Source organism: Streptopelia decaocto (genome assembly GCF_964273445.1).
Source record: "Streptopelia decaocto genome assembly, chromosome: 2".
Classification (NCBI taxonomy): domain Eukaryota; kingdom Metazoa; phylum Chordata; class Aves; order Columbiformes; family Columbidae; genus Streptopelia; species Streptopelia decaocto.
The window spans coordinates 1368461-1431606 of record NC_138655.1 but is presented as its reverse complement, the minus strand read 5'-3'; the positions used below and the strand labels follow the sequence as shown (position 1 = coordinate 1431606).

The 63146-nt window shown below is 53.0% G+C and overlaps 3 protein-coding genes across 3 annotated transcripts; all 3 read left to right on the top strand.

Annotated features, from left to right (window-relative positions):
- Window positions 1-25893: 25893 nt before the first annotated feature.
- On the top strand, window positions 25894-26214 carry LOC309436586 (feather keratin 4-like; the record flags this gene model as incomplete). Its single annotated transcript, XM_082045865.1, has 1 exon — window positions 25894-26214. The coding sequence occupies one exon, from the start codon at window positions 25894-25896 to the stop codon at window positions 26212-26214; it is 321 nt and encodes a 106-aa protein (XP_081901991.1).
- Window positions 26215-34691: 8477 nt separating this feature from the next.
- Window positions 34692-34994, top strand: LOC309436047 (feather keratin-like; the record flags this gene model as incomplete). Its single annotated transcript, XM_082044904.1, has 1 exon — window positions 34692-34994. One exon carries the CDS (start codon window positions 34692-34694, stop codon window positions 34992-34994), a length of 303 nt encoding a protein of 100 aa, XP_081901030.1.
- A 6208-nt stretch (window positions 34995-41202) lies between these two features.
- On the top strand, window positions 41203-41523 carry LOC309436583 (feather keratin 1-like; the record flags this gene model as incomplete). The annotated part of the gene is made up of 1 exon (XM_082045862.1): window positions 41203-41523. One exon carries the CDS (start codon window positions 41203-41205, stop codon window positions 41521-41523), a length of 321 nt encoding a protein of 106 aa, XP_081901988.1.
- Between the last annotated feature and the right edge of the window lie 21623 nt (window positions 41524-63146).

Here is a 63146-nt window from a genome sequence, read left to right as displayed (position 1 = left end):
GGTCGACAGTGGCTGAATATGAGCCAGTGTATGTGGCCAAGACAGCCACCAGCGTTCTGGCTTGTGTCAGCTCTAGTGTGTCCAGCAGGAGCAGGACAGTGACCATCCCCTGTCTTTTGCACTGGTGAGGCCACACCTTGAATGGTGTGTTCAGTTTTGGGCCCCTGACAAAAAGAAAGATCTCCAGGTGCGTAAGCAATTTCAGAGAAGGGGAATGGAACTTGTGAAAAGTTGGGAGCACAGGTGTGATGGAGGATCCACTTTAGGACCTGGGGGCGTATAGCCTGGAGAAAAGAAAAGTGAGGGGAGACCTTCTGGCTCTCTGCAACTGCCTGAAAGGAGGTTGTAGTGAGGAAGGGATTCAGCCTCTTTTCCAATGTACCAAGTGACAGGACAAGAGGACATGGCCTCAAGTTGTGCCAGGAGAGGTTTAGATTGGATATTATGAAATTTTCTTCCCAGAAAAGGGGTGTCCACAGTGGAGGAGATGACCACCTGGAGCCCGTAGAGGACCCAACGCTGTAGCAGGTGGGTGCACCCACAGGACGTGCGACCCTTTAGGAAGCCTGTGTTGGATCACAGAATCAGCAGGACCTCTGAAACCATGAGGAAAGTCTAAATACTAGATTATTCTGTGATTCTGCTCCTGGTAGAGCTGGAGAGTCATGGTGGGGAAAAAGGATGGTCAAGTGTGTATTGCCATAGGGACGTCTCACCAGAGGCATGTTGATGAGAGTATTCTTCCGTCAAAGTCTTTCTTTGATTCAGTGACGGGCTTGTATCATGTTGTAGAAGACCCCCAGATACTGGTCTGTGTTTCTGCTGGTATAAGTGGTGACATATTTCCTGGGACAGGTCTTGTGACTGTTTTCCCCCCTATCCAGTTTGCTTCTTGAGCCCGGCTTTATGCTGGGTGAGGTTGGAAGAGCCTTGCGAGAAGAAAGTGAGACGTCTCAGGCTGGGATGCAAGAGAACTTTATTGAGGAAACAAAAGAGTGAAAAGGAAGGAGCACCAAGGTAAGAAATATAAACTGCATGTAGGGCGACCATCAGCTGAGGTTGCTTCTGTGACACAGATCTTGCAAGAGCAAGAGGAAGAGCCATGGACAGCAGGTCCACGTGCCAAGAAGGGTCCAGAGGTGAGTCCACGATCCATGCCATAGCTTCAAAGCGGTGGTTGGCGTATCTCAGTATCTCAGTATCTCAGTATTGGTGCTGTGGGCCATTAGCAGATGTATCCACACCTTCTGCCGCCAAAGCAGCCCAGGCCTCCGAAGCCACCCAGGCCCTCGAAGCCGTAACCGAAGCTGCCGGAGTTGATGGCAACTCCCTGGGCACCGAGTTCGTTGCCCACGGCAGCCGATAAGGAGGATCCGACGGCAGCTCTCTTGCTCCAAAACCTTGTGTTGTATAACAAATCCACACAGCTACAAGTTTAAAAGCAAGAGGGGCACCAAGACAAGAACAGATCAAACCCAATCAGGGAAGCCAGGCCTAAAGACAGGCTTAGAGAGATGTTAGCAAAGAGGGAAGAGACCAAAGACCAACTAAGAGGCAGCTCCTCATGCCTGGCACAGTTCCAAAAGCCCAGACCAGGCTGCCAGGGCTGTGAGGAAATAAGGCCCCCTCCACGCAATGCAACCGCAAATTACACGAGTGCCACGGGCTGACCTCACTGATGACATCCCACCCCTCCTACGCTTTGGCCGCGTCCCCTGCCCGCCGATGACACGCGCCAGCAACGCCAAGTCTTTGGCCTCTAACGCTCGCACTTCAAAGCTACCGCCACGGCCAAGTGGACACGTCCTCAAGACAAGAAAAAGAAATTGGAGCATTGTGGGAAGGAAAACAAACCCTCCTCATTCCTGGCCAGGCTGTGGCATCAAACAGCTGCTGGCTGCACAATGTCGCCATGCGCAAAGGCTGTCCCGCCCCTCGGGGACCAGCATAAAAGCCGGCCCAGCGCCTCTCTCCCTCACACACTCTCCTGACACCTTCTCCTCCCTGCGAGCTCAACAAGGTGAGCCTCAACCCCCTTCCCCTCCTTCTCCTGCCCCGCCTGGCCCCTCTCTTCCAGCACGCTCTGCCCCCAGCCTCAGCAGCCCTCACGCCTCCCCACCGCCACGCTCCCCACAGCCCCACACCAGCCTCCCCACTCCCTCACCCTCCTGCAACACCGCTCCTCACACCCCCACACCCCTGCGCTTGCTCAACAGCCTCTCGTCCCTTCCAGGGCCCCTCCACACCACACACATGGCCTGCTACAACGTCTGCCACCCCTGCGGACCCACCCCGCTGGCCAACAGCTGCAACGAGCCCTGTTCCCTGCAGTGCCAGGACTCCCGCGTCGTCATCCAGCCTCCCGCTGTGCTGGTCACCCTGCCAGGACCCATCCTCACCTCCCACCCCCAGAGCACCGCCGTCGGATCCTCCGCATCGGCTGCCGTGGGCAACGAACTCGGCGCCCAGGGAGTTGCCATCAGCTCTGGTGCCTTTGGCTATGGCTTCAGAGGCCTGGGTGGCTTCGGAGGCCTGGGCTGCTTTGGAGGCAGAAGGGGCAGCTACATCTGCTAAGGGCTCTCACCACCACCGCTGATGCCAACCACATACACCCTGCAAGCCACGGCACAGACTGAGGACACGCACCTCTGGGCCCTTGCAGGCACATGGTCCTGCTGTCCATGGTTCCTCTTTTTAAGGCACCAAGCATGGAAGCAGGGAAGGGGCCAGACTGGGATTCCTGCAAATGTGGCCCATGGACGTTCTCTTCTTCTCCCGCATCCTTCTTGGCACCTCATAGAAGTTGCTCCTGCTTTTTCACACTTTTTCCTCAATAAAGTTAAATGCATCCCAGACAGAGACACGTCCTCTTCCTTTCTTCTACAGGGGTTCTTCCAACCTCCCCCAATAAAAAACAGGATTCAATAGGGTAGCAGGATGGGTGGAAAAGGGAAACAAGATCTCTAGGAAAGATGTCAACACCAGTGCCTGGAGGCTTGCGGAATGTAACACAAGCCCATCACTGTCTCAAAGGCTTCAACAATACAACACTCCCCTGCGCATGCATTGGACAAGATCTCCCTCTGCCAGCACACACGACTCACCCTCTTCCCCAGCAGGACTTTCCAGCTCTTCCAGCACACAGCAACACGGAATCATGGTTTGGAAGGAACGTCAGGAGAGCATGTGGTTCAACGCACCTGCTAAGGCAGGGCCACCTAGAGCACATTGGCCATAACCATAGCAATTGGGGTTTCAGTGTCTCTGACAATGGAGACTCTTCCACCTCTTCTTCAAGTCTTTGATCCCCCTCACACTGAAAAAGCCTTGCCTTCTTTGCCCATGGAATTCCACGTGTTTGCTCTTGAGACCAGGGACGCTTCTCCAGCAAGTGCGCACTGCTAAGAAGAACCAGGGTCCCTGGACTTCATTCCCTCCCATCCAAGATTTATGTGCACTGACAGCATTCCCCATTTCCCTCTTTGTCACCTGGATAAAAAGTCCCAGCTCTCTCAGCCTCTCCTAAGATAGAACATGTTCCAGCACCTTTAGAATCTTCATGGCCCTGCACTGGTCATGCTCCACTAATTCCATGCCTTTTTCTACTGGGGAGCCTGAATCCGCACAAAAACCCTACATGGGACATCACCAGAGCTGAGGACAGACGAAGGGTCACGTCCATCAACCTCCTGACCATACTTTTCCCAATGTCGCCCTGGATGCTGGTGGCCACTGTTGCCTCAAGGGTTCATTGCCACCTCAGGGTCCATTTCTTCTCCACCAGAACCACAAGGTTCTTCTCTGCCAAGATGCTTTCTATCCAACTGGCCCCCAGCCATTCCTGTTAGCAGAGCTGAGTCCTGGGTGGCTTCGGAGGCGGAAGGGGTGGATACATCTGCTAAGGGCCCTTGCCACTACCCCTGACAGACGCCACCCACTCCTTTGAAGCTACGGCATGGATTGTGGACTCACCTCTGGACTCCTTGGCTTACAACTGCTCTCCATGGCTCCTCCTCTTAAGGAGCCAGGAAGATCTTGGTGCTCTGGCAACATCTATGTCACAGAAGCAACCTCAGCTGATGGTCACCCTAAGTGCAGTTTATACTTATCACCTTCTACTTGGTGCTCCTGTTATTTCTCTCTTTTTTTGTCAATAAAGTTGTCTTGCATCCTAGCCTGCGACATGTCACTTTACTTTCTTCTCTCAAGACTCTTCCAACCTCACTCAGCACAAAGCCAGGGCTCAAGAAGAAAACTGGAAAGGGGGTAAAAGGGCCACAAGAAGAAAATTTTCCTAATATGCAGTTTAAACCTCCCCTGGCACAACTTGAGGCCATTTCCTCTTCTCCTGTCACTTGGTACTTGGGAAAAGAGACTGAATCCCTTCCTCACTACAACCTCTATTCACGCAGTTGCAGAGATACAGAAGGTCTCCCCTCACTTTTCTCCAGGCTATACCCACCCAGGTCCCAAAGTGCATCCTCCATCACACCTGTGCTCCCAACTTTTTACAAGTTCCATTCCCCTTCTCTGAAATTGTTTAGGCACCTGGACATCTTTCTTTTTGTCAGGGGCCCAAAACTGAACACACCATTCAAGGTGTGGCCTCACCAGTGCCAAGGACAGGGGATGGTCACTGTCCTGCTCCTGCTGGCCACACCAGTGCTGACACAAGCCAGGATGCTGGTGTTTGTCATGGCCACACACACTGGCTCATATTCAGCCACTGTCGACCGACACCCTCAGGTCCTTGACCACCAGGCAGCTTTCCAGCCGCTCTTCCACAAGCCTGTAGCGTTCATGAGATTGTGGTGACCCAACTGCATGACCCGACACCTGGCCTTGTTGAACCTCACGCAACTGGTCTCAGCCCATTGATCCAGGCTGCCCAGGGCCATCTGTAGAGCCTTCATAGTCCCAAGTGGGTCAACGCTCCTGCCTAACTTGGTGTCAACTGCACATGTACTGAGGGTGCACTCAATTCCCTCAACCAGATTAAGAAGAAAGAGATCAAACAGAACTGGCCCAAGGACTGAGGCCTGGGGATCACCCCTTGTGAATCGCCACCAACTGGATTTTACTCCAGTCCCCATAAACCTTTGGGTCCAGCCATCCAGCTAGTTTCTCAGCCATCAAAGACTAAGGGTGTCCAAGCCGTGAGCATCCACATTCTCTGGGAGAAACAGTATCAAAGGCGTTACTAAAGTCTTGGTAGATAAAATTCACAGCAATTCCCTTACCCACCAAGCGGGTCTTCTTGTCATAGAAGAGATCAGGTTAGTCAGGCAGGACCTGCCTTTCATAACCATACGCAGACTGGGCCTGATCACCTCCTGGGTTGGCCTGTACGTGCGGCATGAGGACACTCAACATAATCTGCTCCATGACCTTCCCTGGCAACAAGCTCAGACTGAAAGGGCTGTAGTTTCTCACATACTCCTTCCAGCCCTTCTTGCAGAAATGCCTCACATTTGCCAACCTCCAGTCAACTGAGACTTCCCTGGCAAGCCACAACTGCTGAGAAATGGTGCCAAGTGGCTTGGTGAGCACGTCCACCAAGTCCCTCAATACCCTTGGCTGGATACCATCTGGTCCCATGTCCGACTGGTGTAGCATTTCACCAACCATTTCCCCTTGGATTCTGGTGCTTCATTCTGCTCCTCATCCCTGTCTTCCAGCTCAGGGGGCTGAGCAGCCAGAGAACTGTGGAAGGTCTTACAGACAGTCACCTTGAGTTACTGGAACGACCTTGACCAAAATGGAATGAGGAACCAGAATGTTTTGGTACAAGAAAAAACATTTACAATGTGTTAGCCAAATTGCCAGAGTGCCTGCAAGATGAAGTAAACCAATCACGTGATAATTTTAAGCGTGTGAACATCTAGCGTAAGCCAATCAACACAGAAAGTTAAACACCTGTACAACAGCAACTAGCTATATGTGTAAGCGCCTTGCCTAAATAAAGTCTTTTGGCTCACCTTCATCACAAGTCTTTGTCATCAATCCCTTCAGAGAACAACAGGTTTTGCAATTAAAGACTGAGGCAATGAGGGCACTAAGCATTTTCCTCATCTTTTGTCTCTGTGTTTTCTTCCTGCAGCAAATAAATGAGGGAAATTCTCCTTAGCGCTCTGTTGCTGATCATGTATGTACAGAAACATTTTTAATGTGTTTTACAAAAGTGGCAGATCAACATCTAGATGGGCTTTGGCAATTCTAATGGGCTGCCTGCATAACCTCTCAACATCCTTGCAAGGCGCCTGAGTACCCTGCACCTTCTTCCAGAATTCCTACCTTTCTCTTGTTTGTATCCTGAGTTGAAACCAAACCTCTCCCTTCAGCCAGGCTGGTCTTCTTCCCTGCCAGCTTGACTGCTACACACAGACACTGTCTATTAAACATGAGGAGCCTTCTGGAATCTCATCACAGCTTCCAACTGTGTAGCTCCTTCCCTGCTAAAACCTTGTCACATGAACCGTGCACACCCAGCTCATGAGGAAAACACACTGCAAGACACCCACTGAGCACAAGAAACATGGAAGGAAAGGCTTAGTGAGATGGAAGCAAAGAAGGCTGGGATGAAACACCATCCAGAGGCAATTTTTCAAGCCTGGATCAGCTCCAAAGCCCAGACCAGCCTGCAAGGTCTGTGAGGAAAGGGGGTCCCTCTTCACAAAGCACCCGCAAACCACGTGGATGCCATGGGATGACCTCACTGACGACACCCCACCTCTCCTATGCTTTGGCCGCGTCCTCTGTCCACCCTGACATGCGCAATCAACGTCAAGCTTATGGCCTCTAATTCACAGACTTCAAAGCTTCTGCCAGGGCCAAGTGGACACGTCCTCAAAACAAGAACAAGAAACTGAAACATTGCAGGAAGGAAAACACACCCTCCTCATTCCTGGCCAGCCTGTGGCAACGAACAGCTGCTGGCTGCAAAATGTCGCCATGCACAAAGGCTGTCCCGCCTCTCGGGGACCAGCATAAAAGCCGGCCCAGCGCCTCTCTCCCTCACACACTCTCCTGACGCCTTCTCCTCCCTCCACGCTCAACAAGGTGAGCCTCAACCCCCTTCCCCTCCTTCTCCTTCCCCGCCTGGCCCCTCTCTTCCAGCACGCTCTGCCCCCAGCCTCAGCAGCCCTCACGCCTCCCCACCGCCACGCTCCCCACAGCCCCACACCAGCCTCCCCACTCCCTCACCCTCCTGCAACACCGCTCCTCGCACCCTCACCCCTCTGCGCTTGCTCAACAGCCTCTCGTCCCTTCCAGGGCCCCTCCACACCACACACATGGCCTGCTACAACGCCTGCGGCTCCTGGGGACCCACCCCACTGGCCAACAGCTGCAACGAGCCCTGTTCCCTGCAGTGCCAGGACTCCCGCATCGTCATCCAGCCTCCCGCTGTGCTGGTCACCCTGCCAGGACCCATCCTCACCTCCCACCCCCAGAGCACCGCCGTCGGATCCTCCGCATCGGCTGCTGTGGGCAACGAACTCAGTGCCCAGGGAGTTGCCGTCAACTCCGGCAGCTTTGGCTATGGCTACGGATTTGGAGGCCTGGGTGGGTTTGGAGGCCTGGGCTGCTTTGGTGGCAGAAGGGGTCGCTATATCTGCTAAGGGCCCTCACCACCCCCCCTGATGCCAAACACACACTGGAAGCCACGGCACGGATTGAGGATACGCACCTTTAGGTCCTTCCTGGCATATGGACCTGCTGTCCATGGCTCCTCCTCTCCCAGCATCAGGCATGGAAGGGGCCAGCCTGGGCTGCCTTGAGACATGGCCAAAGAACCTTCTCCTTTTCTCCCACATCTCTCTTTGCACCTCAGAGTTGCTCTCTTCCACTTGGTACTCCTACTTTTGCACTCTTTTTGGTCCTCAGTAAAGTTCTCTTGCATCCCAGCCAGAGACGCCTCCTCTTGCTTTCTTCTGCCATGGTTTGTCTAATCTGACTGAGCAAATAAACAGGGCTTAAGGGCGGTGGGTGGAAAATGGCCACAGGATCTATCCTGGCATATATGTCTTCAGGAGCAGAACCCAATAACCGCTTGGGCTTCCAGTCTGTCACACAAACCCTTCACTCCACCCAAACAATGGCTTTGACATGCTCATGCACCAGCCTCCCTGCTGCAGGGTCCATGGAGCACCAGTGCAGGGGACACCAAGCAACCGTCCCTGTGCTCTGACGTCACACAGAAAGCCCCTTTGTGAGGTCATCGTCCTCCTCAGTGTGGGGTCCCTGAGGCACAGCCTGGGGCCCTGAGGACCAGGAGCAGGAACAAGCCTGTGACCCTGCTCTGCTGGCAAGATGGGGCTCTGGGCTGCCTTGACCTTGGCTGGATGGCAGGTGCCCACCAAGCTGCTCTATCACTCCCTCTCCTCAATTGGATGAGGGGAGAAAATCTGAGGAAAGGCTCCTGAGTCTTTGTAAGGACAGGGAGATCTCCAGAGGCTGCAGTGGGACAATCTGCTCCAGCGTGGGGTTCACAACGAGCTGCAGGGGAATCTCTGCTCCAGCACTAGGAGCCCATCCTGCACCTCCTTCGTCACTGACTATGCTGACTATAGAGATTTTTGTATCACATATATCCCTCTCTTCTACTTACAATTTTGCAGTCATTTTTCCCCTTCTTAAAGATCTTCACACATTTGTGCTATCACCATTGCTGATTGGCTCATGTTTCACCAGCAACCAGTCTGGTTGGAGCTGGCTGGTGCCATTGAATAGAATCAAAGAATTGTTTCAGGTACAAAAGACCTTTAAGATCATCAAACCCAACTGTTGAACAAGCAATACCAAGGTCACCACTAAACCATGTCCCATGTGCCCAGGCACCACATCTACATCCACATCCACATCTTTTAAACACCTCCAAGGATGATGACTCCACCACTACCCTGGGCAGTATAAGTGCTTGACAATCATTTTGGTGATTAAATGTCCCTAATATCCAATGTAAATCTCCCTGGTGCAGCCTGAGGCCATTTTCTCTTGTCCTGATGCTTCTTCCTTGGGAAAGACACTGACCCCTACCTCACTACAACCTCCTTTCAGGTAGTTGTAGAGAGCGAAAAGCCTCCCCTCGGCCTCCCTTTCTCCAGGCTATACTTACTGAGAGTGCACTTGATCCAGATCATGGAGAAAGGTATTAAACAGAACTGGCCCCAGTACTGAGCCCTGGGGAACACCTCTTGTGAGCGGCCACCAACTGCATTTAACTCCAGTCACCACAAATCTTTGGGTCCACCCATTCAGCCAGTGTTTTAGCCAGTGAAGAGTACACCTGTATAAGCCATGAGAAGACTCTTTCTCCAGGAGAAACAGTGTAAAGTCCGGGTAGACAACTTGTACAGCCATTCCCTCATGCACTAAGCAGGTCATCTTGCCATGGCAGGAGATCAGGTTAGTCAGGCACAACTTGTCTTTCATAAACACATGCTGACTGGGCCTGATCTCCTGCTTGTTCTCTGCATGCAGTGTGATGGCACTCAGCTTATCTTTTCCATAACCTTCCCTGGCACTGAGGTCAGACTGACAGGACTGGAGTTCCTTGGATCCTTCTTCCAGCCCTTCTTCTATATATGTCTCACATTTGCCAATGTCCAGTCATTGGGGACCTCCCTGGTGAGTCAGAACTGCTGATAAATGATGGAAAGTGGCTTGGTGAGCACCTCTATCAGCTCCCCTTTACACTTGGGTGGATCCCATCAGGCCTCATAGACTTGTGTGTGTCTAACTGGTGAGGCAGGTCACCAACCATTTCCCTTAGATTCCTGGGGCTTTGTTCGGCTCCCCATCCCTGTCTTCCACCCCACGGAGCTGCGTGACTGGAGAACAACTCCTTTTACAATTAAAGTCTGAGGCGAAAAAGGCACAAAGACATTTTACTCATCCTTTGTCATATTGTTTCCCCCTACTTCCACTAAAGAAAGGAGATTCTGTTTAGCCTACCTTTTGGTTCTAATGTATGTGTACCAACTGTATTTATTGTCTTTTACGTCACTAAAGTGACTAAATTCTAGCTGGGCTATGTCATTTATAGTTTTCTCAATAAATAACCTCACAATATCCTTTGGTCCTCCTGTGCAGCCTGCCCCATCTTTCAAAGCTCATACAGTATTTTTTTTTTCCTGATTCTCAGCTAACGTTCTCTGTACAGCCCAGCCCGTCATATTCCCCGCTGGCTCATCTTTTGGCACATGGAGACTCTCCATCTAACACGCAGGAAGCTTCTGGAATCTCACAGAAGCCAAGCGCATAGTCCCTTGGGGGCTGAAACCTTGCCATGGAAACCCACCACAGTAAGCTACAATGTTCCAAGACACAGGCTCACCAAGACACCCACAGAGCACACCCAACATGAAAGGCCAGGCCTAAAGACAGGCATAGCAAGCTGACAGGCAGGGAGGGACTGACTACGGTACAACCAGGAGCCCTCATGCCTGAGAACACTGCAAAGCCACGACCAGGCTGCCAGGGCAGCGAGGAAATGGGGCCCCCTCTTCACAATGCATCCACGAACCACAGCCAGGCAGCTTTCCAGCCACTCTTCCACAAGCCTGTAGCGTTCACGGGGTTGTGGTGACCCAAGTGCAGGGCCCGGAACTTGGCCTTGTTGAATCTCATGCAATTGGTCTCGACGCATTCATCCAGCCTGTCCAGGGGCCTCTGTAGGGCCTTCCTATCCTCCAGCAGATCAACACTCCCACCTCACTTAGTGGAGTCTGAAAAAAGGGCACACCTGATAGATCCCCTCATCCAGGTCATGGAGAAAGATATTCAACAGAAATGGCCCAAGTAGTGAGCCCTGGTGAACACCCCTTGTGACCAGCTGCTGACTGGATTTAACTCCACTCTCCACAACTCTTCAGGCTCAGCCATCCAGCCAGTGGTTTAGCCTGAGTAGAGGATGATCGTGCAAGCCATGAGTAGCCACTTTCTTTGTAGGAAATAGTGTCAAATGCCTTACTAAAGTCTTGGTAGACAAAATCCACAGCCATTCCATCATCCAGTAAGCAGGTCCCCTTGTCACAGAAGGAGGTCAAGCTAGTCAGGCAGGACCTGCCTTTCATAAACACATACTGACAGGGCCTGATCACCTGCTTGCTTGTCCTGTACATGGAAGGTGATGGCACTCAGCATGATCTGCTCCATGACCTTCCATGGCACCAAGGTCAAATTGACAGAGCTGTAGTTTCCTAGATCCTCCTTCCAGTCTTTCTTGTAGATAAGCATCACATTCCGAACCTCCAGTCAACTGAGACTTCCCTGGTGAGCCAGCACTGCTGAGAAAAGATGGAAAGTGGTTTAGGGAGCACGTCCAGAGCTCACTCACAGCTCCTGGCTAGAACCCATCTGGCCCCATTATCTTGTATATGTCTAACTGGTGTAGCAGGTCACCAACCATTTCCCATTGGATTCTGGGGACTTCATTCCACTCCCCATCCCTGTCTTGCAGCTCAGGTGCCTGGGCACCCAGAGAACAACTAGTCTTATGATGAAAGACTGAGGTAAAGAAGGCATTTAGGCTTTTTCCTTATCCACTTTAACTGTGCAGACAACTGCCGCCAGTAAACCTTGGAGATTCCCGTTAGCTCTCCTTTTCTTGCTAATGTATGTATAGAAATGGTTTTTATTACTTTGTACGGCAGTAGCCAGATGAAGTTCTAGTTGGGCTTTGGCGCTTCTAGTTTTCCCCCTGCATAACCTCTCAACATTCTTGTGTTCCGGCTGAGTCACTGATGTTTGGGTGCAAACGGCACAAACTCTCTTTTTTCTTATGAGTTGCAGCCAAACCTCCCTGCTAAGGCCAGGCCAGTGTTCTACCCCAACGGTTCGTCTTTCGGCAAATGGAGACTCTCCCATCACAGATGGTGGAATCTTCTGGTACCTTCTCACAGAAGACAAACCTGAAGCTTTTCTGCTACCAAAACCTCGCCCTAGAATCCCAGTACACCCAGCTACAAGCTTAAAACCAAGAGGGTAACAAGACACCCACAAAGCACACTTCAGGGGAAAGGCCAGAGCTAAACACAGGCTTAGTAAGATGGCAGCAAGGCAGGGAGTCAGTGAACATGATAGAGGCAGCAGCTGTCATGCCTGGCACAGCTCCAAAGACCAGACCAGCCTTTCAGGGCTGCAAATAATTGGGGCCCTTTCTGTACAATGCACCTTCTAAGCACACCATACAAGAGCATGGTCTCACCTTGCTGTGGGGTCTTCAACTGATCCCTTGGCGAGGGAGATCCCCAGGACACCATCCACTCTTCCCTGCAGAGCCCCACAGTGACGCATGCAGGGAGTCTCTGCACCACCAGCCTCCCTGCTGCAGGGTCCAAGCTGCAGGGAACCCCAAGCAACCATCCCTGTGCTCTGAGGTCACACAGAAAGCTCCTTAGTGAGGTCATTGTCCCCCTCAATGTAGGCTCCCTGGGGCCCTGAGGACCAGGAGCAGCCTGTGACCCTGCTCTGCTGGCAAGATGGGGTTCTGGGCTGGGTTGACTTTGGCTGGATGGCAGGATCCCACCAAGCTGCTCTATCACTCCCTCTCCTCAATTGGATGCAAAAAGAAAATATGAGATAGGGCTCCTGAGTCAAGGACAAGGAGATCACTCAGCAATTACTGTCACGGACAAAAAAGACACATCTAACTTTTCCAGCATCAGGTCCTCCACAGTCTGAGAGGGGATCAACATGGAGGCAGGGGAATCTCTGCTCTGGTGCCTGGGGCACCTCCTGCCCCTCTTTCTTCTCGGACCTTGAAGTCTCTACATTCACATATTCCCATATCTTTCTTCAAGTTATACGGTCACTCTTTCTTCCCCTTCTTAAATAAATTCTCATAGGGGCAACACCACCATGGCTGATTAGCTCTGAAATGGCCAGCAAAAAGTCCCTATGGAAACCAGGTGGCACTGGCACTACTGAACAAGCTGGAAGCTTCTGGAAACTTCTCAGAGAAGTACCACTGTAGCTCCCTCACTACCAAAATCATTCTGTGTAAATTAAGTATATGCAGCTAAAAGCTTACATGCAAAAAAGCACTAAAACACTCAGAACACTCAAGAGGAAAAGTCAGGCCTAAACACAAGCTTAGCAATAGGACAGCAAAGCAGAAGCGAAGCAAACACCATAGAAGGCACAGCCACTAACACCCGGCACAGATCCAAACTCACACCAGCCTGCCAGAAGTGGGAGGAAATGGTGCCCCATCTTTGTAACGCAACCCAAACCACACGAGTGCTGTGGGACGATCTCACTGATGACACCCCACCTCTCCTGTGCTTCGGCCGCATCCTCTGTCCACACTGACACGCACCATCAACGCCGAGACATTGGCCTCTAATGCTCACACATCAAACATGCCACCAGAGCCAAGTGGACACGTCCTCAAGACAAGAACAAGAAACTGGAGCAATGCAGAAAGGAAAACACACCCTCCTCATTCCTCGCCAGCCTGTGGCATCAAACAGCTGCTGGATGCAAAATGCCGCCATGCGCAAAGCCTGTCCCGCCCCTCGGGGACCAGCATAAAAGCCGGCCCAGCACCTCTCTCCCTCACACTCTTCTCCTGACGCCTTCTCCTCCCTCCGCGCTCAACAAGGTGAGCCTCAACCCCCTTCCCCTCCTTCTCCTGCCCCGCCTGTCCCCTCTCTTCCAGCACGCTCTGCCCCCAGCCTCAGCAGCCCTCACGCCTCCCCACCGCCACGCTCCCCACAGCCCCACACCAGCCTCCCCACTCCCTCACCCTCCTGCAACACCGCTCCTCGCACCCTCACCCCCCTGCGCTTGCTCAACAGCCTCTCGTCCCTTCCAGGGCCCCTCCACACCACACACATGGCCTGCTACGACGTCTGCGGCTCCTGGGGACCCACCCCGCTGGCCAACAGCTGCAACGAGCCCTGTTCCCTGCAGTGCCAGGACTCCCGCGTCGTCATCCAGCCTCCCGCCGTGCTGGTCACCCTGCCAGGACCCATCCTCACCTCCCACCCCCAGAGCACCGCCGTCGGATCCTCCGCATCGGCTGCCGTGGGCAACGAACTCGGCGCCCAGGGAGTTGCCGTCAACTCTGGCGCTTTTGGCTACGGCTTTGGAGGCCTGGGCACGTTCGGAGGTCTGGGCTGCTTTGGCGGCAGAAGGGCTGGATACATCTGCTAAGGGCCCTCGCCACCACCCCTGACGGACACCACCTACCGCATTGAAGCTACGGCATGGATTGTGGACTCACCTCTCGACCCTTCTTGGCATGTACCCCTGCTCTCCATGGCTCCTCCTCTAAAAAAGCCAGGAAGATCTTGGTGCTCTGGCAAGATCTGTGTCACAGAAGCAACCTCAGCTGATGGTCACCCTACATGCAGCTTATACTTCTCGCATTCTCCTTGGTGCTCCTGCCTTTTCACTTTTTTGTTTCCTCAATAAAGTTCTCTTGTATCCCAGCCTGAGACGTCTCACTTTACTTTCTTCTCTCAAGGCTCTTCCAACCTCACCCAGCACAAAGCCAGGGCTCAAGAAGCACACAGGATAGGGGGGAAAAGGGCCACAAGACCTGTCCCAGGAATTATGTCACCTCCTACACCACCAAGAAAACAGACCAGAATCTGGGGGTCTTCCACAATATGATCCAAGCCCATCACTGGATCAAAGAAAGACTTTGACACTAGAACACTCTCCTCAACATGCCTCTGGTGAGATCTCCCTATGACAACACACACTTCACCATCCTTATTCCCCAGCATCACTCTCCGGCTCTACCAGAAGCAGAAACACAGAATCATTTAGTATTTAGATTTTCCTTATGGCTTCACACGTCCTGCCAAGTCTGTGGTCCAACACAGGCTTTCTACAGAGTCACATTTCCTGTAGGTGCACCCACCTGCTCCAGCGTCAGGGCCTCTACGGGCTCCACGTGGTTATCTCCTCCACTGTGGACATCTCCTGCACCGTGGACCTCCATCAGCTGCAGGGGAACAACCTACTTCAGCCCAGTTCTTCACCACAGCCTGCAGGGCAGTCTCTGCTCCAGAACCTAGACTACCTCCTGCTCCTCCTTCTTCGCTGATCTTGGTGTCCCTAGAGATTTGTCTCCCGCATTTATTCCCTCCTCTCTTACAGTTACTATTCTCAAGTAGTTTTTTTCCCCTCATAAACATGTTTTCACAGAGGTGCTACCACCATTGCTGGCTGGCTCAGCTTTCGCCAGCAGTGGCTCTGCCTTGGAGCTTGCTGGCCAGTCTTGTAGAATCATGGAATTGTTTGGGTTGCAAAAGAACTTTTGGATCATCAAGTCCTGCTCTTAACCTAACAATAGTCTACCCCTATTAACCTAACACGTCTACCACTAACCCCCGTCATCAAGCACCACATCTACGCACCTTCTGCACACCTCCAGAGATGGTGACTCCACCACTGCCTTGGGCAGCCTGTTCCAATGCCCAAAACCCTTCAGGAAAAGCCATTTTTCCTAATAGCCACACTAAACATCCCCTGGGACAACTTCAAGCCAGAACCGTCTACCAGCATTGCGAGGAAATGAGGCCCCTCCACACAATGCAAGCACAAACCACACTAGTGCCATGGGATGACCTCACTGACGACACCCCACCTCTCGTGCACTTTGGCCATGTCTTCTGCCCCCCTGACACGTGCCATCAACACCAAGTTGCAATCAACACCAGGCGCAGGTAACAGACTGACCTTCAGGCAGCAGGTAACAACCTGGCAATCGGGGCAGACAACAATTTGACCATCGAGGGCAGCTGACAGGCACCAGCTGCTCCAGAAGCCCCTGGAAGATTCCAGAAGGTGCCTGTCAGGACTTGAAAATCAACAGCACCACTACAATAAATAGATAATCTTCAGCAGACAAACACAAAACAACTGCTGGGAGGGCTGGTGGGTGAACAAGGGAATGAATGAGTAGAAATACTGCTGAAAACTAAACCAAAGGCCTCACAGGACAGCAGCTCGGGGACTTAAGAGGAGCAAAACGGTGTGAAAATGCCCTGATTAAATACCAACGCTGCTGAAAAAAATTTTACTAAATAAATATATCAACAGACACTGCACATTTTGCCTGGACTGCAGGTTCTCAGGTCCGCCCATGTGGGGTCGTGTGTCCACATATCCCCTTCCTGCCAGGAACCCGTGCAAACCAGACAAGGTACCAAGGACACAACCCCCTTGCTGTAGGGTCCTCAGCTGACTCAGGTGTGACTCCTTGTTGCACTGTGAGCCTGGATGAACGGTCCCTGCTCCACATACATGGGAGAAACTGGCCACTGTCTCACCTTGTTACAGGGTGGAGCCCCGGGTAGAGCATCCTGTCTTCATAGCACTGCCCCACAGTGACCCATTCAGGGGGTCTCTGGACCACCAGCCTCCCTGCTGCAGGGTCCATGGAGCACCAGTGCAGGGGACACCAAGCAACCATCCCTGTGCTCTGAGGTCACACAGAAAGCCCCTTTGTGAGGTCACCGTCCTCCTCAGTGTGGGGTCCCTGAGGCACAGCCTGGGGCACTGAGGACCAGGAGCAGGAACAAGCCCGTGACCCTGCTCTGCTGGCAAGATGGGGCTCTGCGCTGGGTTGACCTTGGCTGGATGGCAGGTGCCCACCAAGCTGCTCTATCACTCCCCCTCCTCAACTGCATGAGGAGAGAAAATCTGAGGAAGGGCTCCTGAGTCTTGGTAAAGACAAGGAGATCTCCAGAGGCTGCAGTGGGACAATCTGCTCCAGCGTGGGGTTCACAACGGGCTGCAGGGGAATCTCTGCTCCAGCACCAGGAGCACATCCTGCACCTCCTTCTTCACAGACTTTGATGAATACAGAGATTTTTGTATCACATATATCCCCGCCCCTCTTCCAGTTAAAATTGGGCAGTCATTTTTCCCCTTCTTAAACATGTTCATATATCTGTGCTACCACCATTGCTGATTGGCTCAGGTTTTGCCAGCACCCATTCTGCTGGAGCTGGCTGGTGCCATTGAATATAATCAAAGAATTGTTTCAGTTACAAAAGACCTATAAGATCATCAAAATCAAGTGTTAACCAAGCAATACCAAGGTCACCATTAAACTGTAGCCCCAAGCACCACATCTACACATCTTTTAAACACCTCTAGGGATGATGACTCCACCACTACCCTGGGCAGTCCATTCCAGTGCTTCACAACACATTTGGTAAATAAATTTCCCTAATATCCAAGGTAAATCTCCCCTGGTGAAGCTTGAGGCCATTTTCTCTTGTCCTGATGCTTCTTTCTTGGGAAAGACACTGACACCTACCTCACTGAAACATCCTTTCAGGTAGTTGTAGAGAGCGAGACGGTCTCCCCTCACCCTCCCTTTCTCCAGGCTACGCTTACCGAGGGTCCACTCAATCCCCTTATCCAGACCATGGAGAAAGATATTAAACAGAACTGGCCCCAGGACTGAGCCCTGGGGAACACCACTTGTGAGCAGCCACCAACTGGATTTAACTCCAGTCACCACAACTAGTTGGGCTCAGTCATCCAGCCAGGTTTTTTGCCAGTGAAGGATACACCTGTCCAAGCCATGAGCAGCCACTTTCTCCAGTTGAATCAGTTTCAAAGGCTTTAATAAGGTCTAGGTAGACAACATCCACAGCCATTCCCTCCTCCACTAAGTGGGTCACCTTGTCAGAGAAGGAGATCAGGTTGCTCAAGCAGGACCTGCCTTTCATCACCCCATCCTGACTGGGCCCGATCTCCTGGTTGTCCTGTACGTGCTGTGTGATGTCAGTCAACATGATGTGCTCCGTGACCTTCCCTGGCACCAAGGTCAGACTGACAGGTCTGTAGATGCTCGGATCCTCCTTCTGTCCCTTCTTCTTACATAAGCAGCACATTTGCCAACCTCCAGCCAAGTGGGACCTCCCTGGTGAGCCAGGACTGCAGATAAATGATGCAAAGTGGCTTGGTGAGTGCCTCCGCCAGCTCCCTCAGTACCCTTGGCTGGATCCCATCAGGCCCCAGAGATTTGTGTCCAACTGGTGTAGGAGGTTCCCAACCATTTCCCTTTGGATTCTGGGGGCTCCCTGTCTTCTACGTCAGAGGCTTGGTGTCCAGAGAATTATTGGTCTTATTAGACAGACTGAGATGAAAAAAGCATTAAAGCATTTTCTTCATATTTTGCCATGTGATTGCCCCCACAACCAATAAAGGATAGAGATCCTCGTTATCCCTCCTTTTTTTGGAAACGTATCTCTAGAATACTTTTATTGTATTTTATAACAATAATAACATTATGCTGTAATTACGCTTTCGCAATTCTAATTTTCCCCCTGCATAACCTCATGACATGCCTGTAGTCCTCCTGAGTTACCTGCCCCTTCCTGTAAAAGTCATCTACTCTCATTATTATCCAGAGATCCTGCTAAAGTTCTCCATTTAGCCAGGAATGTCTTCTTCCCCACAGCTTCATATTTTGCACATAGAGACTCTCTATGAACATTACAGAATCCTCATGAGCTTTATCTCAGAAACCACCCCTGTAGCTCCCTTGCTCCAAAACATTCTGAATGTATAACAAAACCACACAGCTACAAGCTTAAAAGCAAGAGTGGCACCCAGACATGCACAGATCAAACCCAATCAGGAAGCCAGGCCTAAAGACAGGCTTAGAGAGATGTTAGCAAAGAGAGGACAAACCAAACACCATGTAAGAGGCAGCTCCTCATGCCTGGCATAGCTCCAGAGCCCAGACCAGCCTGGCAGTGCTGCAAGGAAATGGGGCCCCCTCTTCAAAACACACCCTCAAACCACACGAGTGCCATGGGATGATCTCACTGACGACACCCCACCTCTCCTACGCTTTGGCCGCGTTCTCTGCCCGCCCTGACACGCACCATCAACGCCAAGTCATTGGCCTCTACTGCTCACACTTCAAAGCTGCCACCAGGGCCAAGTGGACACGTCCTCAAGACAAGAACAAGAAATTGGAGCATTGCGGGAAGGAAAACACACCTTCCTCATTCCTGGCCAGGCTGTGGAACAAATCAGCTGCTGGATGCACAATGTCGCCATGCGCAAAGGCTGTCCCGCCCCTCGGGGACCAGCATAAAAGCCGGCCCAGCACCTCTCTCCCTCACACACTCTCCTGACGCCTTCTCCTCCCTCCGCGCTCAACAAGGTGAGCCTCAACCCCCTTCCCCTCCTTCTCCTGCCCCGCCTGGCCCCTCTCTTCCAGCACGCTCTGCCCCCAGCCTCAGCAGCCCTCACGCCTCCCCACCGCCACGCTCCCCACAGCCCCACACCAGCCTCCCCACTCCCTCACCCTCCTGCAACACCGCTCCTCGCACCCCCACACCCCTGCGCTTGCTCAACAGCCTCTCGTCCCTTCCAGGGCCCCTCCACACCACACACATGGCCTGCTACAACGCCTGCGGCTCCTGCGGACCCACCCCGCTGGCCAACAGCTGCAACGAGCCCTGTTCCCTGCAGTGCCAGGACTCCCGTGTCCTCATCCAGCCTCCCGCCGTGCTGGTCACCCTGCCAGGACCCATCCTCACCTCCCACCCCCAGAGCACCGCCGTCGGATCCTCCGCATCGGCTGCCGTGGGCAACGAACTCGGCGCCCAGGGAGTTGCCGTCAACTCCGGCAGCTTTGGCTACGGCTTCGGAGGCCTGGGCTGCTTCGGTGGCAGAAGGGCTGGATACATCTGCTAAGGGTCCTCGCCACCACCGCTGACACCAACCACACATAACCTGGAAGCCACGGCACGGGACTGACGACACGCACCTCTAGGCCCTTCCTGGCACATGGATCTGCTGCCCACAGCTCCTCTTCTCAAGGCACCAAGCATGGAAGCAGGGAAGGGGCCAGCCTGGGTTGCCTGCAAATGTGGTCCATGGACATTCTCTTTTTCTCCCACATCCTTCTTGGCACCTCTTAGGAGGTGCTCCCGCTTTTTCACACTTTACCATCAATAAAGTTAATTGCATCACAGAGACACCTCCTCTACTTTTCTTTTACAATGGTTCTTCCAGCTTCACCCAATAAAAAACAGGATTCAATAGGCTATCAAGGTGTGTGGAAAAGGGAAATGAGACCTCTCCTAGGAGGGATGCTACCACCAACACCAGTGCCTGGAAGCTTACAGAACGTAACACAAGCCCATCACTGTCTCAAAGGCTTCAACATGACAACACTCCCCTGCGCACGCATTGGACAAGCTCTCCCTCTGCCAGTTCACACGACTCACTCTCTTCCCCAGCAGGACTTTCCAGCTCTTCCAGCACACAGCAACAAAAAATCATAGAGTTTGTCGGGAATATTGGGAGAGCATGTGGTTCAACCCACCTGCTAAGGCAGGGCCACCTAGAGCACATTGGCCATAACCATAGCAATTGGGGTTTCAGTGTCTCTGAGGATGGAGACGCCACCACCTCTTCTTCAAGTCTTTGATCCCCCTCACACTGAAAAAGCCTTGCCTTCTTTGCCCGTGGAATTCCATGTGTTTGCCCTTGAGACCAGGGACTCTTGTCTAGCAAGTGCGCACTGCTAAGAACAATCAAGGTCCCTGGACTTCATTCCCTCCCATCCAAGATTTATGCGCACTGACAGCATTCCCCATTTCCCTCTTTTTCACCTGGATAAAAAGTCCCAGCTCTCTCAGCCTCTCCTAAGATAGAACATGTTCCAGCACCTTTAGAATCTTCATGGCCCTGCACTGGTCATGCTCCACTAATTCCATGCCTTTTTCTACTGGGGACCCTGGACCCACACAAAAAACACTGACTCACCGGCACCCCCAGCCCTGCCCTGCACTGGCCCAACCTGCCTCTTGCCTGCCAGGCACTCCAGCACCATCAACACAGACACACAGAGACCCTTCCTGCCCCACCTCATCTTCCTCACCAACAAACACTGCTCATGCGGTGAACAACCCTCACGACACTCACCTCCACTGAATTCAGGCAGGTCTTGGGAGGCCAGAGATGTTCTCACTCACTGCAAGCCAGCCAGGGTTATTCCAGTTTTTAAAAGGGGCGTGAGTGAAGAGCCAGGAATCTGCAGACCTGTTAGTCTGACCACAGTACCTGGAAAATTATGGAGAAGTAACAACTGAGCACTGCTGAGAGGCATTTAAGGACAATGTAATCATCAGGTACAGTCAACAGGGGTTCACTAAGGGAAAGTCCTGTGTAACTGATTTCCTATCCTTCTAAGACAACGTCACCTGCCTTGTGCATGAAGAGAAGCTGGCGGATGTAGTTTTTCTGGATTTTAATAAAGCTTTTGATCTATGCGAATGGGGGGAATATTGTGAGGTGTTCTGCGTCCCACAATTTAAGAGGAATGTCAAGGTACTTGAAATCACCCACAGGAGGGCAACAAAGTTGTACGAAGATCTGGAAGGCATGTCCAAAAGGAGCAACTGAGGACAGTGTGTTTGTCTAGTTTGGACAGAAGGAGGCTGAGGGATGACCTCATTGCTCTCTGCAGCTTCCTGAGGAGGGAACATGGAGAGGGAGGTGCTAAGCTCTTCTCCATCAGATCCAGTGACAGGACACATGGGAATGGATCAAAGCTGCACCACTGCAGGTTTAAACTTGACATCATGAAACATTTATTTACAGGGACAGTGGTCAAACACTGCAACAGGCTTCCTAGAGAGGTGGTCGATACCCCAAGCCTGTCAGTGTTGCAGAGGCATTTGGACACTGCTCTTAACACCGCGCTTTAACTTTTACTGAGCCCTGATGTGCTCAGGCAGTGGGACTAGATGGTCATTGCTTGTCCCTTCCAACTGGACTGCTCTAGTCCCATTTGTTCTGCTTCCCCAACCCTTTCCCATGCAAACATCCCCACCAGGGTCTCAGGTGCACAGCCCCGTGCACCACGCACACCTCCCATTGCCCCTGCACAACGCCCAGTCCCACTCTGGCCCCACAAACACTGCACACAGAAATGGCCTCAGCCCTCGGCGCTCACCCCACATTCACACCCCAAAGCCGTCACTCACCAGCCTCCCCTGCCTGCCGGTCCCGCTCCCCTGGGCCTCTCACCGGCCTCACCAGCTCTCCCAGAGCTCTCCAGCCTCAGCCCCCAGTCGCAGCCTCCCCTCCCCACAGCCAGGCACTGCCTCAGCACTCACTGACCAGCCAATCAGGGGGCAGGTAACAACCTGACCATCAGTGGGCAGCTTACAGTCACTATAGAAGCACCTGGAATGTTCCAGAAGGTGCCTTTCAGGACCCCAAAATCAAGACTCCTGGTACAATAAATAAGGTAATCTTCAACAAGTGGCACCAAAACAACGGCTGGAGGGTGAACATGGGAGTGAATGAGTAGAAATGCTGCCAAAAACCAAACCAAAGGCCTCAGACAAGTGTAGTTCGGGGGACTTAGAAGGGTAAGATGGAGGGAAAAAGTCCTTATTAAATAACACCCCCAAAAAACTGCGATTAGTAAATACATCAAAAGACTCTGCACTGCTTGCCTGTGCTACAGGTGTCAGGGCATCCATGTGAGGTCCCTGCCATGGCCCCCCCTTGCTGTGGTCCCCAGCACAACCACCTGGCAGTGCCCATGACTCCATCTTCACTCACGGTCAGGTTCTAGGGACAAAAACACAGAGTCCTGTATCCTGCGCCACTTGTTGCCAGGACCCTGGGAAACACATGCTGGGTCACCACCCCCTTGCTGTGGGGTCCTCAGCAGATCCAAGTGTGGGTCCTTGTTGCACTGTCCACCTGGACGCATGGTCCCCATTCCACCTACACAGGAGTCTCCAGACCACGGTCTCACCTTCCTGTGGGGTCCACAAAGGATCCCTTGGGGGGATCCCCAGGCCAGCATCCCCTCTTCTCTGCAGGCCCCACAGTGGCCCATGCAGGGGGTCTCTGCACCACCAGCCTCCCTGCTGCAGGGTCCATGGAGCACCAGTGCAGGGGACACCAAGCAACCGTCCCTGTGCTCTGAGGTCACACAGAAAGCCCCTTTGTGAGGTCATCGTCCTCCTCAGTGTGGGGTCCCTGAGGCACAGCCTGGGGCACTGAGGATCAGGACCACGAACAAGCCTGTGACCCTGCTCTGCTGGCAAGATGGGGCTCTGGGCTGGCTTGACCTTGGCTGGATGGCAGGTGCCCACCAAGCTGCTCTATCACTCCCCCTCCTCAACTGCATGAGGGGAGAAAATCTGAGGAAAGGCTCCTGAGTCTTTGTAAGGACAGGGAGATCTCCAGAGGCTGCAGGGGGACAATCTGCTCCAGCGTGGGGTTCACAATGGGCTGCAGGGGAATCTCTGCTCCAGCACCAGGAACACATCCTGCACCTCCTTCTTCACAGACTTTTCTGTTTGTAGAGATCTTTCACTCATATATATCCCCACTCCTCTTCCAGTTACAATTCTGCAGTCATTTTTCCCCTTCTCAAAGATGTTCACACATTTGTGCTACCACCATTGCTGGTTGGCTCAGGTTTCACCAGCAACCAGTCTGGTTGGAGCTGGCTGGTGCCATTGAATAGAATCAAATAACTGTTTCAGGTGCAAAAGACCTTTAAGATCATCAAATCCAAGTGTTAACCAAGCAATACCAAGGTCACCACTAAACCATGTCCCCAAGCACCACATCTACACGACTTTTAAACACCTCCAGGGATGACAACTCCACCACTACCCTGGGCAGTGCTTGACAACAACATTGGTGAATAAATTTCCCTAATATCCAATGTAAATCTCCCCTGGTGCAGCTTAACAGTATTTTCTCTTGTCCTGTTCCTTGTTCCTTATTCCTTGGGAAAGACACGTCTACCTCACTACAACCTCCTTTCAGGGAGTTGTAGAGAGTGAGAAAGTCTCCCCTCTGCCTCCCTTTCTCCAGGCTACACTTAACTGAGGGTCAACTCCATCCCCACATCAGACCATGGAGACAGATATTAAACAGAACTGGCCCCAGGACTGAGCCCTGGGGAACAACACTTGTGAGCAGCCACCAACTGGATTTAACTCCAGTCACCACAGCTGTTTGGGCCCAGTCATCCAGCCAGGCTTTTTGCCAGTGAAGGATACACCTGTCCAAGCCACGAGCAGACACTTTCTCCAGTTGAATCAGTGTCAAAGACTTTAATAAAGTCAAGGTAGACAACATCCACAGCCATTCCTTCATCCACTAAGTGGTCACCTTGTCAGAGAAGGAGATCAGGTTGGTCAAGCAGGACCTGCCTTTCATCACCCCATCCTGACTGGGCCCGATCTCCTGGTTGTCCTGTACTTGCTGTGTGATGTCACTCAACATGATCTGCTCCGTGACCTTCCCTGGCACCACGGTCAGACTGACAGGCCTGCAGGTCCTCAGATCCTCCTTCTGTCCCTTCTTCTTACAGAAGCAGCACATTTACGAGCCTCCAGCCAAGTGGGACCTCCCTGGTGAGCCAGGACTGCAGATAAATGATGCAAAGTGGCTTGGTGAGCGCCTCTGATAGCTCCCTCAGTACCCCTGGCTGGATCCCATCAGGCCCCATAGGTCAGTGAGTGTTTAACTGGTGTAGGAGGTTTCCAACCATTTCCCTGTGGATTCTGGGGGTTTGTTCTGCTCCGTCTTCTACATCAGAGGCTTGGTGTCCAGAGAACAAGTGGTCGTATTAGAAAGACTGTGACAAAGAAAGCATAAAAGCATTTTCCTCATACTTTGCTCTGCGTGAGTGCCCCCACATCCAGTGAAGGATGGAGATTCTCGTTAGCCCTCCTTTGGTTGATAATGTATGTCTGGAAAATATTTATTGTATTTTAGAACAGTACTTGGATTATGTTGTAGTTGCACATGCCAAATTCTGATTTTCTCCTTGCACAAACTCATGACATCCCTGTAGTCCTCCTGAGCTACCTGCCCCTTTTTGTAAAATTCACAAACTTTTGTAAAAGTCACAAACTCTTCCAGCTAAAGTTCAATGTTTAGTCAGGATGGTATTCTTCCCCACAGCTCCATATTTTTGCACATAGGGAATCTCTATGAACATTACAGAACCTTTGAGAACCTTACCTCAGAAACCACCCCTGCAGCTCTCTTGCTCCAAAACCTTGTGTCATATAACAAATCCACACGGCTACAAGTTTAAAAGCAAGAGGGGCACCAAGACATGCACAGATCAAACCCAATCAGGGAAGCCAGGCCTAAAGACAGGCTTAGAGAGATGTTAGCAAAGAAGGGAGAGACCAAAGACCACAGAAGAGGCAGCTCCTCATGCCCGTCGCAGCTCCGGAGCCCAGAGCAGCCTGCCAGGGCTGTGAGGAAATGAGGCGCCCTCCACACAATGCAACCGCAAACCACACGAGTGCTGTGGGATGACCTCACTGATGACACCCCACCTCTCCTGTGCTTCGGCCCCATCCTCTGCCCGCACTGACACGTACCATCAACGCCAAGCCTTTGGCCTCTAATGCTCACACTTCAAAGGTGCCAACAGGACCAAGTGGACACATCCTCAAGACAAGAACAAGAAATTGGAGCATTACGGGAAGGAAAACACACCCTCCTCATTCCTGGCCAGGCTGTGGCATCAAACAGCTGCTGGCTGCAAAATGCTGCCATGCGCAAAGGCTGTCCCGCCCCTCGGGGACCAGCATAAAAGCCGGCCCAGCGCCTCTCTCCCTCACACACTCTCCTGACGCCTTCTCCTCCCTCCGCGCTCAACAAGGTGAGCCTCAACCCCCTTCCCCTCCTTCTCCTGCCCCGCCTGGCCCCTCTCTTCCAGCACGCTCTGCCCCCAGCCTCAGCAGCCCTCACGCCTCCCCACCGCCACGCTCCCCACAGCCCCACACCAGCCTCCCCACTCCCTCACCCTCCTGCAACACTGCTCCTCACACCCCCACACCCCTGCGCTTGCTCAACAGCCTCTCGTCCCTTCCAGGGCCCCTCCACACCACACACATGGCCTGCTACAACGCCTGCCGCTCCTGGGGACCCACCCCGCTGGCCAACAGCTGCAACGAGCCCTGTTCCCTGCAGTGCCAGGACTCCCGCGTCGTCATCCAGCCTCCCGCTGTGCTGGTCACCCTGCCAGGACCCATCCTCACCTCCCACCCCCAGAGCACCGCCGTCGGATCCTCCGCATCGGCTGCCGTGGGCAACGAACTCGGCGCCCAGGGAGTTGCCGTCAACTCCGGCGCTTTTGGATACGGCTTCGGGGGCCTGGGTGGCTTCGGAGGCCTGGGCTGCTTTGGCGGCAGAAGGGGTGGATACATCTGCTAAGGGCTCTCGCCACCACCCGTGATGCCAACCACACACACCCTGGAAGCCACGCCACACACTGAGGACACGCACCTCTAGTCCTTTCCTGGCGCAGGGACCTGATGTCCATGGCTCCTCGACTCCAGGCACCAAGCACGGAGGCAGGGAAGTTGCCAGCCTGGGCTGCCTTCGTACCTCGATGAAGGTCCTTCTCCTCTACTCCCACATCTTTCTTTGCACCTCAGACTTGTGCTGTTCCACTTGGCACTCCTGCCTTTTCACTCTTCTCCCTCAATAAAATTCTCCTTCATTCCAGCTTGAGATGCAGCCTATTTTATTTCCCTTCCACGGCTCGTCCGACTTCACCTGACAAAAACCAGGCTCAGTAGCCCATCAGGGTGGGTGGAAAAGGGAAACAAGACCTCTCCCAGGAAATATGCCACCACCACAACCAGCGCCCAGTGGCTTCCAGGATGTGACACAAACCCATCCCTGGCTCAAACAGAGCCTTCCACATGAGAACGCTTCCCTGCGCTCATCTGGGACAAGATCTCTCCCATGCCAGCACACACATGAATAACTCTCTTCCCCAGAATGACTCTCCAGCCTTCCCAGCAAACACACTTCATTCCCTCCCCTTTGAAATTTCCACACATTGATAACATCCCCCATGTGCTCTTTGCCCCCTGGCTAAAACATCCCAGCTCTCTCATTGTCTTGTCAGGTGGAACATGTTCCAGACACTTTAGCATCTTTGTGAACCTGCACTTCTCCTGCACTAATACATCCATGTCCTTCTTCCACTGGGGAGCTCAGACCCGCACACAGGACCCCACATGAGACCTCACCAGTGCTGAGGAGACAGGAACGGTCACCTCCCTCAACCTCCTGCCAACATTTTTGCCAATGCTGCCATGGAGACTTGCTGGACCTTTTTACCTCAGGGTTTGATGGTCACCTCCAGGTCCTTTTGTTCTCCACCAGGACTGCAATGTCCTTCTCTGCCAAGATACTTTCTATCCAACTGGCCCACAGTCATTCCCGCTACTGCCACTGAGTCACCTCCAGAAACAGGACTTGGCTTCTCCCCTTGCCCAGCTTCATGAGATTCCACTATGTCCAGTGAAAGAGAATCAGGAAATTCATTCAGGAATCCCGAATTCAAACCACCATTCCCCATGGACTTATGCACATCCAGATACACAACCCCCCACTTTTGGAGGGCAGACGTAAGTCCAAATGACTCACCAGCACCCCCAGCCCAGCCCTGCACTGGCCCAACCTGCCTCTTGCCTGCCAGGCACTCCAGCACCATCAACACAGATGCACAGAGACCCTTCCTGCCCCACCTCATCTTCCTCGCCAACAAACACTGCTCATGCGGTGAACAACCCTCACGACACTCACCTCCACTGAATTCAGGCAGGTCTTGGGAGGCCAGAGATGTTCTCGCTCACTGCAAGCCAGCCAACGTTATTCCAGTTTGTAAAAAGGGCGTGAGTGAAGAGCCAGGAATCTGCAGACCTGTTAGTCTGACCACAGTACCTGGAAAATTATGGAGAAGAAACAACTGAGTGCTGCTGAGAGACAATTAAAAGACAATGCAATCATCAGGCAGTCAACATGTGCTCACTAAGAGAAAGTCACATTTAGTTAATTTGATCTTCTTCTACAATAAGGTCACCTGCCTCGTGGATGAAGAGAAGGAAATGGATGTAGCTTTTCTTGATTTTAGCATGTTTTTTGATCCTGTCCATCACAGCGTAATTCTGGACAAGTTGTCCAGCTGTCAGATGAGCAGGTACCTGGTACACTGTGTGAAGACCTCGCTGAAGGGCAGAGCTCAAAGTGTTGGAGGCAATCTGGCTACGCATGGCTGGTCACTGGTCACCGGCGGTGTTCCTCAGGACTCGGTCCGAGAGCCAGCTCTTTTCAAGATTTCTATCTACCATCTAGATGAAGGAGCTGATTGCATCATTAGCAAGTTTTCTGATGATACCAAACTCTGAGGTTCTGTTGATTCTCTTGAGCTACAAGAGCTCTTGCAGAGTGATCAACATTGATCAGAACAATGGGCAAACATCAATTGCATGAAATTTAAAAGGAACAAATGCCAAATCCTTCACATGAATGAAGCAATTCTGGACACAAGTACAGACTGGGAGAAGAGTGGCTGGAGAGCAGCCCTGCAGAAAGGGATCTGGAGTACTGGCTGACAGCAGCTGAACATGAGCCAGCAGTGTGTGCCCTGGCAGTCAAGAGGACAAAACCCATCCTGGGAAGCTTCAAACACAGAATCACCAGCGGCTCAAAGAGATTATTATCTCACTGCATTCTGTGCTGGTGTGGCCTCATCTTGAGTACTGTGGGGAGTTCTGGACCCCACAATTTAAAAAGGATCTCAAAGTGCTTCAAAGCATCCAGAGGAGGGCATCAACGTTGGTCAAAGGGATGTAAGGCAAGTCCTAGAGGAGCAGCTGAGGACAATGACTTAGTCTAGATTGGAGAGAAGGAGGCTGAGGGGTGACCTCATTGCTCTCTTCAGCTTCCTGATGAGGGGGACGTGGAGAGGGAGGTGCTGAGCTCTTCTCCATCAGATCCAGTGACAGGACACATGGGAATGGTTCAAAGCTGCACCACTGCAAGTTTAGACTTGACATTAGGAAATATTTCTTCACTAAGCTGGTGGTCAAAGACTGGAAGAAGCTTCCTAGAGAGGTGTTCAATACCCCAGGACTGTCGGTGCTTCTGAGGCATTTGGACACTGCTCTTAATACCACACTGTAACGTCTACTGAACCCTGATGTGGTCAGGAATTTGGACTCAATAATCACTGTCCCTTCCAACTGGAGCACTGTAGTGTCATCTATTCTCCTTCCCCAACCCTTTCCCATGCAAACATCCCCACCAGGTTCTCAGGTGCACAGCCCCGGGCACCACGCACACCTCCCATTGCCCCTGCACTATGCCCAGTCCCACTCTGGCCCCACAAACACTGCACACTGAAATGGCCTCACCCCTCGGCGCTCACCCCACATTCACACCCCAAAGCCGTCACTCACCAGCCTCCCCTGCCTGCCGGTCCCGCTCCCCTGGGCCTCTCACCGGCCTCACCAGCTCTCCCAGAGCTCTCCAGCCTCAGCCCCCATCGCAGCCTCCCCTCCCCACAGCCAGGCACTGCCTCAGCACTCACTGACCAGCCAATCAGGGGGCAGGTAACATCCTGACCATCAAGCCGAAGGTAGATACCTGCCAATCAGTGGGCAGCTTACAGTCAGTATAGAAGCACCTGGAATGTTCCAGAAGGTGCCTTTCAGGACCCCAAAATCAAGACTTCTGGTACAATAAATAAGATAATCCTCAACAAGTGGCACCAAAACAACGGCTGGACGGTGAACATGGGAGTGAATGAGTAGAAATGCTGCCGAAAACCAAACCAAAGGCCTCAGACAAGTGTAGCTGAGGGGACTTGGAAGGGTAAGATGGAGGGGAAATGTCCTGATCAAATAACACCCCCAAAAAACTGCAATCAATAAATACATCAACAGACTCTGCACTTCTTGCCTGTACTGCAGTGTGTCAGGGCACCCATGTCGAATCCCTGTCATGGCCCCCCCTTGCTGTGGGCCCCAGCCCAACCACCTGGCAGTGCCCGTGACACCATCTTCACTCACTGTCAGGTTCCAAGGACAAAAACACAGAGTCTTGTATCCTGCATCCCCTTGCTGTCAGGATCCTGGGCAACACATGCTGGGTGCCCAGGTCACCACCCCCTTCTTTTGGGGTCCTCAGCTGACCCAAGTGTGGGTCCTTGTTGCACTGTCCACTTGGCCCCATGGTCCCCATTCCACCTATGCAGGAGTCCCCAGACCACGGTCTCACCTTGCTGTGGGGTCCACAAATGATTCCTCGGGGGGTAATCAGCAGGACACCATCCCCTCTTCTCTGTAGGGCGCCACAGTGACCCATGCAGGGGGTCTCTGCACCACCAGCCTCCCTGCTGCAGAGTCCATGGAGCACCAGTGCAGGGGACACCAAGCAACCGTCCCTGTGCTCTGAGGTCACACAGAAAGCCCCTTTGTGAGGTCACCGTCCTCCTCAGTGTGGGGTCCCTGAGGCACAGCCTGGGGCCCTGAGGACCAGGACCACAAACAAGCCCGTGACCCTGCTCTGCTGGCAAGATGGGGCTCTGGGCTGCCTTGACCTTGGCTGGATGGCAGGTGCCCACCAAGCTGCTCTATCACTCCCCCTCCTCAACTGCATGAGGGGAGAAAATCTGAGGAAAGGCTCCTGAGTCTTTGTAAGGACAGGGAGATCTCCAGAGGCTGCAGTGGGACAATCTGCTCCAGCGTGGGGTTCACAACGGGCTGCAGGGGAATCTCTGCTCCAGCACCAGGAACACATCCTGCACCTCCTTCCTCACTGAACTTGCTGTCTGTAGAGGTTTTTCTCTCACATATTTCCCCACTCCTCTTCCAGTTACAATTGCGCAGTCCTTTTCCCCCTTCTTAAAGATGTTCACACATTTGTGCTACCACCATTGCTGGCTGGCTCAGGTTTCACCAGCAACCAGTCTGGTTGGAGCTGGCTGGTGCCATTGAATAGAATCAAAGAATTGTTTCAGGTGCAAAAGACCTTTAAGATCATCAAATCCAAGTGTTAACCAAGAAATACCAAGGTCACCACTAAACCATGTCCCCAGGCACCACATCTACACATCTTTTAAACACCTCCAGGGATCATGACTCCACCACTACCCTGGGCAGTATAAGTGCTTGACAACAATACCGGTGAATAAATTCCCCTAATAACCAATGTAAATCTCCCCTGCTGCAGCTTAAGGGTATTTTCTCTTGTCCTGTTCCTTATTCCTTGGGAAAGACACTGACACTTACCTCACTACAACCTCCTTTCAGGTAGTTGTAGAGAGCGAGAAAATCTCCCCTCAACCTCCCATTCTCCAGGCTACGCGTACTGAGGGTCCACTCGATCCCTTCATCCAGAGCATGGAGACAGATATTAAACAGAACTGGCCCCAGCACTGAGCCCTGGGGAACTCCACTTGTGAGCAGCCACCAACTGGATTTAACTCCAGTCACCACAGCTGTTTGGGCCCAGTCGTCCACCAAGTGTTTTTGCCAGTGAAGGATTCACCTGTCCAAGCCACGAGGAGCCACTTTCTCCAGTTGAATCAGTGTCAAAGGCTTTAATAAAGTCTAGGTAGACAACATCTACAGCCATTCTGTCATCCACTAAGTGGGTCACCTTGTCAGAGAAGGAGATCAGGTTGGTCAAGCAGGACCTGCCTTTCATCACCCCATCCTGACTGGACCTGATCGCCTGGTCGTCCCGTACGTATTGCGTGATGTCACTCAACATGACCTGCTCCATGACCTTCCCTGGCACCAAGGTCAGACTGACAGGCCTGTAGATCCTCGGATCCTCCTTCTGTCCCTTCTTCTTACATAACCATTGCATTTGCCAATCTCCAGCCAAGTGGGACCTCCCTGGTGAGCCAGGACTGCAGATAAATGATGCAAAGTGGCTTTGTGAGCACCTCCGCCAGCTCCCTCAGTACCCTTGCTGGCAGAGGGAGACCTTGTCTGATGCGTGCACGGGGGAGTGTCGTCATGTTGAAGCCTTTGAGACAGTGATAGGCTTCTCTTACATTCCGCAAGCTTCCAGCACTGGTGTTGGTGGTGGCATCTTTCCTAGAGATCTTGTTTCCCTTTTCCACCCATCCTGCTACCCTATTTAATCCTGTTTTTTATTGTGGGAGGTTGGAAGAACCATTGCAGAAGAAAGGAAGAGGAGGTGTCTCTGTCTGGGATGCATTTAACTTTATTGAGGGAGAAGTGTGAAAAAGCAGGAGCACCTTCTATGGGGTGACAAGAAGGATGTGGGAGAAGAAGAGAAGGTCCATGGGCCACATTTGCAGGCAACCCAGGCTGGCCCCTTCCCTGCTTCCATGCTTGGTGCCTTGAGAAGAGGAACCATAGACAGCAGGGCCATGTGCCTGCAAGGGCCAAGAGATGTGTGTCCTCAATCCGTGCTGTGGCTTGCTGGGTGGGTGTGGTTGGCATCAGCAGTGGTGGCGAGAGCCCTTAGCAGATGTAGCCGCCCCTTCTGCCTCCAAAGCAGCCCAGGCCTCCGAAGCCACCCAGGCCTCCGAAGCCGTAGCCAAAAGCACCGGAGTTGATGGCAACTCCCTGGGCGCCGAGTTCGTTGCCCACGGCAGCCGATGCAGAGGATCCGACGGCGGTGCTCTGGGGGTGGGAGGTGAGGATGGGTCCTGGCAGGGTGACCAGCACGGCGGGAGGCTGGATGACGACGCGGGAGTCCTGGCACTGCAGGGAACAGGGCTCGTTGCAGCTGTTGGCCAGCGGGGTGGGTCCCCAGGAGCCGCAGGCGTTGTAGCAGGCCATGTGTGTGGTGTGGAGGGGCCCTGGAAAGGACGAGAGGCTGTTGAGCAGCGCAGGGGGGTGAGCGTGCGAGGAGCGGTGTTGCAGGAGTGTGAGGGAGTGGGGAGGCTGGTGTGGGGCTGTGGGGAGCGTGGCGGTGGGGAGCCGTGAGGGCTGCTGAGGCTGGGGGCAGGGCGTGCTGGAAGAGAGGGGCCAGGCGGGGCAGGAGAAGGAGGGGAAGGGGGTTGAGGCTCACCTTGTTGAGCGCGGAGGGAGGAGAAGGCGTCAGGAGAGTGTGTGAGGGAGAGAGGCGCTGGGCCGGCTTTTATGCTGGTCCCCGAGGGGCGGGACAGCCTTTGCGCATGGCGGCGTTTTGCAGCCAGCAGCTGATTGATGCCACAGGCTGACCAGGAATGAGGAGGGTGTGTTTTCCTTCCCGCAATGCTCCAGTTTTTGTTCTTGTCTTGAGGACGTGTCCACTTGGCCCTGGCAGCAGCTTTGAAGTGTGAGAATTAGAGGCCAACGTCTCGGCGTTGCTGGTGCATGTCAGTGCGGGCAGAGGATGCGGCCGAAGCATAGGAGAGGTGGGGTGTCATCAGTGAGGTCATCCCACAGCACTCGTGTGGTTTCCGGGTGCTTTGTGAAGAGGGGGCCTCATTTCCTCACAGCCCTGGCAGGCTGCTCTGGGCTCTGGAGCTGTGACGGGCATGAGGAGCTGCCTCTTACGTGGTCTTTGGTCTCTCCCTTCTTTGCTAACATCTCTCGAAGCCTGTCTTTAGGCCTGGCTTCCCTGATTGGGTTTGATCTGTTCGTGTCTTGGTGCCCCTCTTGCTTTTAAACTTGTAGCTGTGTGGATTTGTTATACGACACAAGGTTTTTGAGCAAGAGAGCTGCAGGAGTGGTTTCTGAGACTAGGTTCTCAAAGGTTCTGTAATGTTCATAGAGAGTCCCTATGTGCAAAAATATGAAGCTGTGGGGGAAAATACCATCCAGGTTAAACAGAGAACTTTAGCTGGATCTCGGGGAAAACAAAGAGAGTTTATGACTTTTACAGGAAGGGGCAGGTATCTCAGGAGGACTACAGGGATGTCATGTGGTCATACAGGCGGAAAATTAGAATTGGGAATGTGCAAGTACAACATAATCTGGGTACTGTTGTAAAATACAAGAAATTTTTTCCAGACATACATTATCAACAAAAGGAGGGCTAAGGAGAATCTCCATCCTTCACTGGATGTGGGGCCACTCACACAGAGTATCTCCATTGCTCCAAAACGTTGTGATGTATAACATATCCACCCAGCTACAATCGTAAAAACAAGAGGGGCATGAAGACATGCACAGATCAGGCTTAGAGAGATGTTAGCAAAGAAGGGAGAGACCAAAGACCACGTAAGAGACAGCTCCTCATGCCCGTCACAGCTTCAGAGCCCAGACCAGCCTGCCAGGGCTGTGAGGAAATGAGGCGCCCTCCACACAATGCAACCGCAAACCACACGAGTGCTGTGGGATGACCTCACTGATGACACCCCATCTCTCCTATGCTTCGGCCGCATCCTCTGCTTGCAATGACACGCGCCATCAATGCCAAGTCGTCGGCCTCTAATGCTCACACTTCAAAGGTGCCACCAGGGACAAGTGGACACATCCTCAAGACAAGAACAAGAAACTGGAGCAATGCGGGAAGGAAAACACACCCTCCTCATTCCTGGCCAGCCTGTGGCATCAGACAGCTGCTGGCTGCAAAATGCCGCCATGCGCAAAGGCTGTCCCGCCCCTCGGGGACCAGCATAAAAGCCGGCCCAGCACCTCTCTCCCTCACACACTCTCCTGACACCTTCTCCTCCCTCCGCGCTCAACAAGGTGAGCCTCAACCCCCTTCCCCTCCTTCTCCTGCCCCGCCTGGCCCCCTCTCTTCCAGCACGCTCTGCCCCCAGCCTCAGCAGCCCTCACGCCTCCCCACCGCCACGCTCCCCACAGCCCCACACCAGCCTCCCCACTCCCTCACCCTCCTGCAACACCGCTCCTCGCACCCTCACCCCACTGCGCTTGCTCAACAGCCTCTCGTCCCTTCCAGGGCCCCTCCACACCACACACATGGCCTGCTACGACGTCTGCCGCCCCTGCGGACCCACCCCGCTGGCCAACAGCTGCAACGAGCCCTGTTCCCTGCAGTGCCAGGACTCCCGTGTCCTCATCCAGCCTTCCACCGTGGTGGTCACCCTGCCAGGACCCATCCTCACCTCCCACCCCCAGAGCACCGCCGTCGGATCCTCCGCATCGGCTGCCGTGGGCAACGAACTCGGCGCCCAGGGAGTTGCCGTCAACTCTGGTGCTTTTGGCTACGGCTTCGGAGGCCTGGGCTGCTTTGGAGGCAGAAGGGGTGGCTACATCTGCTAAGGGCTCTCGCCACCACCGCTGACACCAACCACACATAACCTGGAAGCCACGGCACGGGACTGACGACACGCACCTCTAGGCCCCTCCTGGCACATGGATCTGCTGCCCACAGCTCCTCTTCTCAAGGCACCAAGCATGGAAGCAGGGAAGGGGCCAGCCTGGGTAGCCTGCAAATGTGGTCCATGGACATTCTCTTTTTCTCCCACATCCTTCTCGGCACCTCTTAGGAGGTGCTCCTGCTTTTTCACACTTTACCATCAATAAAGTTAATTGCAGCACAGAGACATCTCCTCTACTTTTCTTCTACAATGGTTCTTCCAGCTTCACCCAATAAAAAACAGGATTCAATAGGCTATCAAGGTGTGTGGAAAAGGGAAATGAGACCTCTCCTAGGAAAGATGCTACCACCAACACCAGTGCCTGGAAGCTTACAGAACGTAACACAAGCCCATCACTGTCTCAAAGGCTTCAACATGACAACACTCCCCTGCGCACGCATTGGACAAGATCTCCCTCTGCCAGTTCACACGACTCACTCTCTTCCCCAGCAGGACTTTCCAGCTCTTCCAGCACACAGCAACAAAAAATCATAGAGTTTGGCGGGAACATTGGGAGAGCATGTGGTTCAACCCACCTGCTAAGGCAGGGCCACCTAGAGCACATTGGCCATAACCATAGCAATTGGGGTTTCAGTGTCTCTGAGGATGGAGACGCCACCACCTCTTCTTCAAGTCTTTGATCCCCCTCACACTGAAAAAGCCTTGCCTTCTTTGCCCATGGAATTCCACGTGTTTGTTCTTGAGACCAGGGACTCTTCTGCAGCAAGTGCGCACTGCTAAGAAGAACCAGGGTCCCTGGACTTCATTCCCTCCCAGCCAAGATTTATGCGCACTGACAGCATTCCCCATGTCCCTCTTTGTCACCTGGATAAAAAGTCCCAGCTCTCTCAGCCTCTCCTAAGACAGAACATGTTCCAGCAACTTTAGAGTCTTCATGGCCCTGCACTGGTCATGCTCCACTAATTCCATGCCTTTTTCTACTGGGGACCCTGGACCCACACAAAAAACACTGACTCACCGGCACCCCCAGCCCAGCCCTGCACTGGCCCAACCTGCCTCTTGCCTGCCAGGCGCTCCAGCACCATCAACACAGACACACAGAGACCCTTCCTGCCCCACCTCATCTTCCTCACCAACAAACACTGCTCATGCGGTGAACAACCCTCACGACACTCACCTCCACTGAATTCAGGCAGGTCTTGGGAGGCCAGAGATGTTCTCACTCACTGCAAGCCAGCCAGCGTTATTCCAGTTTGTAAGAAGGGCGTGAGTGAAGAGCCAGGAATCTGCAGACCTGTTAGTCTGACCACAGTACCTGGAAAATTATGGAGAAGAAACAACTGAGCACTGCTGAGAAGCATTTAAGGACAATGTAATCATCAGGTACAGTCAACAGGGGTTCACTAAGGGTAAGTCCCGTGTAACTGATTTCCTATCCTTCTAAGGCAGCGTCACCTGCCTTGTGGATGAAGAGAAGCTGGCGGATGTAGTTTTTCTGGATTTTAATAAAGCTTTTGATCTATGCGAATGGGGGGAATATTGTGAGGTGTTCTGCATCCCACAATTTAAGAGGAATGTCAAGGTACTTGAAATCACCCACAGGAGGGCAACAAAGTTGTACGAAGATCTGGAAGGCATGTCCAAAAGGAGCAACTGAGGACAGTGTGTTTGTCTAGTTTGGACAGAAGGAGGCTGAGGGATGACCTCATTGCTCTCTGCAGCTTCCTGAGGAGGGAACATGGAGAGGGAGGTGCTGAGCTATTCTCCATCAGATCCAGTGACCGGACACATGGGAATGGATCAAAGCTGCACCACTGCAGGTTTAAACTTGACATCACGAAACATTTATTTACAGGGACAGTGGTCAAACACTGCAACAGGCTTCCTAGAGAGGTGGTCGATACCCCAAGCCTGTCAGTGTTGCAGAGGCATTTGGACACTGCTCTTAACACCACGCTTTAACTTTTACTGAGCCCTGATGTGCTCAGGCAGTGGGACTAGATGGTCACTGCTGGTCCCTTCCAACTGGACTGCTCTAGTCCCATTTGTTCTGCTTCCCCAACCCTTTCCCATGCAAACATCCCCACCAGGGTCTCAGGTGCACAGCCCCGCACACCACGCACACCTCCCATTGCCCCTGCACTACGCCCAGTCCCACTCTGGCCCCACAAACACTGCACACAGAAATGGCCTCACCCCTCGGCGCTCACCCCACATTCACACCCCAAAGCCGTCACTCACCAGCCTCCCCTGCCTGCCGGTCCCGCTCCCCTGGGCCTCTCACCGGCCTCACCAGCTCTCCCAGAGCTCTCCAGCCTCAGCCCCCAGTCGCAGCCTCCCCTCCCCACAGCCAGGCACTGCCTCAGCACTCACTGACCAGCCAGTCAGGGGGCAGGTAACAACCTGTCAGTCAGGGGGCAGCTGACAGCCGCTATAGAAGCAACTGGAAGGTTCCAGAAGGTGCCTTTCAGGAACCCAAAATCAAGACTTCTGGTACATTAAATAGATAATCATCACCAAATGACCCAAAGACAACTGTTGGAGGATCAATCAGAGAATGAATGAGTAGAAATGCTGTCAAAAAACAAACCAAATGACTCGGACAGCACCAGCTGGGGGGACTTGGAAGGGTAAGATGGAAGGAAAATGTCCTGATTAAATAACAACCACAAAAAGCTCCAATCAGTAAATACATCAACAGGCCCTGCACTTCTTGCCTGTGCTGCAGGGTGTCAGGGTACCCATGTGGAATCCCTGTCATGGACCCCCCTTGCTGTGGTCCCCAGCCCAACCACCGGGCAGTGTCCATGACACCATCTTCACTCACGGTCAGGTTCTAGGGACAAAAACACAGAGTCCTGTATCCTGTGCCCCCTTGCTGCCAGGACCCTGGGCAACACATGCTGCGTACCCAGGTCACCACCCCCTTGCTGTGGGGTCCACAGCAGATCCAAGTGTGAGTACTTGCTGCACTGTCCCCCTGGCCCCATGGTCCCCATTCCACCTACGAAGGAGTCCCCAGACCACGGTCTCACCTTGCTGTGGGGTCCACAAATGATCCCTAGTGGGGGTAATCAGCAGGACACCATCCCCTTTTCTCTGCAGGGTTCCACAGTGACCAATGCAGGGGGTCTCTGGACCACCAGCCTCCCTGCTGCAGGGTCCATGGAGCACCAGTGCAGGCGACACCCAGCAACCGTCCCTGTGCTCTGAGGTCACACAGAAAGCCCCTTTGTGAGGTCATCGTCTTCCTCAGTGTGGGGTCCCTGAGGCACAGCCTGGGGCACTGAGGACCAGGACCACAAACAAGCCTGTGACCCTGCTCTGCTGGCAAGATGGGGCTCTGGGCTGGGTTGACCTTGGCTGGATGGCAGGTGCCCACCAAGCTGCTCTATCACTCCCCCTCCTCAGCTGCATGAGGAGAGAAAATCTCCTCATGGCTCCTGAGTCTTTGTAAGGACAGGGAGATCTCCAGAGGCTGCAGTGGGACAATCTGCTCCAGCGTGGGGTTCACGACGAGCTGCAGGGGAATCTCTGCTCCAGCACCAGGAACACATCCTGCACCTTCTTCTTCACAAACTTTGCTGTCTGTAGAGATCTTTGTATCACATATATCCCCACCCCTCTTCCAGTTACAATTGCGCAGTCATTTTTCCCCTTCTTAAAAATGTTCACATATCTGTGCTACCACCATTGCTGATTGGCTCAGGTTTTGCCAGCACCCATTCTGCTGGAACTGGCTGGCGCCTTTGAATACAATCAAAGAATTGTTTCAGGTACAAAAGACCTATAAGATCATCAAATCCAAGTGTTAAACAAGAAATACCAAGGTCACCATTAAACCATGTCACCAAGCACCACATCTACACATCTTTTAAACACCTCCAGGAATGATGACTCCACCACTACCCTGGGCAGTCAATGCTTCACAACACATTTGGTAAATAGATTTCCCTAATATCCAATGTAAATCTCCCATGCTGAAGCTTGAGGCCATTTTATCTTGTCCTGATGCTTCTTTCTTGGGAAAGACACTGACACCTACCTCACTACAACCTCCTTTCAGGTATTTGTAGAGAGCGAGACGGTCTTCCCTCAGCCTCCCTTTCTCCAAGCTACGCTTACCGAGGGTCCACTCGATCAGACCATGGAGACAGATATTAAACAGAACTGGCCCCAGTATTGAGCCCTGGGGAGCACCACTTGTGAGCAGCCACCAACTGGATTTAACTCCAGTCACCACAGATATTTGGGCCCAGTCATCCAGCCAGGTTTTTGGCCAGTGAAGGATTCACCTGTCTAAGCCATGAGCAGCCACTTTCTCCAGTTGAATCAGTGTCAAAGGCTTTAATAAAGTCTAGGTAGACAACAACCACAGCCATTCCCTCCTCCACTAAGTGGGTCACCTGGTCAGAGAAGGAGATCAGGTTGGTCAAGCAGGACCTGCCTTTCATCACCCCATCCTGACTGGACCTGATCACCTGGTCGTCCCGTACGTGCTGTGTGATGTCACTCAACATGATCTGCTCCATGACCTTCCCTGGCACCAAGGTCAGTCTGACAGGTCTGCAGATCCTCGGATCCTCCTTCTGTCCCTTCTTCTTACATAAGCAGCACATTTGCCAACCTCCAGCCAAGTGGGACCTCCCTGGTGAGCCAGGACTGCAGATAAATGATGCAAAGTGGCTTGGTGAGCGCCTCCGCCAGCTCCCTCAGTACCCCTGGCTGGATCCCATCAGGCCCATAGATCAGTGAGTGTCTAACTGGTGTAGGAGGTTTCCAACCATTTCCCCGTGGATTCTGGGGGTTTGTTCTGCTCCATCTTCTACATCAGAGGCTTGGTATCCAGAGAACAACTGGTCTTATTAGAAAGACTGCGACAAAAAAAGCATAAATAATTTTCCTCATCCTTTGCTCTGTGTGAGTGGCCCCACATCCAGTGAAGGATGGAGATTCTCGTTAGCCCTCCTTTGCTTGATAATGTATGTCTGGAAAAAATTCTTGTATTTTACGACAGTACCCAGATTATGTTGTAGTTGCACATTCCCAATTCTAATGTTCCCCCTGCATGACCACATGACATCCCTGTAGTCCTCCTGAGATACCTGCCCCTTCCTGTAAAAGTCATAAACTCTCTTTGTTTTCCCCGAGATCCAGCTAAAGTTCTCTGTTTAACCTGGATGGTATTCTTCCCCACAGCTCCATATTTCTGCACATAGGGACTCTCTATGAACATTGCAGAACCTTTGAGAACCTTACCTCAGAAACCACCCCTGCAGCTCTCTTGCTTAAAAACCTTGTGTCATATGACAAATCCACACAGCTACAAGTTTAAAAGCAAGAGGGGCACCAAGACACGAACAGATCAAACCCAATCAGGGAAGCCAGGCCTAAAGACAGGCTTAGAGAGATGTTAGCAAAGAAGGGAGAGACCAAAGACCATGTAAGAGGCAGCTCCTCATGCCCGTCACAGCTCCAGAGCCCAGAGCAGCCTGCCAGGGCTGTGAGGAAATGAGGCGCCCTCCACACAATGCAACCGCAAACCACACGAGTGCCATGAGATGACCTCACTGATGACACCCCACCTCTCCTACGCTTCGGCCGCATCTTCTGCCCGCACTGAGACGCACCATCAACGCCAAGCCTTTCCCTCTAATGCTCACACTTCAAAGCTGCCACCATGGCCAAGTGAACACGTCCTCAAGACAACAAGAAGAAACTGGAGCAATGCAGGACGGAAAACACACCCTCCTCATTCCTGGCCAGGCTGTGGCATCAAACAGCTGCTGGCTGCACAATATCGCCATGCGCAAAGGCTGTCCCGCCCCTCGGGGACCAGCATAAAAGCCGGCCCAGCGCCTCTCTCCCTCACACACTTCTCCTGACACCTTCTCCTCCCTCCGTGCTCAACAAGGTGAGCCTCAACCCCCTTCCCCTCCTTCTCCTGCCCCGCCTGGCCCCTCTCTTCCAGCACGCTCTGCCCCCAGCCTCAGCAGCCCTCACGCCTCCCCACCGCCACGCTCCCCACAGCCCCACACCAGCCTCCCCACTCCCTCACCCTCCTGCAACACCGCTCCTCGCAGCCCCACATCCCCCTGCGCTTGCTCAACAGCCTCTCGTCCCTTCCAGGGCCCCTCCACACCACACACATGGCCTGCTACGACGCCTGCCGCCCCTGCGGACCCACCCCGCTGGCCAACAGCTGCAACGAGCCCTGTTCCCTGCAGTGCCAGGACTCCCGCGTCGTCATCCAGCCTCCCGCCGTGCTGGTCACCCTGCCAGGACCCATCCTCACCTCCCACCCCCAGAGCACCGCAGTCGGATCCTCCGCATCGGCTGCCGTGGGCAACGAACTCGGCAACCAGGGAGTTGCCGTCAACTCCGGCGCCTTCGGCTACGGCTTCGGAGGCCTGGGCGGCTTCAGAGGCCTGGGCAGCTTCGGTGGCAGAAGGGGTGGATACATCTGCTAAGGGCTCTCGCCACCACCCGTGATGCCATCCACACACACCCTGGAAGCCACCCCACACACTGAGGACACGCACCTCTAGGCCCTTTCTGGCACAGGGACCTGCTGTCCATGGCTCCTCGTCTCCAGGCACCAAGCACGGAAGCAGGGAAGTTGCCAGCCTGGGCTGCCTTCGTACCTTCTCCTCTACTCCCACATCTTTCTTTGCCCCTCAGACTTGTGCTGTTCCACTTGGCACTCCTGCCTTTTCACTCTTCTCCCTCAGTAAAATTCTCCTTCATCCCAGCTTGAGATGCAGCCTATTGTCTTTTTCTCCCACGGCTCGTCCAACTTCACATGAGAAAAACCAGGCTCAGTAGCCCATCAGGGTGGGTGGAAAAGGGAAACAAGACCTCTCCCAGGAAATATGCCACCACCAACACCACCAGTGCCCAGTGGCTTCCAGGATGTGACACAAACCCATCCCTGGCTCAAACAGAGCCTTCCACATGAGAACGCTTCCCTGCGCTCATCTTGGACAAGATCTCTTCCATGCCAGCATACACACGAATAATTCCCTTCCCCAGCATGACTCTCCAGCCCTCCCAGCAAACACACTTTATTCCCTCCCCTCTGAAATTTCCACACTGATAACATCCCCCATGTGCTCTCTGCTTCCCGGCTAAAGCATCCCAGCTCTCTCAGAATTTGCTCATGTGGAAGATGTTCCACACCTTTAGAATCTTCATGAACTTGCACTTCTCCTGCACTAATACATCCATGTCCTTCTTCCACTGGGGAGCTGAGACCCGCACACAGGACCCCACATGGGACGTCACCAGTGCTGAGCACAGAGGAATGGTCAACCCCCTCATCTTCCTGCCAACACTTTTCCCAATACTGCCCTGGAGACCTGACGGCCCCTTTTGCGTCAAGGGTTCATTGGCACCTCCGGGTCCTTTTGTTCTCCACCAGGACCAAAAAGTCTCTCTCTGCTAAGATGCATATGTCCATTCCGTCCCCAGCCATTCCTGCTTCTGGCACTGAGTCGTCTCCAGAAACAGGGCTTAGCCTCTCCCCTTTTGCTCAGCTCCGTGACATTCCTCTATGTCCAGTGAAAGGAAATCAGGAAGCTCCTTCAGGAATCCGGTAATCAAACCACCTTTCTTCGTGGACTTATGCACATCCAGATACACAACCCCCCCGCTTTTGGAGGGCAAACTTGAGTCCAACTGACTCACCAGCACCCCCAGCCCACCCCTGCACTGACCCAACCTGCCTCTTGCCTGCCAGGCACTCCAGCACCATCAACACACACGCACAGAGACCCTTCCTGCCCCACCTCATCTTCCTCACCGACAAACACTGCTCATGCGGTGAACAACCCTCACGACACTCACCTCCACTGAATTCAGGCAGGTCTTGGGAGGCCAGAGATGTTCTCGCTCACTGCAAGCCAGCCAGCGTTATTCCAGTTTGCAAAAAGGGCGTGAGTGAAGAGCCAGGAATCTGCAGACCTGTTAGTCTGACCACAGTACCTGGAAAATTATGGAGAAGAAACAACTGAGTGCTGCTGAGAGACAATTAAAAGACAATGCAATCATCAGGCAGTCACCATGTGCTCACTAAGAGAAAGTCACATTTAGTTAATTTGATCTTCTTCTACAATAAGGTCACCTGCCTCGTGGATGAAGAGAAGGAAATGGATGTAGCTTTTCTTGATTTTAGCATGTTTTTTGATCCTGTCCATCACAGCGTAATTCTGGACAAGTTGTCCAGCTGTCAGATGAGCAGGTACCTGGTACACTGTGTGAAGACCTCGCTGAAGGGCAGAGCTCAAAGTGTTGGAGGCAATCTGGCTACGCATGGCTGGTCACTGGTCACCGGCGGTGTTCCTCAGGACTCGGTCCGAGAGCCAGCTCTTTTCAAGATTTCTATCTACCATCTAGATGAAGGAGCTGATTGCATCATTAGCAAGTTTTCTGATGATACCAAACTCTGAGGTTCTGTTGATTCTCTTGAGCCACAAGAGCTCTTGCAGAGTGATCAGCATTGATCAGAACAATGGGGAAACATCAATTGCATGAAATTTAAAAGGAACAAATGCCAAATCCTTCACATGAATGAAGCAATTCTGGACACAAGTACAGACTGGGAGAAGAGTGGCTGGAGAGCAGCCCTGCAGAAAGGGATCTGGAGTACTGGCTGACAGCAGCTGAACATGAGCCAGCAGTGTGTGTCCTGGCAGTCAAGAGGACAAAACCCATCCTGGGAAGCTTCAAACACAGAATCACCAGCGGCCCAAAGAGATTATTATCTCACTGCATTCTGTGCTGGTGTGGCCTCATCTAGAGTACTGTGGGAACTTCTGGACGCACCATTTAAAAAGGATCTCAAAGTGCTTGAAAGCATCCAGAGGAGGGCATCAAAGTTGGTCAAAGGGATATAAGGCAAGTCCTAGAGGAGCAGCTGAGGACAATGACTTAGTCTAGATTGGAGAGAAGGAGGCTGAGGGGCGACCTCATTGCTCTCTTCAGCTTCCTGAGGAGGGGGATGTGGAGAGGGAGGTGCTGAGCTCTTCTCCATCAGATCCAGTGACAGGACACATGGGAATGGTTCAAAGCTGCACCACTGCAAGTTTAGACTTCACATTAGGAAATATTTCTTCACTGAGCTGGTGGTCAAAGACTGGAAGAAGCTTCCTAGAGAGGTGTTCGATACCCCAGGACTGTCGGTGCTTCTGAGGCATTTGGACACTGCTCTTAATACCACACTGTAACGTCTACTGAACCCTGATGTGGTCAGGAATTTGGACTCAATAATCACTGTCCCTTCCAACTGGAGCACTGTAGTGTCATCTATTCTCCTTCACCAACCCTTTCCCATGCAAACATCCCCACCAGGTTCTCAGGTTCACAGCCCCGTGCACCACACACACCTCCCATTGTCCCTGCACTACGCCCAGTCCCACTCTGGCCCCACAAACACTGCACACAGAAATGGCCTCACCCCTCGGCGCTCACCCCACATTCACACCCCAAAGCCGTCACTCACCAGCCTCCCCTGCCTGCCGGTCCCGCTCCCCTGGGCCTCTCACCGGCCTCACCAGCTCTCCCAGAGCTCTCCAGCCTCAGCCCCCAGTCGCAGCCTCCCCTCCCCACAGCCAGGCACTGCCTCAGCACTCACTGACCAGCCAATCAGGGCGCAGGTAACAGACTGACCTTCAGGCAGCAGGTAACAACCTGCCAATCAGGGGGCAGATAACAATTTGACCATCGAGGACAGCTGACAGGCACCAGCTGCTCTAGAAGCCCCTGGAAGGTTCCAGAAGGTGCCTGTCAGGACTTGAACATCAACAGCACCACTACAATAAATAGATAATCTTCAGCAGACAAACACAGAACAACTGCTGGGAGGGCTGGTGGGTGAACAAGGGAATGAATGAGTAGAAATACTGCTGAAAACTAAACCAAAGGCCTCGCAGGACAGTAGCTGGAGGACTTAAGAGGAAAAATGGTGTGAAAATGCCCTGATTAAATACCAACGCCCATGAATAAAAATTTTACTAAATAAATATATCAACAGACACTGCACTTTTTGCCTGGACTGCAGGTTCTCAGGTCCGCCCATGTGGGATCCCGTCTCCACATCTCTCCTTCCTGCAGGGAACCCGTACAAACCAGACAAGGACCCCAGGTCACAACCCCCTTGCTGTAGGGTCCTCAGCTGACTCAGGTGTGGGTCCGTGTTGCACTGTGAGCCTGGATGAACGGTCCCTGCTCCACGTACATGGGAGAAACTGGCCACTGTCTCACCGTGTTACAGGGTGGAGACCCAGGTAGAGCATCCTGTCTTCATAGCAGGGCCCCACAGTGACCCATGCAGGGGGTCTCTGCACCACCAGCCTCCCTGCTGCAGGGTCCATGGAGCACCAGTGCAGGGGACACCAAGCAACCGTCCCTGTGCTCTGCGGTCACACAGAAAGCCCCTTTGTGAGATCATTGTACTCCTCAGTGTGGGGTCCCTGAGGCACAGCCTGGGGCACTGAGGACCAGGAGCAGGAACAAGCCCGTGACCCTGCTCTGCTGGCAAGATGGGGCTCTGGGCTGCCTTGACCTTGGCTGGATGGCAGGTGCCCACCAAGCTGCTCTATCACTCCCCCTCCTCAACTGCATGAGGGGAGAAAATCTGAGGAAAGGCTCCCTGAGTCTTTGTAAGGACAGGGAGATCTCCAGAGGCTGCAGTGGGACAATCTGCTCCAGCGTGGGGTTCACAATGGGCTGCAGGGGAATCTCTCCTCCAGCACCAGGAACACATCCTGCACCTCCTTCCTCACAGACTTTGCTGTCTGTAGAGATTTTTCTATCACATACATCCATTCCTCTCGCTCTTCCAGTTACCATTCTGAAGTCATTTTCCCCCTTCTAAAGACGTTCACGCATTTGTGCTACCACCATTGCTGGTTGGCTCACCTTTCACCAGCAACCAGTCTGGATGGAGCTGTCTGGTGCCTCTGAATAGAATCAAAGAATTGTTTCAGGTACAAAACACCTTTAAGATCATTAAATCCAAGTGTTAACCAAGCAATACCAAGGTCACCACTAAACCATGGCCCCAAGCACCACATCTACACATCTTTTAAACACCTCCAGGAATGATGACTCCACCACTACCCTGGGCAGTGTAAGTGCTTGACAACAATATTGGTGAAAAAATTCTCCTAATATCCAATGTAAATCTCCCCTGGTGCAGCTTAAGGACATTTTCTCTTGTCCTGTTCCTTGTTCCTTATTCCTTGGGAAAGACACTGACACCTACCTCACTAAAACCTCCTTTCAGGTAGTTGTAGAGAGCGAGAAAGTCTCCCCTCGGCCTCCCTTTCTCCAGGCTACACTTACTGAGGGTCCACTCGATCCCCTCATCAGACCATGGAGACAGATATTAAACAGAACTGGCCCCAGGACTGAGCCCTGGGGAACACCACTTGTGAGCAGCCACCAACTGGATTTAACTCCAGTCACCACAGCTGTTTGGGGCGAGCCATCCAGCCAGGTTTTTGCCAGTGAAGAATACACCTGTCCAAGCCATGAGCAGCCACTTTCTCCAGTTGAATCACTGTCAAAGGCTTTAATAAAGTCTAGTTAGACAACATCCACAGCCATTCCCTCCTCCACTAAGTGGGTCACCTGGTCAGAGAAGGAGATCAGGTTGGTCAAGCAGGACCTGCCTTTCATCACCCCATCCTGACTGGGCCTGATCACCTGGTTGTCCTGTACTTGCTGCGTGATGTCACTCAACATGATCTGCTCCATGACCTTCCCTGCACCAAGGTCAGACTGACAGGCCTGTAGATGCTCGGATCCTCCTTCTGTCCCTTCTTCTTACATAAGCAGCACATTTGCCAACCTCCAGCCAAGTGGGACCTCCCTGGTGAGCCAGGACTGCAGATAAATGGTGCAAAGTGGCTTGGTGAGCGCCTCCGCCAGCTCCCTCAGTACCCTTGGCTGGATCCCATCAGGCCCCAGAGATTTGTGTCCAGCTGGTGTAGGAGGTTTCCAACCATTTCCCTTTGGATTCTGGGGGCTTTGTTCTGCTCCCTGTCTTCTACGTCAGAGGCTTGGTGTCCAGAGAATTATTGGTCTTATTAGAAAAACTGAGATGAAAAAAGAATTAAACCATTTTCTTCATATTTTGACATATGATTGCCCCCACAACCAGTAAAGGATGGAGATTCTCGTTATCCCTCCTTTTTTTGGAAACGTATCTCTGGAATAATTTTATTGTATTATGTAACAATAAGCAGACTATGTTGTAATTACGCTTTTGCAATTCTAATTTTCCCCCTGCATAACCTCATGACATCCCTGTAGTCCTCCTGAGATACCTGCCCCTTCCTGTAAAAGTCATCTACTCTCATTATTATCCAGAGATCCAGCTGAAGTTCTCTGTTTACCCAGGAATGTCTTCTTCCCCACAGCTTCTTATTTCTGCACAGGGGGACTCTCTATGAACATTACAGAATCCTCGTGAGTCTTATCTCAGAAATCAGCCCTGTAGCTCCCTTGCTCCAAAACATTCTGAATGTATAACAAAACCACACAGCTACAAGGTTAAAAGCAAGAGGGGCACCAAGACATACACAGATCAAACCCAATCAGGAATCCAGGACTAAAGACAGGCTTAGAGAGATGTTAGCAAAGAGGGGACAAACCAAAGACCATGTAAGAGGCAGCTCCTCATGCCTGGCACAGCTCCAGAGCCCAGACCAGCCTGCCAGTGCTGCAAGGAAATGGGGCGCCCTCTTCACAACACACTCAAACCACACGAGTGCCATGGGATGATCTCACTGACGACACCCCACCTCTGCTACGCCCTGGCCGCCTCCTCTGCCTGCCCTGACACACACCAGCAACGCCTTGGCCTCTGAAGCTCACACTTCAAAGCTGCCACCAGGGCCAAGTGGACACGTCCTCAAGACAAGAACAAGAAATTGGAGCATTACGGGAAGGAAAACACACCCTCCTCATTCCTGGCCAGGCTGTGGCATCAAACAGCTGCTGGCTGCACAATGTCGCCATGCGCAAAGGCTGTCCCGCCCCTCGGGGACCAGCATAAAAGCCGGCCCAGCACCTCTCTCCCTCACACACTCTCCTGACGCCTTCTCCTCCCTCCGCGCTCAACAAGGTGAGCCTCAACCCCCTTCCCCTCCTTCTCCTGCCCCGCCTGGCCCCTCTCTTCCAGCACGCTCTGCCCCCAGCCTCAGCAGCCCTCACGCCTCCCCACCGCCACGCTCCCCACAGCCCCACACCAGCCTCCCCACTCCCTCACCCTCCTGCAACACCGCTCCTCGCACCCCCACACCCCTGCGCTTGCTCAACAGCCTCTCGTCCCTTCCAGGGCCCCTCCACACCACACACATGGCCTGCTACAACGCCTGCGGCTCCTGGGGACCCACCCCGCTGGCCAACAGCTGCAACGAGCCCTGTTCCCTGCAGTGCCAGGACTCCCGTGTCCTCATCCAGCCTTCCACCGTGCTGGTCACCCTGCCAGGACCCATCCTCACCTCCCACCCCCAGAGCACCGCCGTCGGATCCTCCGCATCGGCTGCCGTGGGCAACGAACTCGGCAACCAGGGAGTTGCCGTCAACTCCGGCACTTTTGGCTACGGCTTCGGAGGCCTGGGCTGCTTTGGCGGCAGAAGGGCTGGATACATCTGCTAAAGGTCCTCGCCACCACCCCTGATGGACACCAGCTACCACACTGAAGCTACGGCATGGATTGTGGACTCACCTCTGGACCCTTCTCGGCACGTGGACCTGCTGTCCATGGCTCCTCCTCTAAAGGAGCCAGGAAGATCTTGGTGCTCTGGCAAGATCTATGTCACAGAAGCAACCCCAGCCGATGGTCACCCTACATGCAGCTTATTCTTGTCACCTTCTCCTTGGTGCTCCTGCCTTTTTACTCTTCTTTCTGGTCAATAAAGGTCTCTTGCATCCCAGCCTGAGACGTCTCACTTTACTTTCTTCTCTCAAGGCTCTTCCAACCTCACCCAGCACAAAGCCAGGGCTCAAGAAGCACACAGGATAGGGGGGAAAAGGGCCACAAGACCTGTCCCAGGAAATAGGTCACCACGTATATCACCACGAACAAAGAGCAGAATCTGGGGGTCTTCCAGAACATGATACAAGCCCATCACTGGATCAAAGAAAGACTTAGACACGACAACACTCTCCTCAACATGCCTCTGGTGAGACCTCCCTATGCCAACACACACTTGACCATCTTTCTTCCCCAGCATGACTCTCCGACTCTACGCGAAGCAGAATCACAGAATCATTTAGTATTTAGACTTTCCTCATGGATTCACACGTCCTGCCAATTCTGTGGTCCAACACAGGCTTCCTACAGGGTCACATTTCCTGTAGGTGCACCCACCTGCTCCAGCGTCAGGTCCTCTACAGGCTCCACGTGGTTATCTCCTCCACTGTGGACATCTCCTGCACTGTGGACCTCCATCAGCTGCAGGGGAACAACCTACTTCAGCCCAGTTCTTCACCACAGCCTGCAGGGCAATCTCTGTTCCAGAACCTAGACCACCTGCTGCTCCTCCTTCTTCACTGATTTTGCTGTCTCTAGAGATTTGTCTCCCGCATTTATTCCCTCCTCTCTTACAGTTACTATTCTCAAGTAGTTTTTTTCCCCCTCATAAACATGTTTTCACAGAGGTGCTACCACCATTGCTGGCTGGCTCAGCTTTCGCCAGCAGTGGCTCTGCCTTGGAGCTTGCTGGCCAGTCTTGTAGAATCATGGAATTTTTTGGGTTGCAAAAGAACTTTTGGATCATCAAGTCCTGCTCTTAACCTAACAATAGTGTACCCCTATTAACCTAACACGTCTACCACTAACCCCCGTCATCAAGCACCACATCTACGCACCTTCTGCACACCTCCAGAGATGGTGACTCCACCACTGCCTTGGGCAGCCTGTTCCAATGCCCAAAACCCTTCAGGAAAAGCCATTTTTCCTAATAGCCACACTAAACATCCCCTGGGACAACTTCAAGCCAGAACCGTCTACCAGCACTGCGAGGAAATGAGGCCCCTCCACACAATGCAAGCACAAACCACACTAGTGCCATGGGATGACCTCACTGACGACACCCCACCTCTCGTGCACTTTGGCCACGTCTTCTGCCCCCCCTGACACGTGCCATCAACACCAAGTTGCAATCAACACCAGGGGCAGGTAACAGACTGACCTTCAGGCAGCAGGTAACAACCTGCCAATCAGGGGGCAGATAACAATTTGACCATCGAGGGCAGCTGACAGGCACCAGCTGCTCCAGAAGCCCCTGGAAGATTCCAGAAGGTGCCTGTCAGGACTTGAAAATCAAAAGCACGACTACGATAAACAGATAATCTTCAGCAGACAAACACAAAACAACTGCTGGGAGGGCTGGTGGGTGAACAAGGGAATGAATGAGTAGAAATACTGCTGAAAACTAAACCAAAGGCCTCGCAGGACAGTAGCTGGGGGACTTAAGAGGAGAAAATGGTGTGAAAATGCCCTGATTAAATACCAACGCCGCTGAATAAAATTTCACTAAATAAATATATCAACAGACACTGCACTTTTTGCCCGGACTGCAGGTTCTCAGGTCCGCCCATGTGGGGTCACATGTCCACATCTCCCCTTCCTGCAGGGAACCCGTACAAACCAGACAAGGACCCCAGGTCACAACCCCCTTGCTGTAGGGTCCTCAACTGACCCAGGTGTGTATCCTTGTTGCACTGTGAGCCTGGATCAACGGTCCCTGCTCCACGTACATGGGAGAATCTGGCCACTGTCTCACCGTGTTACAGGGTGGAGCCCTGGGTAGAGCATCCTGTCTTCATAGCAGGGCCCCACAGTGACCCATGCAGGGGGTCTCTGCACCACCAGCCTCCCTGCTGCAGGGTCCATGGAGCACCAGTGCAGGGGACACCAAGCAACTGTCCCTGTGCTCTGAGGTCACACAGAAAGTCCCTTTGTGAGGTCACCATCCTCCTCAGTGTGGGGTCCCTGAGGCACAGCCTGGGGCACTTAAGACCAGGAGCAGGAACAATCCCGTGACCCTGCTCTGCTGGCAAAATGGGGCTCTGGGCTGGCTTGACCTTGGCTGGATGGCAGGTGCCCACCAAGCTGCTCTATCACTCCCCCTCCTCAACTGCATGAGGGAAGAAAATCTGAGGAAAGGCTCCTGAGTCTTTGTAAGGACAGGGAGATCTCCAGAGGCTGCAGTGGGACAATCTGCTCCAGCGTGGGGTTCACAACGGGCTGCAGGGGAATCTCTGCTCCAGCACCAGGAGCACATCCTGCACCTCCTTCCTCACTGAACTTGCTGTCTGTAGAGGTTTTTCTATCACATATATCCCCCCCTCTCTTCCAGTTACAATTTTGCAGTCCTTTTTCCCCTTCTTAAAGATGTTCATACATTTGTGCTACCACCATTGCTGGTTGACTCAGGTTTCACCAGGAACCAGTCTGCTTGGAGCTGGCTGGTGCCATTGAATAGAATCAAAGAATTGTTTCAGATACAAAAGACCTTTAAGATCATCAAATCCAAGTGTTAACCAAGCAATACCAAGGTCACCACTAAACCATGTCCCCAAGCACCACATCTACACATCTTTTAAACACCTCCAGGGATGATGACTCCACCACTACCCTGGGCAGTCCATTCCAGTACTTCCCAACACTTTCGGTGAATAAATTTCCCTACTGTCCACTGTAAATCTCCCCTGGTACAGCTTGAGGCCATTTTCTCTTGTCCTGTTCCTTGTTCCTTATTCCTTGGGAAAGACACCTACCTCACTACAACCTCCTTTCAGGTAGTTAGAGAGAGCGAGAAAGTCTCCCCTCTGCCTCCCTTTCTCCAGGCTACACTTACTGAGGGTCCACTCGATCCCCACATCAGACCATGGAGACAGATATTAAACAGAACTGGCCCCAGGACTGAGCCCTGGGGAACACCACTTGTGAGCAGCCACCAACTGGATTTAACTCCAGTCACCACAGATATTTGGGCTCAGTCATCCAGCCAGTTTTTTTGCCAGTGAAGAATACACCTGTCCAAGCCATGAGCAGCCACTTTCTCCAGTTGAATCAGTGTCAAAGGTGTTAATAAGGTCTAGGTAGACAACATCCACAGCCATTAAGTGGGTCACCTTGTCAGAGAAGGAGATCAGGTTGGTCAAGCAGGACCTGCCTTTCATCACCCCATCCTGACTGGGCCTGATCGCCCGGTTGTCCTGTACGTGCTGCATGATGTCACTCAATATGATCTGCTCCATGACCTGAAAAACTGAGGCGAAGAAAGCATTTTCCTCATCCTTTGCCCTGTGACTGCCCCCACATCCTGTAAAGGAAGGAGTTTCTTATTAGTCCTCCTTTCGTTGATACCGTATGTCTAGATTCATTAAATTATATTTTACAACAGTACCCAGATTATGTTGCAGTAGTGCTGCCACAATCCTAATTTGCTCGCTACACAACCTCATGGCATCCCTGTAGTCCTCCTGAGTTATCTGCCCGTTCCTGTAAAAGTCATAAACTCTCTTTGTTTTACAAAGTTCCAGCTAAAGCTCTCTGTCTAGCTAGGATGGTCTTCTTCTCCACAGCTTCATATTTTTGCACATAGGGAATCTCTATGAACATTAGAGAACCTTTGTGAACCTCATCTCAGAAACCACCCCTGGAGCTCCCTTGCTCCAAAACCTTGTGTCGTATAACAAATCCACACAGCTACAAGCTTAAAAGTAAGAGGGGCAACAAGACATGCAGAGATCAAACCCAATCAGGAAGCCAGGCCTAAAGACAGGCTTAGAGAGATGATAGCAAAGAAGGGAGAGACCAAAGACCACGTAAGAGGCAGCTCCTCATGTCGGTCACAGCTCCAGAGCCCAGACCAGCCTGCAACAGCTGTGAGGAAATGAGGTGCCCTCCACACAATGCAACCGCAAACCACACGAGTGCTGTGGGATGACCTCACTGATGACACCCCACCTTTCCTGTGCTTCGGCCGCATCCTCTGCCCGCACTGACACGCAACATCAACGCCAAGCCTTTGGCCTCTAATGCTCACACTTCAAAGGTGCCAACAGGGCCAAGTGGACACGTCCTCAAGACAAGAACAAGAAATTGGAGCATTGTGGGAAGGAAAACACACCCTCCTCATTCCTGGCCAGGCTGTGGCATCAAACAGCTGCTGGCTGCAAAATGCCGCCATGCGCAAAGGCTGTCCCGCCCCTCGGGGACCAGCATAAAAGCCGGCCCAGCGCCTCTCTCCCTCACACACTCTCCTGACGCCTTCTCCTCCCTCCGCGCTCAACAAGGTGAGCCTCAACCCCCTTCCCCTCCTTCTCCTGCCCCGCCTGGCCCCTCTCTTCCAGCACGCTCTGCCCCCAGCCTCAGCAGCCCTCACGCCTCCCCACCGCCACGCTCCCCACAGCCCCACACCAGCCTCCCCACTCCCTCACCCTCCTGCAACACTGCTCCTCGCACCCCCACACCCCTGCGCTTGCTCAACAGCCTCTCGTCCCTTCCAGGGCCCCTCCACACCACACACATGGCCTGCTACAACGCCTGCGGCTCCTGGGGACCCACCCCGCTGGCCAACAGCTGCAACGAGCCCTGTTCCCTGCAGTGCCAGGACTCCCGTGTCCTCATCCAGCCTTCCACCGTGGTGGTCACCCTGCCAGGACCCATCCTCACCTCCCACCCCCAGAGCACCGCCGTCGGATCCTCCGCATCGGCTGCCGTGGGCAACGAACTCGGCGCCCAGGGAGTTGCCGTCAACTCCGGCGCTTTTGGCTACGGCTTCGGAGGCCTGGGCTGCTTTGGCGGCAGAAGGGGTGGATACATCTGCTAAGGGCTCTCGCCACCACCCGTGATGCCAACCACACACACTGGAAGCCACGCCAGACATTGAGGACACACACCTCTAGGCCCTTCCTGGCACAGGGACCTGATGTCCATGGCTCCCCGTCTCCAGGCACCAAGCACGGAAGCAGGGAAGTTGCCAGCCTGGGCTGCCTTCGTACCTTGATGAAGGTCCTTCTCCTCTTCTCCCACATCTTTCTTTGCACCTCAGACTTGTGCTGTTCCTCTTGGCACTCCTGCCTTTTCACTCTTCTCCCTCAATAAAATTCTCCTTCATCCCAGCTTGAGATGCAGCGTATTGTATTTTCCTTCCACGGCTCGTCCAACTTCACCTGACAAAAACCAGGCTCAGTAGCCCATCAGGGTGGGTGGAAAAGGGAACAAGACCTCTCCCAGGAATTATGCCACCACCAACACCAGCACCCAGTGGCTTCCAGGATGTGACACAAACCCATCCCTGGCTCAAACAGAGCCTTCCACATGAGAAAGCTTCCCTGCGCACATCTTGGACAAGATCTCTCCCATGCCAGCACACACATGAATAACTCCTTTCCCCAGCATGACGCTCCAGCCCTCCCAGCAAACACACTTCATTCCACCCCTCTGAAATTTCCGCACATTCATAACATCCCCCATGTGCTCTTTGCCTCCTGGCTAAAGCATCCCAGCTCTCTCAGACTTTGCTCAGGTGGAAGATGTTCCACACCCTTTAGAATCTTCATGAACTTGCACTTCTCCTGCACTAATACATCCATGTCCTTCTTCCACTGGGGAGCTCAGACCCGCACACAGGACCCCACATGGGACGTCACCAGTGCTGAGCACAGAGGAACGGTCAACCCCCTCATCTTCCTGCCAGTACTTTTCCCAATTCTGCCCTGGAGACCTGACGGCCCCTTTTGCGTCAAGGGTTCATTGGCACCTCCGGGTCCTTTTGTTCTCCATCAGGACCAAAAAGTCTTTCTCTGCTAAGATGCATATGTCCATTCCGCCCCCAGCCATTCCTGCATCTGGCACTGAGTCGTCTCCAGAAACAGGACTTGGTCTCTCCCCTTTTGCTCAGCTCCGTGACATTCCTCTATGTCCAGTGAAAGGAAATCAGGAAGCTCCTTCAGGAATCCGGAGATCAAACCACCTTTCTCCGTGGACTTATGCACATCCAGATACACAACCCCCCGCTTTTGGAGGGCAGACCTAAGTCCAACTGACTCACCAGCACCCCCAGCCCAGCCCTGCACTGGCCCAACCTGCCTCTTGCCTGCCAGGCACTCCAGCACCATCAACACACACGCACAGAGACCCTTCCTGCCCCACCTCATCTTCCTCACCGACAAACACTGCTCATGCGGTGAACAACCCTCACGACACTCACCTCCACTGAATTCAGGCAGGTCTTGGGAGGCCAGAGATGTTCTCACTCACTGCAAGCCAGCCAGCGTTATTCCAGTTTGTAAAAAGGGTGTGAGAGAGGATCCAGGAATCTGCAGACCTGTTAGTCTGACCACAGTAACTGGAAAATTATGGAGAAGATCCAACTGAGTGCTGCTGAGAGACAATTAAAGACAATGTAATCATCAGGTACACTCAACAGGGGTTTACTAAGGGAAAATCCTGTGTAACTGATTTCCTTTCCTTCTACAATAAGGTCACCTGCCTCGTGGATGAAGGGAAGCTGGTGGACGTATCTTTTCTGGATTTTAGTAAAGCTTTTGATCCTGTCCCAAATACGGGAGTATTGTGAACTGTTCCATGCCTTAACTTCTACTGAGCCCTGATCTGATCAGGCTTTTGGACTCAATAATCACTGTAGGTCCCTTCTAACTTGACTGGTCTACTCCCGTCTTTTCTGCTTCCCCAACCCTTTCCCATGCAAACATCCCCTCGAGGTTCTCAGGTTCACAGCCCCGCACACCACACACGCCTCCCATTGCCCCTGCACTACGCCCAGTCCCACTCTGGCCCCACAAACACTGCACACAGAAATGGCCTCACCCCTCGGCGCTCACCCCACATTCACACCCCAAAGCCGTCACTCACCAGCCTCCCCTGCCTGCCGGTCCCGCTCCCCTGGGCCTCTCACCGGCCTCACCAGCTCTCCCAGAGCTCTCCAGCCTCAGCCCCCAGTCGCAGCCTCCCCTCCCCACAGCCAGGCACTGCCTCAGCACTCACTGACCAGCCAATCAGGGCACAGGTAAGATCCTGACCATCAAGCCGAAGGTAGATACCTGCCAATCAGTGGGCAGCTTACAGTCAGTATAGAAGCACCTGGAATGTTCCAGAAGGTGCCTTTCAGGACCTCAAAATCAACACTTCTTTTACAATACATAATCCTCGGCAAATCGCGCCAAAACAACTGCTGAAGGATGAATGACGGAATGAAGGAGCAGAAATGCTGCCAAAAGCAAACCAAAGTCCTCAGACTGGTGTAGTTCAGGGGACCTGGAAGGGTAAGATGGAGGGAAATTGTCCTGATTAAATAACAGCCCAAAAAACCTGAGATCAGAAAATACATCAACAGACCCTGCACTGCTTGCCTGCTCTACTGGTGTCAGGGCACCCATGTGGGGTCCCTGTCATGTCCCCCCCTTGCTGTGGTCCCCACCCCAACCACCTGCCAGTGTCCATGACACCATCTTCACTCACAGTCAGATTCCAGGGACAAAAACACAGAGTCCTGTATCCTGCGTCCCCTTGCTGCCAGGACCCTGGGAAACACAGGGTGGGTCACCACCCCCTTGCTGTGGGGTCCTCATCTGACCCAAGTGTGGGTCCTTGTTGCACTGTTCCCCTGGCCCCATGGTCCCCATTCCACCTACGCAAGAGTTCCCAAACCACAGTCTCACCTTGCTGTGGGGTCCACAAATGATCCCTTGCAGGGGATCCCCAGGCCAGCATCCCCTCTTCTCTGCAGGGCCCCACAGTGACCAATGCAAGGGGTTCTCTGGACCACCAGCCTCCCTGCTGTGGGGTCCATGGAGCACCAGTGCAGGGGACACCAAGCAACTGTCCCTGTGCTCTGAGGTCACACAGAAAGCCCCTTTGTGAGGTCATGGTCCTCCTCAGTGTGGGGTCCCTGAGGTACAGCCTGGGGCACTGAGGACCAGGAGCAGGAACAAGCCCGTGACCCTGCTCTGCTGGGTTGATCTTGGCTGGATGGCAGGTGCTCACAAAGCTGCAGTGGGACAATCTGCTCCAGTGTGAGGTTCACGACGGGCTGCAGGGGAATCTCTGCTCCAGCACCAGGAGCACATCCTGCACCTCCTTCTTCACTGAACTTCCTGTCTGTAGGGATTTTTCTCTTTACATATATCCATCCCTCTCTCTCTTCCAGTTACAATTTTGCAGTAGTTTTCCCCCTTCTTAAAGATGTTCACACATTTGTGCTACCACCATTGCTGCTTGGTTCAGGTGTTGCCAGCAAGCAGTCTGGTTGGAGCTGGCTGGTGCCATTGAATAGAATCAAAGAATTGTTTCAGGTACAGAAGACTCTTAAGATCATCAAATCCAAGTGTTACCCAAGCAATACCAAGGTCACCATTAAACCATGGCCCCAAGCACCACTTCTACACATCTTTCAAACACTTCGAGGGATGACAACTCCACCACTACCCTTGGCAGTCCATTCCAGTGTTTCACAACATTTTTCGTGAATAAATTTCCCTAATATACAATGTAAATCTCTCCTGGTGCAGCTTAAGGACATTTTATTTTGTCCTGTTGCTTCTTTCTTGGGTAAGAGACAGACACCTACCTCACTAAGACCTCCTTTCAGGTAGTTGTAGAAAGCAAGAAAGTCTCCCCTCGGCCTCCCTTTCTCCAGGCTACGCTTACTGAGGATCCACTCGATCCCCTCATCAGACCACGGAGACAGATATTAAACAGAACTGGCCCCAGGACTGAGCCCTGGGGAACACCACTTGTGAGCAGCCACCAACTGGATTTAACTCCAGTCACCACAGCTGTTTGGTCCGGCCATCCAGCCAGGCTTTTTGCCAGTGAAGAATACACCTGTCCAAGCCATAAGCAGCCACTTTCTCCAGTTGAATCAGTGTCAAAGACGTTAATAAAGTCTAGGTAGACAACATCCACAGCCATTCATTCCCTCCTCCACTAAGTGGGTCACCTTGTCAGAGAAGGAGATCAGGTTGGTCAAGCAGGACCTGCCTTTCATCACCCCATCCTCACTGGGTCTGATCCCCTGGTTCTCCTGTAAGTGCTGTGTGATGTCACTCAACATGATCTGCTCCATGACCCTCCCTGGCACCAAGGTCAGACTGACAGCCCTGCAGATCCTCAGATCCTCCTTCTGTCCCTTCTTCTTACATAAGCAGCACATTTGCCAACCTCCAGCCAAGTGGGACCTCCCTGGTGAGCCAGGACTGTAGATAAATGATGCAAAGTGGTTTGGTGAGCGCCTCCGCCAGCTCCCTCAGTACCCTTGGCTGGATCCCATCAGGCCCCATAGGTCAGTGTGTGTCTAACTGGTGTAGGAGGTTTCCAAACATTTCCCTCATGTATTCTGGGGGTTTGTTCTGCTCCCTGTCTTCTACATCAGAGGCTTGGTATCCAGAGAATTATTGGTCTTATTAGAAAGACTGAGACAAAGAAAGTATAAAGAATTTTCCTCATACTTTGCTCTGCGTGAGTGCCCCCACATCCAGTGAAAGATGGAGATTCTCCTTATCCCTCCTTTTGTTGATAATGTATGTCTGGAAAAAATTTCTTGTATTTTACAACAGTACCCAGATTATGTTGTACTTGCACATTCCCAATTCTAATTTTTCACTTGCATGACCACATGACATCCCTGTAGTCCTCCTGAGATACCTGCCCAATTTGTAAAAGTCACAAACTCTCATTGTTATCCCGAGATCCAGCTAAAGTTCTCTGTTTAACCTGGATGGTATTCTTCCCCACAGCTTCATATTTCTGCACAAAGGGAATCTCTATGAACATTACAGAACCTTTGAGAACCTTACCTCAGAAACCACTCCTGCAGCTCTCTTTCTCAAAAACTTTGTGTCATATACCAAATCCACACAGCTACAAGTTTAAAAGCAAGAGGAGCACCAAGACATGAACAGATCAAACCCAATCAGTGAAGCCAGTCCTAAAGACAGGCTTCGAGAGATGTTAGCAAAGAAGGGAGAGACCAAAGACCATGTAAGAGGCAGCTCCTCATGCCCGTCACAGCTCCAGAGCCCAGACCAGCCTGTAAGGTCTGTGAGGAAATGAGGCGCCCTCCACACAATGCAAACGCAAACCACACGAGTGCTGTGGGATGACCTCACTGACGACACCCCACCTCTCCTACGCTTCAGCCGCATCCTCTGCCGCACTGACATGCACCAGCAACGCCAAGACGTTGGCCTCTAATGCTCACACTTCAAAGGTGCCAACAGCGCCAAGTGGACACATCCTCAAGACAAGAACAAGAAATTGGAGCATTGTGGGAAGGAAAACACACCCTCCTCATTCCTGGCCAGGCTGTGGCATCAAACAGCTGCTGGCTGCAAAACGCCGCCATGCGCAAAGGCTGTCCCGCCCCTCGGGGACCAGCATAAAAGCCGGCCCAGCGCCTCTCTCCCTCACACACTCTCCTGACGCCTTCTCCTCCCTCCGCGCTCAACAAGGTGAGCCTCAACCCTCCTTCTCCTCCCTTCCCCTCCTTCTCCTGCCCCGCCTGGCCCCTCTCTTCCAGCACGCTCTGCCCCCAGCCTCAGCAGCCCTCACGCCTCCCCACCGCCACGCTCCCCACAGCCCCACACCAGCCTCCCCACTCCCTCACCCTCCTGCAACACCGCTCCTCGCACCCCCACACCCCTGCGCTTGCTCAACAGCCTCTCGTCCCTTCCAGGGCCCCTCCACACCACACACATGGCCTGCTACAACGCCTGCGGCTCCTGGGGACCCACCCCGCTGGCCAACAGCTGCAACGAGCCCTGTTCCCTGCAGTGCCAGGACTCCCGCGTCGTCATCCAGCCTCCCGCCGTGCTGGTCACCCTGCCAGGACCCATCCTCACCTCCCACCCCCAGAGCACCGCCGTCGGATCCTCCGCATCGGCTGCCGTGGGCAACGAACTCGGCGCCCAGGGAGTTGCCGTCAACTCCGGCAGCTTTGGCTACGGCTTCGGAGGCCTGGGCTGCTTCGGTGGCAGAAGGGCTGGATACATCTGCTAAGGGCCCTCGCCACCACCGCTGACACCAACCACACATAACCTGGAAGCCACGGCACGGGACTGACGACACGCACCTCTAGGCCCCTCCTGGCACATGGATCTGCTGCCCACAGCTCCTCTTCTCAAGGCACCAAGCATGGAAGCAGGGAAGGGGCCAGCCTGGGTTGCCTGCAAACGTGGCCCATGGACCTTCTCTTTTTCTCCCACATCCTTCTCAGCACCTCATAGGAGGTGCTCCTGCTTTTTCACACTTTACCCTCAATAAAGTTAATTGCATCACAGAGACATCTCCTCTACTTTTCTTCTACAATGGTTCTTCCAGCTTCACCCAATAAAAAACAGGATTCAATAGGCTATCAAGGTGTGTGGAAAAGGGAAATGAGACCTCTCCTAGGAAAGATGCTACCACCAACACCAGTGCCTGGAAGCTTACAGAACGTAACACAAGCCCATCACTGTCTCAAAGGCTTCAACATGACAACACTCCCCTGCGCACGCATTGGATAAGATCTCCCTCTGCCAGCTCACACGACTCACTCTCTTCCCCAGCAGGACTTTCCAGCTCTTCCAGCACACAGCAACAAAAAATCATAGAGTTTGGCGGGAACATTGGGAGAGCATGTGGTTCAACCCACCTGCTAAGGCAGGGCCACCTAGAGCACATTGGCCATAACCATAGCAATTGGGGTTTCAGTGTCTCTGAGGATGGAGACGCCACCACCTCTTCTTCAAGTCTTTGATCCCCCTCACACTGAAAAAGCCTTGCCTTCTTTGCCCATGGAATTACACGTGTTTGTTCTTGAGACCAGGGACTCTTCTGCAGCAAGTGCGCACTGCTAAGAAGAACCAGGGTCCCTGGACTTCATTCCCTCCCAGCCAAGATTTATGCACACTGACAGCATTCCCCATGTCCCTCTTTGTCACCTGGATAAAAAGTCCCAGCTCTCTCAGCCTCTCCTAAGATAGAACATGTTCCAGCACCTTTAGAGTCTTCATGGCCCTGCACTGGTCATGCTCCACTAATTCCATGCCTTTTTCTACTGGGGACCCTGGACCCACACAAAAAACACTGACTCACCGGCACCCTCAGCCCAGCCCTGCACTGGCCCAACCTGCCTCTTGCCTGCCAGGCGCTCCAGCACCATCAACACAGACACAGAGACCCTTCCTGCCCCACCTCATCTTCCTCACCAACAAACACTGCTCATGCGGTGAACAACCCTCACGACACTCACCTCCACTGAATTCAGGCACGTCTTGGGAGGCCAGAGATGTTCTCACTCACTGCAAGCCAGCCAGCGTTATTCCAGTTTGTAAAAAGGGCGTGAGTGAAGAGCCAGGAATCTGCAGACCTGTTAGTCTGACCACAGTACCTGGAAAATTATGGAGAAGATGCAACCGAGTTCTGCTGAGAGGCATTTAAGGACAATGGAATCATCAGGTACACTCAACAGGGGTTCACTAAGGCAAAGTCCTGTGTAACTGATTTCCTATCCTTCTAAGACAACGTCACCTGACTTGTGGATGAAGGGAAGCTGGTGGATGTAGTTTTTCTGGATTTTAGTAAAGCTTTTGATCTATCCGAATGGGGGGAATATTGTGAGGTGTTCTGCGTCCCACAATTTAAGAGGAATGTCAAGGTACTTGAAAGCACCCACAGGAGGGCAACAAAGTTGTACGAAGATCTGGAAGGCATGTCCTAAAGGAGCAACTGAGGACAGTGGGTTTGTCTACTTTGGAGAGAAACAGACTGAGGGACGACCTCATTGCTCTCTGCAGATTCCTGAGGAGGGGACGTGGAGAGGGAGGTGTGAGCTCTACTCCATCAGATCCAGTGACAGGACACATGGGAATGGATCAAAGCTGCACCACTGCAGGTTTAAACTTGACATTATGAAACATTTATTTACAGGGACAGTGGTCAAACAGTGGAACAGGCTTCCTACAGAGGTGGTCGATACCCCAAGCCTGTCAGTGTTGCAGAGGCATTTGGACACTGCTCTTAACACCACGCTTTAACTTTTACTGAGCCCTGATGGGCTCAGGCAGTTAGACAAGATGGTCACCATAGGTGCCTTCCATCTCGACTGCTCTAGTCTAGTCTATTCTGCTTCCCCAACCCTTTCTCATGCAAACATCCCCTCGAGGTTCTCAGGTGCACAGCCCCGCGCACCACACACGCCTCCCATTGCCCCTGCACTACACCCAGTCCCACTCTGGCCCCACAAACACTGCACACAGAAATGGCCTCAGCCCTCGGCGCTCACCCCACATTCACACCCCAAAGCCGTCACTCACCAGCCTCCCCTGCCTGCCGGTCCCGCTCCCCTGGGCCTCTCACCGGCCTCACCAGCTCTCCCAGAGCTCTCCAGCCTCAGCCCCCAGTCGCAGCCTCCCCTCCCCACAGCCAGGCACTGCCTCAGCACTCACTGACCAGCCAATCAGGGCGCAGGTAACAACCTGACCATCAGGCAGCAGGTAACAACCTGCCAATCAGGGGGCAGCTTACAGCCGCTATAGAAGCACCTGGAATGTTCCAGAAGGTGCCTTTCAGGACCTCAAAATCAACACATCTTTTACAATAGATAATCCTTGGCAAATGGCCCCAAAATACTGCTGAAGGATGAATGACGGAATGAAGGAGTAGAAATGCTGCCAAAACCAAACCAAAGGCCTCAGACTAGTGTAGTTCAGGGGACCTGGAAGACTAAGATAGAGATAATTGTCCTGATTAAATAACACCCCAAAAAACTGCGATCAGTAAATACATCAACAGACCCTGCACTGCTTGCCTGCTCTGCAGGTGTCAGGGCACCCATGTAGAATCCCTGTCATGGCCCCCCCTTGCTGTGGTCCCCAGCCCAACCACCTGGCAGTGTCCATGACACCATCGCACTCACGGTCAGATTCCAGGGACAAAAACACAGAGTCCTGTATCCTGCGTCCCCTTGCTGCCAGGACCCTGGGCAACACAGGGTGGGTCACCACCCCCTTGCTGTGGGGTTCTCAGCTGAGCCAGGTGTGGGTCCTTGTTGCACTGTTCCCCTGG